Source organism: Cajanus cajan, chromosome 2 (genome assembly GCF_000230855.2).
Source record: "Cajanus cajan strain Asha chromosome 2, NIPB_CcT2T_4, whole genome shotgun sequence".
Classification (NCBI taxonomy): Eukaryota; Viridiplantae; Streptophyta; class Magnoliopsida; order Fabales; family Fabaceae; genus Cajanus; species Cajanus cajan.
Genome location: NC_138518.1, coordinates 38,249,858 through 38,321,946, shown reverse-complemented (window position 1 = coordinate 38,321,946; position 72,089 = coordinate 38,249,858). Strand labels below are relative to the sequence as shown.

At 35.0% G+C, this 72,089-nt stretch overlaps 3 protein-coding genes and 1 long non-coding RNA gene across 4 annotated transcripts; all 4 read right to left on the bottom strand.

Moving 5' to 3' along the window:
- Positions 1-31,458: 31,458 nt before the first annotated feature.
- LOC145954242 (uncharacterized) lies at positions 31,459-34,647 on the bottom strand. Its single transcript, XM_083068126.1, has 3 exons — positions 34,272-34,647; positions 34,091-34,195; positions 31,459-33,997 (listed from the first exon to the last, which is right to left on the bottom strand). The coding sequence occupies exons 1-3, from the start codon at positions 34,467-34,469 to the stop codon at positions 33,602-33,604; spliced, it is 699 nt and encodes a 232-aa protein (XP_082924252.1). The 5' UTR covers positions 34,470-34,647; the 3' UTR covers positions 31,459-33,601.
- Positions 34,648-35,413: 766 nt separating this feature from the next.
- LOC145954241 (uncharacterized) lies at positions 35,414-38,457 on the bottom strand. Its single transcript, XM_083068124.1, has 4 exons — positions 38,364-38,457; positions 37,974-38,282; positions 37,803-37,887; positions 35,414-37,727 (listed from the first exon to the last, which is right to left on the bottom strand). The coding sequence occupies exons 1-4, from the start codon at positions 38,444-38,446 to the stop codon at positions 36,945-36,947; spliced, it is 1,260 nt and encodes a 419-aa protein (XP_082924250.1). The 5' UTR covers positions 38,447-38,457; the 3' UTR covers positions 35,414-36,944.
- On the bottom strand, positions 38,451-40,676 carry LOC145954887 (uncharacterized). Its single transcript, XM_083069574.1, has one exon. The coding sequence runs from the start codon at positions 40,674-40,676 to the stop codon at positions 38,451-38,453; it is 2,226 nt and encodes a 741-aa protein (XP_082925700.1).
- A 12,902-nt stretch (positions 40,677-53,578) lies between these two features.
- On the bottom strand, positions 53,579-61,250 carry LOC109807359 (uncharacterized). Its single transcript, XR_014431410.1, has 2 exons — positions 55,121-61,250; positions 53,579-54,327 (listed from the first exon to the last, which is right to left on the bottom strand). It is a non-coding gene; the product is annotated as an uncharacterized LOC109807359 (long non-coding RNA).
- Between the last annotated feature and the right edge of the window lie 10,839 nt (positions 61,251-72,089).

The window sequence follows — 72,089 nt, the reverse complement described above, 5'->3', positions numbered from 1 at the left end:
ACATCACGAGGTCTAACATAAAATTTGAAATCTACGTCCAGTCTCGCTAAAATCCGACATAGATTTCAAATTTTACGTCGGACCTCATGGTGTCCGACATAAAAAACTTGATTATAATTTCAAAAATGCCACCGCATTTTTTTGTTAGATTTTTCTTTGTCCGATAAAAATATAGTAATGTAAATTCTATATTTTGTACTAGTGTATAAAAGCCCAATATGTGGTTGAGTTGGGCAGTACAACCATTTTTTTTTGTTTTATCTTTTTGATTATATAATAATTGATAAAATGTGACATAATGATAATTTTGTGATTTAAAGTAGCCTTTTCACATTAATATTAAAACGACCAATGTAAATTAAAAAATTCTTTTATATCATTAACATTGTAACCAATGTAATGTATGTATGTTTTAAATTCATGAACAATGTGTACGATGCTTAACAAGTTTTATTTTCAATGATACTTGCAGAAAAAATAGTGGTTGTGGCTTCCCAAAGATCTTCGCTTTCTTCCAATAAAACATTGTTCACATGTTTCATTATTCCTTCCCAAAGATATTTGTTGTCTTCAAAAACTAGTTATTTGGATGGTTTTTTTTGTGGGAGCAGGGTGAAGGATCGCATTGTGGTGGGGAAGTAAGGCATCCACATATGTTAAAATTTAATAGATGTAAAGTCATTTTTACTATACATCGGTTAGGCAACTAATATAAAATGTCCAATTTAGCGGATGTTAAATGTTTTCTTTGCATCAGTTACAACTCACTCAAGTTTTTCTCCATTTTTTTCTTTATTTTTTAGTAGATTTAAAGAAACTTTTGAAGGGTTAAAAGGTTTTAAAATGGTAATGGTGATATTTTTTTTTCTTCTATATAAATAAGATAGAATCTAGGACTCCGTACAATCTATTCAAACTTATCAATATTAGACTGCTCTTAATTATTCTAGTGCTGATGAAATTAAGTTGGGATTTGAGATGACTCATTATGAAGTGATTTTAATTAATAGGAATCATGATACTCTCTGTGTCTCGTGGTAAGTGTCGTCCAAATTTTTATACACGTTTAGAAAAGTTGTTAAATTTACAAAAGTAACCTTATTATTAACCTTCATTACTAGAAATGAAGTAGCGTAAAAATAATTTAATTTTCTAAATAAAATTATTAGGGGCTTAACAAAAATAATAATTAATATTGTATTGAAAGGCTAAAACATTTGTTTTATCTTCTTATAAAACACTTATTAACATGGAATATTTTACATTTAGGAAAATATTACTAACACTTTCTAATATTAAAAATCACAAAATCATGAAATAAATATAAGACCACATAATGTTATGAATTTTGATAAATTTCAATTAATAGGAGTATAAAAATGTTGCTTACATTTGTCTTTAGTGCAAATATTAATTTCATGATGCAATCGATCCTAATTCATATTGGAAAAAAAACAATACCTACAATTTCAATGTGTTATGAAGAGACTAGGGTAAGTGTAATAGATAAATAAGATAATTATAATATTTAACGAATACTTCATTCATATATTTGAAGGAGCTTTACAATGCTTTTAAACAGAAACCAAAGAGTAACGATACTTTTATCTTCACCATCTACGCGGTGTTAAAAGTAAAAAAGCAAAAGGATCGTTATAAATAGTCATTGAGCCAAGTTGGTTTGTGGATAATACTTTAAGGCGGCAGTTAGTTCATGTTGGGTTTGTTAGTGTTACTTGGGCCGCTAACAATGCTCAATTTTCCAAGATGGACCTTGTCCACAAGGTCATTTGATGACAAAGGCGGTCATGTGTGTTTGTGTAGATAATGTGGATGGAACAAGTCTTTGAAGTAAATGATCAAATGGTGTGTTAGAAATAGGAATAAAAATAGGTTAGGCTTTAAATAAAGTTTATAATTTAATCTATTTAATAAAAATGTTAGGTTTAGACTTTTAAAAAAGTTTATTTATTTAAAAAAAAGGTGAATTTAAATTTATAAAAGAGTTTGTTAAATCTAATAGATCGTCCTATTTATTTATATGATATAATAAAAAAATAATATATATATATATATTATATTATTAACAATAAAATACATAAATGAATTTGTAATAATAAAAATAAATTATCAATATTTTTGACGTTTCCACTACACTTAAACATTGTATATTACTTGTTCAAATGAAATCAAGAAATCAAAAATAGAAACTCTAATAACATCTTTGCCTACTCTTTTCTTTCATCTTTGTGGTTGCTTGTTTAGAATACTGCAAATGGGGTATAAGAAATATTTAGAATTTATTTTTTGATAAGATTATCTTTTTTCGTTACAACCTGTATGCGTGTAAGTTAGTTTACATAGATATACATGAGTTGTTCTCTCTTATTTTAGTTATTTTTTTTAAACTCTAAATTTTAATAATAATAGAGTAAATTATTTTTTTATCATGTAAATTAAAAATAGACTCACGTGTATTTAAAAATATACTTATTGACTTATTTTAAATTAAATTTATTGATTTATTTAATGTTATTGTTGCAAAATAATTTTTTTGAATAGGTTAATAGGTTAGACCAAACTTTTAAAAAGGTCAAACCCCAAGCGTGTGGTTCAGCGGTAGGGGTTGATCCACGCTTAAGCAAGGTCAGGGGTTCGAATCCTGCCTTGTGTATGCAGTCGCGTTAAATCTTGGGGCCAGCTATCTCACCCTTTGAGGTGCCTCCAACGTAGCGTGGAGATTAGTCACTGCTATCGGCGGTGGATACTCTAGGGACGAACCAAAAAAAAAAACTTTTAAAAAGGTCAAGACAAACCTATAAAAAAAAAAAGAGTCTATAATAGATAATAGATTAGAATAAGACTTTAATTTTATAGAATTAATTCGATCTGTATATTTAAGGCCTGACTTGACTTGACATATTCTCATCCCTATTTAAAAAGTTGTTTGGATGGTTAATTTATAAGGTTAGGTGGTGAGGATGTTTGAGGGTGTAGAAAAGGTATATGGGTCATTTGAGGTGTAACTAAAGTCTTGTTAATGGATTTTGAATAAAGGGTGGGGATGAGTGATCGGAGTTGGCGAATTGATATAATAGTGGGGAAAGTGGGTTAATTGAAGCGTTTGGAGCAATGCTTCAAGAGCTACTCGATTAGCTACAGCACCGGGTGCATTTCCCCAAGGATGTCCTAAAGTTCCTCCGCCAAATTGGAGTACAGAATCATCTCCAAAGATCTCGGTCAGAGCAGGCATATGCCAAACGTGAATACCTCCAGAAGCAACAGGCAGAACACCGGGTTGGAAGTGGTTAATTTGTGTTACTTGTAGTGAAAGAGTTGTCGAAAGTGGATTTGTAATTAAGAGAGATTTTCTATGGTGGCTTAAAGGGGTGTATAATGTTGAGATAAGGACTGATGACATGGTGAGGGTGTGTTGTAATTAAAAAAGAGAGGAAGATATTGGAGCATAATATGTGTGGTTTTGACGTTTCACATGAACAATAAAAAGACCAAAGAGATCAATAATAAGGAGTATATGTTTTGAATTAACTTAGGTTATTAGGTATTTAGGTCTTGATTGATTAAGTAGGCTATAGTTAAGTGAAGCTAATTCTTTAATCTTAAGTTTTTAAATTTTGGATTGAAAGTGTGATATTCTCTACCCCACACACATAATAACTATAATAAAGAAAATGCTTAACTAAAATAAAGGAGTTCATGCATAAATAACCAATTAAATGATATCAAGTGAAGAAGAGGACATCACATAACAATTAACATATCATTAAATCCAATAATAACATCTAATAAAACATAACTAAATAAATCTAACATCATGTCCTAAGATATGAATAACATCATAAATAATAAAAAAATCCTAACTATAATCCAATGTCACATTACATTGTGACCTTAAACCCTAAACCCTAAAATTTGTCTAGAACAACATGATGTTGTTGTAATGTTTTGGGAATAACTTATGCTATAAAGGTTCAAATAACATGAAAACCAATACCCAATGATCAAGGACAAATTTATTTACAAATTTTATAAAGACATCCTCGTGACAACTTAAAAGCAGATTCAGTTCAACCAATGATTGTTAATCAACACAAGAAACAATGCCTATCTTGAGCTAATAAGTATTAGCATGGTTATTGATAGACTGTGGCCAAGGCTAAGGAATCTAAGAGGTGATACATTGAAAGAACCAAGAGGAATGGGATGATGGACCATGGGCCAAGGGCCCAATCACTAGAGCCATGGCCACCTTGAAGACCAGTGGACACCTTGAAGACCAGTGGGCTTTCCAAGCCCAAGGTACTCTTCAATTTGGACCACTCTATCATGAAGAGAAGGCATAGTTCTAGTTGTAAATATCTTGTACATAGTTCTCTTGTACAGGCTTATTTTTTCCTTTGTATTTGTGAGGCACTTTAGTTTCTTTTATTAGTCATTGTATATTGATTCTAGGGTGGGTTACTTGGAGAGTTTGACTCCATTTAACCTCCTTTGTTAATACACTCATTTTCTATTTTTTCAGTAGGAAAAGAGGGGTGGCATTTAGCAATGCTTGAGGGTATGACTCATTTTGCTCCTAATTTTTCATAGATTTGATTTACCTAGGTTTTATCATCATTGGATGAACCTAACTAAACCAAATCAAACATTTTTGAAATAATCAAAGTGAGCAAAATGACACATGGCCGCCCACCTTGCCTAGCTCCTTTTTTGGCCAAAATTGCTTCTCTACTTCTCAAGGAGTTGAGAAGCTTGTGCTACAAGCTTCTCCTTAGCTTGCTTCCCAAGCAAGCTAAGTGAGAAGCTTGCTCCACAAGTTTCTAAACTCACCTAGAAGGTCAACTAACCTTACCATGGTTACTAGCGAACCATGGTTAAGGTTAGCTTGCTCCTTAAGCTACCTACCTCTATATATTTGTAATTTCTACTCTTGTAATCACTTTTGACATTTATGAGATTTAGAATTCATAATTCTCTCTCATTTTCAAGAGTCCAAATCCGTGAGAACTTTTCTCCTAGTTCTCTCTCAAGGTTTTTCACCTTGAAGCTTGGTTCCTCAAGCTTCTTCACCAACTTTAAGAGGTAATCGAACCTCTTTGAGTGCTTCTCCACCATTGGAGACTTCTCCAAGGTGCTTCCGCCATTATCAAGTGTTCAACCTCAAGGAGCAAGGTCATTGGACGGTGGATTTCTTGAAGAATCCTCTCCAAGATTGTTCCATCAGTTATAGATGGTTCATGAACACACAAGATTGTTGAATCAAGGGAGTTCAAGCATGAACATCTTCTCTCAAGGAAAATGCCTTAAAGACCTTGTATAGTCCACTTCTTTAGACCTAGCATCAGAAAGCTTTAGTTCAAGATCAACTTCTCAGAAGACTAGCACTGAAGATCCTACTTAGAAGGTTGCTTAGAAGAATGCTCTAAAGGAAGCTCAAAAGGAAGCTTCAAAAGAAAACTACTTCTAAAGGATATGTTGACAACACTAAAGTAAAAGTACAAGTTGATGTTAGCACTGCTTAAAATTTAAGTTAGATCCAACAGACATATTTTAAGAGGCTGTAAAAGGAAAAAATTAGGCTCATTTTCAAGTAAGCAAGAATAAAGAGAGAATACACAACTATCAAGGTTGTAATCTTTGCTTCACACTCTGATATTTTCAAAGATATCCACCTCTACATTTGTATCAATGTTGTGATAGAAAAAAATGAAGTGTGAATCATCCTTAGTGGAAACTCCTAGTTAGGAGAGATTTTTGTAACCTTAGTAGTTGTTAGGATACACAAACCTATTACTTGTAAAAAAGAAAAACCTTCCCGACCCAAATTTGCAAAGGTGTAGGAAGGAGAGAAAAGGTGTCAACCAGTTAGTTGGTTGAGTGAGCTCATAACATGTGGTTGTGAGGGTTGAAATCTCAGAAGGTTATTGAGTAAAGAACCTTAAGAGATGGCTAAGTGTAGAACATAAACAACCATTTGTTGTGTTGTGGGAAGGAAATCTAGTAGATGGGTAGTGGTGTGATCTTAATAGGTCTTGAGGAAGAAACTTAGAAAATGGGTAAGTGTTGAACACAAACAACAGATGGTTGTGTTGTGTAGTTGAAAATCCAGCATATGGCTAGTGGTGTAGTCAAAATAATTGTTGTTGATTCAGTTAAAAATCCCATAAGGTTGTGTGGGGACTAGTGTAGCCTAAGTTAGGATGAATCAATATAAAAACAATGTTTAATCTCTGTAACTCTATCTTTCAACTTGTTGCAATTACTTTTTAATTCTTTATACATATTTGTTGTTGCTTTAAACTACTTAGAAGAAAGATTCATGAGAAAACTAAGTTTTTGAACACTTGGAAGCAACAACTTTTGAGCAGCATATTTTTATAAAGGACAAATCTTTTCAAGGGAACATGTCTATTTTAATGCTACTGCATTCACTGTCATGTTGTTGCATAATCTATTTTGCAAATAATTAAACTTAAAACCATTTTCAAAAAAAATACTTTAAGCTCCAACATTCACAAGCATCAATTTCTAAAGTTGTCTTCAGAAAATATAATCAGAACCAACACTCACAAGTAACAACTTTTGAGCAATAGATTTTTATAAAAGAACTAATTTTTAAAGAGCATAACAATTCAAGCCCCCATTCTTGTATGCTAACACCCACTTCAAGTATCCCCAAATTTGGATAAGGAATTACCTCATTGATATATTGAGATTCATTTGAGTGATAAACTTGTACATTTATGGGTTGAGACATATGTAGTCCCAATCACTTCCAAAACGAGGAAGTATGGATTCATACTATGTCAATGTCAAGTAAGCACATCTAGAATGAATTTTAGTTCTCACCTAAAGTTTTGTGTGTTTGGTGGTAAGTGTTTTTACCTTTGTATTTAACAAAACTAGTCTCCAATAAGTATAATTAACTATGACTAATTCTAGTTTCACCTATATAGTCTTACGTGTCTAAGGGTAAGTATCCTTACCCCCAATATATAAGTAAGTCGAGATCATTAAATCCTCACTCCTTTGTTTATCTTTTCATGCATGTACTTGATGGATATACATATAGATAACGGCTAAGCATAGTGATCACATTGATTTAGCAGTATGAATATTGAGAAGATTATGACAGTTGTTATGAATATACAATGCTTAGAGACTATTTTCAATTATACTAGTGTCTGCCATAAGATAGAATTTTTGTAGTGCTATGGTTAAGTTTTATTATGTAGGGAATAATTAATATCTATTTTCCCTGTAACAACAAATGATTAAACAATTAGTAATGATATATGTTTGTTGTAATAGGAGTGTTACACAAACTCACTTTTTAAGATGGTATTAGAGATCTCCTAAAAGGATCATCCTTCAATATTTACTCACGTACCAATCTCAATAGTGCTAAGCATGAGAAGATATTGAAAAAACTCAAATCTCATATCAATTAGAGATAAGGTAAATAAAGATTTATAAATGGGAGGCAACCCTCACATTACAAGATGATTTTATAAGGTTTAGTTAATCTTATACCCCTCATCTTACATCAGCCTTTGCATTAAGTGTTTTTAGTGTCCTGTGTCAAACTTTCTACCATTAAATGTGTACTATCCGTACTGCGTGATCGAGCTCCGAGCTCGGCACCGCAACGCAAACCGACCTCGGACGCGCACCACGTGACGTCAGCTCGGTATTTACATGAATCATAACTGATCCCCGAGGATCTCGCCCCAGACGAGATCCGTTATCTAATCATATTAGACTTCGTCTCAGGCCCAAGGCCCAAAGCAACCCTAAATCACACCAAGGTACGTGCATTACATATACGAGACTACTACTCATACAAACCCTAACTTTAGCATCGGAGTCTCTTTTGCAGGTACCACCCCCATCTTGGAGCACCAGCGTACCACTCAAGGAGGCTCACCGATCTTACTTGGAAGATCGTCCATACGACAAATTCCGGTAAGAACATTTGGCGCCCACCGTGGGGCCGATCAAGACAGCTCTTATCGGCCACCTGTATGGTTTTCACCAGAAGCCATAGTAGACGTGCGACAGACAACGCAGATCACTCAATTACCATGGATAGCGACGCTGCGACCTTGAGGAGGCTGATCGACCAGGTCGAACAGATGCGGCAACAACACGACGCTGACCTGCGCAACATGCGTGCCCAGCACGAAACCGACCTAGCGGCAATGAGAACCGCCAATGAAGCAGACCTAGCGGCTTTACGCGCCGAAAACGAGCGCATTCGCGCCCAACTCCCTCGACGCCCCTCTGATCACTCTCCTCACGAGAGCAACATCCATGAAGACGAGGCACACTCGGCCTCCCAATCCCGGACTGCGACTAAGGCACCGACTTCACGACCCGCCACGCACCGATCTCATGCATCGACGCACAAGTCGGCCCCAGACGCCAGCAGAACACCTACTCATGCCACAGAAGGCCAAGAAACCTTCCGTCGACATCCTTTTGTGGACGACATCATGGAGACCCCACTCCCTCGTGGATGGAAACCTCTCCATCTCGACCGCTATGACGGCACGACGGACCCCGATGAACACATTGACCTGTACACCACCCAGGTAAACCTCTACACTAACAGTGACGCTATCCTGTGTAGGGTTTTTCTAACCTCGCTCAAAGGAGCCGCACTCCACTGGTACACCTAGCTACCCATCGGGTCCATCGACAGTTTCAACACCCTGGTCCGGCGATTCATGGCGCAATACGCCACAAGCCGACTTCATCACACAACCTCGACCGCTTTGGCCAAACTCAGGCAGAATGACGATGAACCTCTACGAACCTTCATGGAACGCTTCTCCAACATCTCGGTGCGGATCCGGAACTTGAACCCTGAGGTCGCCCTGCACTCCATGCTCATGGCCCTAAAAGCCAGCCCCTTCGTCGACAGTCTATGCCGAGAACCCGCCCGCGATATGGACGAGCTCCGCGCTCGCGCTGCCGGGTACATCTAGATGGAGGAACACTCTACTTTTCGTGACCAGGTTCGCGGAAAAGGCCCAGCAAAGTCAGAACAAGGGCATAAGGACAAAATAAAAGTCAACAACGACAGCCAGTTCAAGAAGTCAACTAGGACAAACAAAGGAGGGAGATACGACTTCTATACTCCCCTAAATGCACCTAGAGTCCACATCCTGGAGGAAGCCAGCAATAGCAACCTGCTCGCCCTTCCACCACCAGGCCACACTCCCAACAGCGCCGACAAGTCCAAGCATTGCGGGTACCATAGGAACCACGGTCACACCACGGAGGAGTGTCGCACACTCCGGGATCGCATCGAGGAGCTCATTCGAGTGGGCCACCTCGGCCAATACATCCAGCGACAGTAGGGTAATAGAGGCGGCTATGGAGGTCGAGGACGTGGCAAAGGTCGAGGTTCAGGAGCTCGCACTGAGTCACACCCGGGCTCCCAGCAAAATGCTGGCGGCGCAGTACAAGCCGAGATAAGCCAAGAGACAGAGTCAGCTCCCTTATGGGGAGTAATCAACACAATAGCAGGTGGCTTTGCTGGAGGAGGCGCCAGCAGCTCGACCCGACGAAGACACCTGCGGAGCATCAACTGCGTCCACTCTACCACCCCAGCCCTCCACCAAAGCTCACCGCCGATCTCCTTCTCGAACGAAGACTACGCCGGCGTCAACCCTAACCAAGATGACCCCATGGTCATCGTTGTGGAAATAGCCAACTGGAAAGTGCAGAAAACACTCATTGACCAGGGAAGCTCAGCCGACGTCTTGTACTGGCCTACGTTCCTCAAGCTAGACGTTCCCCACTCTCTCATTCAACCTCACATGGAGCCCCTAGTCGGCTTCGCAGGAGAGCGAGTTCGCACTCGGGGGTACGTAGACTTTCTGATGACTTTCGAAACGCCACCGAATACAAGGCGGGTCATGGTCCGGTACCTCCTCGTGGAAGCCAACACTTCCTACAACATCATCATCGGGAGGCCAACCTTGAATCAACTCGGGGCAGTAGTGTCAACCCCACACCTCACCATGAATTCCCAGGCAAGGACGGTAAAATCATCTCCGTCAAAGCTAATCAGAAAATAGCTCGGCAATGCTATGCCGGAAGCCTGAAGATCTCCTCGTCGCGCAAGCAAAGCGAGGGGAATCCCCCCACCATAGCTCCTTAAGTTTTCAAGTCTTCTTTATCCTTCAGTATGAACAAATTTGTGCACTCTTTTCCCGCCTCAGCCTTTGACTGAGAGGGTTTTTAACGAGGCACACAGACACCATAAATAATATTACTCCTTTCGCTCATCTCATATTCTTAATTTCCTGTTTATCTAAAGGACGAAAACGAACTCTAAGTGCGCAAATGCCTAAACCCGAGGTCGAACACGAACCTTGACGCTCTCGTTAAAGGTCGAGTTCGAACCTTAATTAAATAACCTATCTCAAATTTGAGGTCGAGTTCGAACCTCGACATTCCGAGGTCGAATACGAACCTCGACGCCCTCGTTAAAGGTCGAGTTCGAACCTTAATTAAATAACCTATCTCAAATTCGAGGTCGAGTCCGAACCTCGACTTTCCGAGGTCGAACACGAACCTCGACGCTCTCGTGAAAGGTCGAGTTCGAACCTTAATTAAATAACCTATCTCAAATTTGAGGTCGAGTCCGAACCTCGACTTTCCGAGGTCGAACACGAACCTCGACACTCTCGTGAAAGGTCGAGTTCGAACCTTAATCAAATAGCCTATCTCAAATTTGAGGTCGAGTCCGAACCTCGATTTTCCGAGGTCGAATACGAACCTCGACGCTCTTGTTAAAGGTCGAGTTCGCACCTTACTTAAATAACCGATCTCAAATTTGAGGTCGAGTCCGAACCTCGACATTCCGAGGTCGAATACGAACCCCGACACTCTTGTTAAAGGTCAAGTTCGCACCTTAATCAAATAGTCTATTTCAAATTTGAGGCCGAGTTCGAACCTCGACATTCCAAGGTCGAATACGAACCTTAACGCCCTCGTTAAAGGTCGAGTTCGAACCCTAATTAAAATAACCTATTCTGAGGTCGAGTCTGAACCTCGACTTTCCGAGAAGGAATACGAATGTCGACGAGTCCGAACCTCGTCATCTACGAACCTCAAGTACGCAAAATCCGAGGTCAAGTCCGAACCTCGATGTTCACACCTAAGAGCAAGTTCGAACTTTAACACGCCTGCTTAGGGTCGAGTTTGAACCTTAATTAAATCGTATACCTCAAAATTTGAGGTCGAGTACGAACCACATATCCGAGGTCGAATTCTTAGCTTGGCAAAATACACATGACCCTAAACCTAAGGTCGAATACGAACCGCTTATCCAAAGGTCGAGTTCGAACCCTCACAACATAACAAGAATACAAGGTCAAATTCGAACCTTAGCATAATTTACTCTACTTCGATTTAAGGTCAAATTCGAACCTCGGCATTGATAACTTAAAAGGTCGAATTCGAACATCGGCACTAGTAAATAAAGATCGAAGTCGAACCTTCATGAAAAATTCACCTAACGAAAAACCGAGGTCGACAACTTATCTCAACACGGGCAACTCAAAGCAAAGTACCGCCACATATAAAAGCGTAGAACAAACACCAAACGTGTCCAAAAACGTGCAAAGCAGCAAAAATCAAACGCAAAGCACATAAGGGAAACAAAAAATATATACATATACGGGCAAAGTTCCCAGAGTTCAACACTTGAGTTCAAATCAAAAAATTAAAGCAAGGGGAAAATTAAACTAGGCCATCACAAAATTGACCTACGCAGAGGCGTTCTCGCTGGAGCTGTCCTCGACGTCGTCTTCCTTGAGAAGCTTCCCAAAGCGGATGACTTTCTCCACATGCATGGAGGAAAAATCAAACCCGGGAGCGAGGAGCCGTGCCTGGCGAGCGGCCTTTTGAAAGCCCCTTTTGTGCTCCACCACCACGGAGCGCTCGACCTCCGCGAGCCTCCCCTCCACGACCGTTTTCTCTGCCGTCAGTTCCGCCAGCTCCGCCCTTAAGGAGGCAATCTCGTCCTCCCGGCCACCAAGAACGACCTCGTTGCAAAGGCGCTCCTCAGCCGCTGCCGCCAACTCCCCTTTGAGGGAGGTCACAACATCCTCTAGAACCCGCACCTGGCCACGAGAAGACGTTACCTCATCTTCTAAGGAGCGAGCGCGGCCTCGAGAGAAGGCGACGAGCTCCTGCAGCTCCCCCACCTGAGAGGCATAAGTCTCGTTAGACCGCAAGGCGATCTCGAGAGACTTCTGCGCCCTCGCAAGGTCGCCCCGTGCAGATCGTAGCTCGGCCTCCCGCCGCTTCGCCTCATCAAGGGCAGTGTTGAGAACCTTGTTCTCCTCCCTTAGAATCCTATTCGCATCCTTCCAAGGTTGAAGCCGGCCCCTCAGCTTGGCCAGCTCCTCTTGCTGCTTGGCCAAGTCCTCCTCCTGCTGGGCCCACCTCGGTTTCCAGTGGCCTAGGATGCCCATAGTCCTCTACAATAGGACCTGAGCAACATCGAAACTATCCTCAGGGCCGACCTCCTCTATCAGCCCCTGGTCCTCGGAGCTCAATGAGCCCTGGGGGAAGAACTTCTCAGCGGTCACCCCCGAGCTCCACAGCGAGTCCATGTCGGCTGAGGAACTCACGTGGTCCAGCCGCACCTTCGAAAGGCCTTTCCCAAAGCGATGGGCCAAGTATCGGCTCCGGGATGCCCCCTGTGACGAGCCCGAAGGCGGCGCCGAGGCTGCAGTAGTGGACGGGGGAGCCTCACAACTCAGGCCCCCTCCGCGAGCCTCAACGGAGGCGGAAACCGGCGTCCCCTGCTCAGCATCCAGGGAGTCCACAACGGGAACCTCCGACCTCGCCTGCGAAAACCAACCCCATGTCAGGAAATAAACAAGGTGACATACGAGGAACCACAAAAACAAGTAAACACTGCTTACCCCAGCAGCATGGGAGGCCCGCTCGGTTTTTGGGGCCACTTCTTCGACGGCGGGAGCGACTGGCCCAGCGCCGGAGGCCGCCATCCTGGCAACATTTCCTGCCTGCGAAAAACGACCCCATATCAAAAGACAAGAAAGCATAATAAAAGGCAACGAAAAGCCGAAGAAACAATACTCACCACCTCGGCAACTCGAGCAACTTGCTCAGCCGCCCGTACTCCTACCTCAGTGACGGCCACCCCGGCCTACAAGAAAACCCATATCACAACAATAAACCAAACAAAGTCTAACACAAAAGAAACGTATAAGGAAGTACGACACTCATATCGGCGACCTGCGTGGTAGGCTCAGTAGCCTGGGCCGCCTCCCCAATCCTCACTGGGGGAGCCTCTTTAGACGGTGGACTCTCAGTGAGATCCACCGCATCAGCATCCGCGGCCTTGGAGGTCACCTCCTCGGCACCTGGAGGGATGGAGGCTCCCCCGACCTCTTTTCCCCCCTCTTTCTCTTCCGGCTAACCTTCAGGGGAGCAACATCCTCCTCTGGAAGCTCGGGAACCTCGAGCTCATTAACGTTGTAGCGGTGCTTAAGCTCGCACCACAAGTTTTTTCCCATAATGCCTGCAGACAAAAACAGAAACACATCAACAAAGGGAAATTACACGAACCCTAGCAAACTACCAAAACACGAAATACTCACTCTCTAGGCCCCTCTCCCTGTAGGGCGAATTGGCAAGCGACAGAACGAGCTTGTAATCCAATGGGCGAGGGAGCGCAACAAGGTTTTCAATAGCGGCCGCCTCCGAGGCCGTCACATCCAGGTTACCCAAACCGTGAAACCTAGACGGTTTGGGACACCAGTAAAAAGGAAATTTCGGCAAGCCACCGAAGTGGAACACCTCGTCCTCCAAGGGGTCAATACCCACAAGGGCGACCCGGAAGAACTCCTGTTTGAAATTTTTATATGATTGGGAGTAGAGGGTAAACAAACCCCCATCCCTACTCCCATTCAAAGACACAATACCATAAGGCGGAACGCCTAGCTTCAGTTGATAAAAATGAAGAAAGACGCGAAGGGACACCTTTATCCCCAGAACCGCACACAGGACCTGAAAAGCCCTCAAAAAACCCCAACTATTGGGGTGCAACTGGCAAGGAGCCGTGTTGATAAAATTCAAAAAATCACACTCGAACTGAGTGAAGGGAAGACAGACACCTAAATCCCTAAAAAATCTTTGATACATATAGAAATGGGGAGGGTCAGTAGGCTTCCCCATATACACGCCCTCATCGGCCTGACAAGGCTCAAGCCGAATCATATGGGAGATAGAAGGGTCGCAAACCCTACACGACCTAGAGATCCTATTGACCTCTAGAAAGGACCAAAAGACACTTTGGACGCCCCCCACCTCGCACTTGACCCAATCATAGCTAGGAATGCCTGGCTCCGGGCCCCGGGGCGGATCCCTTTTTTCGGCGGCGGCTTTCCCGATAGCCACTGCCTTACCACGCACCTTCCCCCGAGAAGGCGCAGAAGAGCTGACACTACTTCCCCCAGCCATGGAAAAGACAAGAAAGACTCGAAGAAGGTTGGGGAAGAAGGAAAAAGAAGACTGTAGAAAGGAAGTACCTGGTACTCTCCCTCAGAAATTAACCCTAACAGTGACGGGGTTACCAGAAACGAAGGCAGAAACGGTGAAAACGGAGACGGAAGACGAGCAGGAAAACGAGAGAAACAGCGTACGCAAGAAGTTGAAAAAGCGAAAAGTGAGCAAAGTGAGAAGCGAAGAGGCGCGTGTAAGAGGAAAAGAAAGTTTTCCTCCAAAATTGAAAACGGTCATGCCACGTGTCAACCTAAGGGCACACCCGACAACACAATTAATTGCAAATTCATCATTGTATAACCGTCATTTCCCATGACACGCCACTTGCACGTTTCCAGGAAATAAACAGTCGTGACACATGGCACCAGAACGAGCAAACGTACACGAGAGGTCACCTCCCCCCAGCGAGCTCGGCCTTAACTCCTCGGCCTTCGGCCTTCGGAGCTCGGGGGGCTAGTGTACTATCCGTACTGCGTGACCGAGCTCCGAGCTCGGCACCGCAACGCAAACCGACCTCGAACGCGCACCACGTGACGTCAGCTCGGTATTTACATGAATCATAACTGATCCCTGAGGATCTCGCCCCAGACGAGATCCGTTATCTAATCATATTACACTTCGTCTCAGGCCCAAGGCCCAAAGCAACCCTAAATCACACCAAGGTACGTGCATTACATATACGAGACTACTACTCATACAAACCCTAACTTTAGCATTGGAGTCTCTTTTGCAGGTACCACCCCCATCTTGGAGCACCAGCGTACCACTCAAGGAGGCTCACCGATCTTACTTGGAAGATCGTCCATACGACAAATTCCGGTAAGAACAAAATTCATCTTTCACCGTTGCCCCCCGTTCCCCCACCCCCAAAGAAGAACATTTTCAAAAACAACTCTACTTTCATATTTCGTTTCTAAAAAGATCTTATTCGGTCAAAGAGTCAACACAAGCATACAAGCAACATGCACAACATCTAAAACGGAAACAAACACCAATTTAACTAGATTGGAAAAATGATCTAGTACAATAATTTATATATTTAATCAAAATAAAAATTATTATTTTTATATGAACAATATTTGTTTTAGTATAAGCAAAATATTTTTTTATTTTTATAAATACTATTTTATTAAATATAGATTACTATTTCTAATATGTATCACGTCCTTAAATGATGTCATGCATGTCAAAGTTTATATAAAAAAAATGAATATAATTATTAATGATTGTTTATTGGAACCATTTTTTATCACACTTTTTGAGTGTAAATATTTTGACAAAGAAAAAAAAATAGAAAGTAAATTTGGCACTACAATAAACTGATTAGTAAAATTAAGTCCCATAATTTTTATGACTAAATTTTAATTTTTATCTCTATATTTTTTTGTCAATCTACACTTTTAATTTTCCTATTTTAAAATAATAATATTTAGTTTCCTAATTTTAAAAATACAGAATTTTGTAGGTAAAATATCTTTAATTTTAAAATTTTAAAAATAATTTTTTAAAGCTTAAATATATTATTGAAATTTGGTGAAATATCATGATAGCTCCATTATTAGAGAGTGAGCCCAGATTATTTATTAGGGCTTATATGGAAATTCACACACTAAAAAAGAGTGTTGAAAAAAAGTGTCGAATAATATATCTTTAACATTCACGTTTGTTACTATATTAGCAAGTTGGGTTTCCTTTAAGCTCCTGCATTGTTTCCTGTCTATATTGTGACCTCCAGACACGAAAACAACAAATTACCAGACTGTTTTGCCCCCTAAAAGTAACAATGGTATTCCTAATTCTACCTTGTTTAAACCTTTCAAAAATATTCTTTGCTCAAACAAAGTGTTTTTTTTTTTTTTTTTTCCTAATAATATTTTGTTAGTTTGATGTTTATTGGAACTCTAGTCGGTTCCAATAAAAAAAATATTGTGCAAAAATAAATGCACATCTTGTAGGATAATAATATTTCTTATATTGAAAGTTAGTAGTTTCTAATTTTTGTTTTGATGGTAAAATGTTTATTAATCTGAATCGAGCATTTTATGTATATCACTACTACTACTCGCTTAATCGCTGATCTTGAGTGGATAACTCAGTTTCTAAATTTTTGAGAGCAGATTGTTAAGTTTTATTTTATTTTATTTTATTTTATTTTACACAATGTCAAATTAACTTTCTATTTTCACCTTTATAGGTAGTTACACTACAAAAATTTCTTTTATTATATATAACTTTTTCTGTGAATTATTCATAAAAATTCGCAGAAAACGTTGTTTCTACAAATTTTTCTACGAAATTTTATCTGCAGGTAATACTTTCGTGGATAATATATTTTTGCGAATTTCAAAATTCGCAAGAAATTTTCCTGCGACATTTCTTGCGAAAAAAATTCGCAGGAAAGTTTCCTGCAAAAAAAAATTTGCAGGAAAGTTTCCTGCAAAAAAAAATTCGCAGGAAAGTTTCTTGCGAATTTTTCCGCAAAAAATTTTGCAAGAATATTTTTTACGAAAAAAATTAAAGAAATTACTATAAATTCTATCAATAATTCTTCAATTTTCAAATGCTCACAATGAATTCATCCGAAACATTTGTTTCCATGCCTCCAACATGTGATACATAATCTTTTAAATTCTAAGATTGTAGATTATAAGTCTAACACTCAACCATACAAATCAACTTGTAAGGTAAGTGTTGCTTCAACTTATATACAGTTTAATTATTTTATTTTCAATTGATGTGAGACTTGACATTTTTATAAAATATTAAACTTATAAATTTAAATATTTTTTTATTTTTCCTGCGGATTAAAATTTGCAGAAAAATCCACAAGAAAAATTACCATTAAAATTTTTCTACCATTTAGTAAACATTACTTGCGAATTTATTTTTGCAAGAAAATTTACAAGAAACAAAATAAAATTCTTACAATATTTTTTGCAAATTTTTACCATGGAAAAAAATTTCTATGATTAAAATTGTAGCAAAATTTGTAAGAAATATCTGTAAATTATTTTTCGCAAATAAATTCGCAAAAAATTTCTGCGAATACTTTTTTTGCAGGAAAATTCGTAAAAAAAATTTGTGAATATTTTTTTGCAGGAAAATGACACTTTTCTAGTAGTGTTATTCAGATTCAATATTTCTATTTATACTTGTACTGGCCTAGCCAAGTTGTGAACTCGTCCGCCACTGAGTTGCAGACCTCGGCCAAAGGTCTACGGACTTGACTAAAACATCAAATTTGAGAGCTCCTCAGAAGCCCCTTCGCTCCTATATTACTAGGTGCTTGGGCGGCAAGTGTACTGACCTAGCCAAGTTGTGAACTCATCCCTTATCAAGTTGTCCAACTCGGTCAAAGGTTTACCAACCTGACCAAGCAGTAAACTCATTACTACCGAGCTCCTCACCTCGGCCATGAAACATAGACATCGAAACATCACATTGGCCAAAGAGGCCACGTCATCAGATAGATAAAAATACAATCTTGTCACCGCGCCGCAATCATGAGGTAAAAACCTAAAATTGTCAATATGCCGGTAGACAGTAAAAACCCTAAAATTACTAAGGTACGTCTACTATATAAACGAAACATCTACACTATCAAGTACTAACTTTAGTATCAGAGTCTCTTTTACAGGTACCACCCCCATCTTGGAGCGGACAACCTGCAAACCAGTAGAAGCTCACCAATCTCATCTCAGAGATCGTCACCGATCCAATTTTAGGTGAGAACAATACTTTTTAACTAATTTGTTAAGGATAATGATGGAGAAGGTGGGAGAAGTGATGGATGAACCTCTCCTTAGCTTCTCCTTAAGCTTGGATCTTCTTCAAAGGAGATTGGAAACAAAGTGATGAACCAAAGAAGGAGGAAGAAACATGGATGGAATGAGGCCAAGCCTTGGATGGAAGCATCCAAGCTTAAAGAGCAAAGGATTGCTCACTTCAAAGAGAAGGAACTAGGGAATTCCTAAGGTGTTTGAAGGCACTCTCTCTTGCTCTCTCTAGTTCGGTGACTCTTGAAGAATTACTGAAGATTTGATTCAGAAATTCAAATGTATTCAAAAGTGTTTGTACAAGGCATGGGAAATACATTTATAGGTGAAAGACTAAGGCAAATTGGCGCCAATCCGAGTAAGCATAATTGGCACCAAGTTTGAATTTCAAATTCAAATTTGAAATTCAAACTTTGGCCAATTATATGACTAATTCGGATGGTACCTTCATCCTAATGTCATTTGGAAGTTATTTGATGTGAATTTGGAGCTCACATGTCCGGATCCTCACCATGCAATCCATGTGACTCAAATTCAAATCAAATTACTTCTAAATGACATAGAAATGAACCCTAATGCACCTATTAATGTATACTTCGTATAAACCTAATCTAATGACCTAAATACATTGGACAAAGGAATACAATGAATAGGAAAAATTACAAGAAGAAAAATGATCCTAATATTGGGTATCAAAAGCCTAAAGCCTAAGAAGCCCAAATATAAGCCCAAAAGTAAAAACCCTAATCTATGGTCAAAATACAAGACCAACATCAAAGTAACTTACTATGCTAAGTAATTACAATAGAACATGGTGTCAATCTATTAAAGCCCAAGTGAGAAGCACCCTAGGCACACCAAGCCCATTGGGCCAACTAAGCTCTGAAGCAGACAAGTCTTCAAGTAATCTTTTGGCCATAGCTCTAGTGGTTGGGCCTTTAGCCCATGCTCTTCCATCATTCCCTCCCTCTTGAGAAGGACTCATCCTCGAATCTGAAGACTCTTCCTCATCATCACTAGCACCTACAAAAGGTTTGAGATCACTAACATTAAAAGTAGGGCTTACTTCATAATCAGAGGGTAAATCAAGTCTATAAGCATTATCATTGATACGTTGTAAGACTTGAAAGGGACCATCTCCTCTAGGATTGAGTTTGGACTTCCTTTGTTTTGGAAAACGTTCTTTTCTTAAATGAAGCCAAGCCCAATCTCCTTCCTCGAAGATCATAGGTTTCTTGCCTTTACTTCCTTGTTGAGCATACTTCTCATTTTGGAGTTGGATATGAGTTTTAATCCTTTCATGAATTTTTTTAAAAAACTCAGCTCTTAAAGCCCCTTCCTTATGAATGAAATGTTCAACATTAGGAAGAGGTATCAAGTCTAAAGGAGTCAAAGGATTAAACCCATACACAGCTTCAAAAGGAGAAATATTGGTAGTTTTGTGGACTACCCTATTATAGGCAAATTCAATGTGAGGCAAATACTCATCCCAAGATTTGTGATTGCCCTTTAGGACTGCCCTAAGAATAGTAGACAGAGACCTATTTACTACCTCAGTTTGGCCATCTGTTTGAGGATGACAAGTAGTAGAAAAGAGGAGTTTGGTTCCTAGTCTTGACCATAAGACACGCCAAAAGTGGCTTAGGAACTTAGTATCTCTATCTAAAACTATTGTCCTAGGGAGTCCATGGAGTTTAACCACATCTCTAAAGAAGAGTTTTGCAATGTTGCTTGCATCATCTACTTTGTGGCATGGAATAAAATGAGCCATTTTACTAAAACGGTCCACAACCACAAAGATAGAATCCATTCTCCTTTGGGTTCTAGGTAAACCTAGCACAAAATCCATGCTAATATCTACCCAAGGGGAAGAAGCAACATGTAAACGTGTGTATGTACCATGAGGCATCACTTTAGACTTGGCTTGTAAACAAGCCAAACATCTAAAACAATGCCTTTGGACATCCTTTCGCATATGGGGCCAATAAAATTTTTCTTTTAACAAGCTAAGGGTTTCATCAACACCAAAGTGCCCCATAAGCCCACCTTCATGACTCTTTTTAATTAATAGTTTCCTAATGGATCCTTGGGGTATACATAATCTTCCTTCTTTGTACAAATACCCCTCAGCCATATAGAAACCATCAAAAGCTTTTTGTTGGCATTTTTTATAATTATCACCAAAATCAAGATCTTCCTCATACAATTCCCTAATATTATCAAATCCAAGAATCTGAGTACCTAAAGAAATAAGTAAAGTATGCCTTCTAGATAATGCATCAGCTACAACATTTGATTTTCCTTTCTTGAATTTAATAATATATGGAAATTGTTCAAGGAATTCAAGCCATTTGGCATGCCTCTTATTTAACTTACCTTGACCTCTTAAATATTTAAGTGACTCATGGTCACTATGTATGACAAACTCTTTGGACACTAAATAGTGTTCCCAAGTTTGTAAAGCCCTAACCAAGGCATATAACTCCTTGTCATAGGTGGGGTAATTGAGGGAGGCACCTTTTAGTTTTTCACTAAAATATGCAATGGGGTGTCCTCCTTGCAATAACACAGCCCCTATGCCAACTCCAGATGCATCACATTCTAACTCAAAAGTCTTTTCAAAATTTGGCAAAGCTAGTATAGGTGCATTTGTAAGTTGGTCCTTAAGAAGTTGAAATGCTTGGTCATGCTTTGAAGTCCATGCAAATAACACATCTTTTTTGACAAGCTCATTCAATGGTGAACACTACAAGAAAAATCAACATTATCTACGGAAAAAAATCCGTAGATAATAAGGTCGTAGATAACGTTATCTACGGATTTTATCTACGGATATATAATTTATCTACTGATGCGTTTATCTACGGAATTTATCTACGGATGCGTTTATCTAAGGAAATTTCTGTAGGTAACTTATCTACGAAAATTTCCGTAGGTAACTTATCTACGGAAATTTCTGTAGGTAACTTATCTACGGAATTTCCGTAGATAACTTATCTACGGAAATTTCTGTAGATAACTTACCTACGGAAATTTCCGTAGATAAGTTATCTACAGAAATTTCCGTAGATAACTTACCTATGGAAATTTCCGTAGATAACTGATTTCAACATAGCATGAATTGTTTTGTTTACCTTTCCACACCAATCTTTATAAATAGTTTTACCTGGTCAGAAATATTAATAAAATCACTTCTCAAGTTTCTTTAAATATCCTATAACCACAATATGAAATCAAACATCTTTAAAATCTAAATACCCATAGCAATTATGCATAATTAGTTTACATGTCATAGTGTAAAATAAGACTATTTCACTTCTAGAAAAATTAAAATTAGAGAGGGAACAAATCCGTCACTAATTTTGATAAAATCCGTCACAAATCAATTAGTGACGGAATTTGTGACGGAAATGATTCCGTCACAAAATTTGGCGTCACAAAATATTTAGTGACGGATTATTTTTTCCGTCACAATTAGTGACGGAATTAAGGCATCACAAACAGTATAATTTCCGTCACTAATTTCTAATAATAAATGTTTAGAAATTAATAAAAATCCGTCGTAATTTGTGAGGCATTAAATCCCTCACAATTTGTGAGGGATTAAATCCGTCACAAACTCTGATGACTTTAATTAAGTAGAATCCGTCACAATTTGCGAGGGATTTAATCCCTCGCAGTTTGTGACGGATTTAATCCCTCACAAATTGTGAGGGATTAAATCCCTCACAAATTGTGAGGATTCCGTCACAATTTGCGACGGATTTTATCCGTCACTAACTGGGATGAATCCCTCACTAACTGTTGATGACTAAATTTGAGGGAACCATTTGTTTTTAAGAGTCTGGTAATCGATTACCTATACATGTAATTGATTACCAGACAATAAAAATCATATGTTCGAAATTTACTTATTAAAAGGTTCTCTGGTAATCGATTACCCATTTATTGTAATCGATTACCAGAGCCTATTATTGAAACAATTTCAATCAAAACAAAAATATCAAGTCTTTTTTTATGAAAATGCATGATATCATTTAAAATGAAGATAAAAGAACAATACAGACATCAAGAGGAGTTCACAAGATTAATGATGTGCTTAATCGGCAAGACAACACATGAAAAATAATGAATGACCTCTATCAGTGTAACTATGACAATAAAGCTTCATTGGAGTATATCCATAGCCATGATACTTTTCATCATTTAGAGATCAAAATCCACAAGGCACACATTTAGGCAAAGAAACCCCTTCAAACAATACACATGAAGCAACCTAATTTTACTAAGCTAGATTGCTTATATAGTGATGACCTTATACCTATCTACCAAACATACAATTAATAGAGGCAACATGTTCCAAATCAAATCATACAAAAATTCAAATACAGGGGAAAAAATTCTTAAAATTGATTACCTTTTTTCCCAGAAGCAATTGACGTTTGCATGACAGTAAAGGAAAAGGTAAAACCTAGCTCTCTCGGTCTAGCAGGAGGTTGATTTTCTTAAGCAACAAATTTTCCAAGCTCTGCTGCAATATAGTCAAAGAGTGCCTGAATCACAATTTTTTTAGATTGGTCTTGTTTCTCATATGATTTGCACAAAGATCAACATTTGTTAGGAAAAGAAAAAAAAAAGTAAACAAAACAACTGTAAGCAAAGAAGAGGAATTTCAAATTGAGTGGGAGTAAAAAGGAGCTTACATCTGATGTCCCAACCATCAAATTAGGAGGAATTGACACCTCAGCAAATTCTTGACTAATAATACCACCATCCTTGCCTCCCAATTGCACACGTAACACGCGAAAATTAGTCCCTCCAAGGTCTAATGCATAATATAGTCCTTCCTCGTTCCTAAAAAGGTGATGAGGAATACATAATAGAAACCAAATAGATTCAGTACGATCTTAGCTTTCTAACCACCAATTTTAGTAACACAGGCATATCATTAACTACTAGTCGCTGACCGATGCAAGTTACTTGCAACTTCCTTTTATAAACACGACATTTCATTGATTTCAATAATCAACGAGCAGGAATAATAAAAACAATTTTATTATTAGTTGATTCTATATACTTAATAGCACAATCTTTAAATAATTGTTGAAGTTGCACAAATAACACAAAAAGCCCCCACATTAATAATGTGGTGTTTTCATTTACAATCAATTCATCATCATACAAAACCATAGGTGACAAATTATGTGGAAATTGAAGTGCAGATATAAAACAGAGACTAACCTCTGCTCAGACATTCATATGGTAATTATGTGGCAGTAGCATTCTGAACAGAGTGCCTAATGATGTTGACAACAACATCAAGATTGTGTTCAACATAAGGGTGTTTTAACTTTACCAATCGCCGTAGCTTGCTTGTAGTAAGAGGCATCTGCTTAGCTTTTAAATAAGTAATACAAATTAAGTTAACATCCAGCTAGATTTCTAACATTAAGAAAAAGTTGCACTGAATTTGCCCAAGTTGCGTACCAATTTCAAGAACAGATTTGTTTGGCAATACATATCCCGTACTCTCATCCTCTGCTCGGGCAACAAATGTCCCTCCATTCACACAGCCCCTGCAAACCAGGAAAACATGGTGTATAAATTACAATAGAAGTTAAGAATAACAAGCAATGAAATCCAAAATGAATGCAATATATATTATATAGTATGCCATATTCTGTTACTTTCAAAGTTTGTACATTCTTTCAACACAATCCTGACATTGTATTTGTTTTTTAAAGCAAAAAGAATAGTGTAAAAGGTAAAGAGCAAAGGAATGTATTATGCTGGAAATGGTATAAGGGGACAGAACACAAACTCAAAGTTATGCAGTAAACGAGAAGCAATAAAATTCATACAGTGAATCATTTAAAAAAAATTATATTGAAACTCACCACAACACACTTGACACCAATTTCAGAACCTAGAGCTTCAAACCGCTCAGCAATTTGAATAGCAAGCTCTCTAAATCAATAAAAAGGTTAAAAACAGAATAAATAAACTTGTTAAATGTGAGTTAGCATTTTCAATCAATAAAAATTCAAATTATATGAAAATTCATCCCATGATTAGGTATCAATCAAACCTGGTGGGAGACAACACACAAGCAAAGAAATTATTGGGCGTGGTGCTTCTGAGAGAGCATGCAACATGGGAAGGGCAAAAGCTCCAGCCTTACCAGAACCTGTTTGGGCAAGTCCTATCACATCTTTTCCTGAAAAACATAAACCACAAAGAATAATCAGAAATTTAATAGGAGGGAGTGGGTGGAGAGGACGCTTTTGTAGGGTTCCACCATGGCAATTGAGACCTGAGGGGAAGGGTAAATGGTGAAGCCCAGTTTGGATTTTTTACTGTAAACCACAGAGAGACACTCGAGTAGGAGGGAGCTGAGGCCGGAGCCGGTGCCGCCACCCACGGCGTTGAAGACGAGGAAGCCCTAGAGGCCGGTGCAGTTGTCGGCGAGCTTGCGGATGTGATCGAGGCACAGATCTACAATCTCCTTGCCGACTGGAAATGGAAACTAGGGTTAGGGTTAGGTTATTGGAAAAAGAAAGGGAAATGTAAAGAGAGAGGGGAGGTTACCTGTGTAGTGGCACCGGGCAAAGTTGTTGGCAGCGTCTTCCTTGCCGAAGATGAGTTGCTCCGGGTGAAAGAGATGGCGGTAGGTACTGGCACGGACCTCGTCAATGATGGTGGGTTCGAGATCGACGAAGACAACGCGTGGTCAATACGAGAGGGGGAGGGGGAGGGGGAGGGGGTTGGTTTTGTTTGGGAGGTTTTGGGGGACGGTGTTTGTTTGGAGGGAGAAGGGGTGTGGGGGCGAAAGAGAGAAGATGAATTTCGGAGGTTGGGGGTGCAGGATAATATTAGGGACTCATTTCTACATCGGTCTTAAGCAAAACCGGTGTAGAGCAACTCTCAGATTTTATTTTTACATCGCTTATAAGCAAAGAAATTGCTCTAGATTTTAGATTTTATTTATTATGTTTTATAATAAATAAAATCCAATATTAAATCAAAAGATTATAACAATCATAACTCAAATTCAGGTAAATATCTTTCATAATCAAAAGAAATCCAATATTAAATCAAAAGATAATAAAATTATAACTAAAATATTTATAAATTTTCTAATATTAAATTTAGTATATATATTAAAATTAATTAATTAAATATTTGTATTTAAGAAATTGTTGCAGAGTCGGATCTGCGAGCGGTGATTGAATTGGTGGATGGAGAAACACTGAAGAAGAAACACCAAACTCAACCACAATCCAAAGCGACACGCAGTGAAAATAAAAATAATTTAATTGGAAATAATGTTATAATTAAATTTATATTGACAATGAATGAAATAAATGAAAAATATAATAGATTGTGTGGCAAATTATAAAATTGTCTAAATCCTCAATTCTAGGAGATAAATTGACTATTTGTTTGAAATTTATTGTCTTGGAAACTTTTTCTTTGTCATATGAAAATATTTTGCACACATTAAAATTAAACACAAGATTTTCTAGTAGTGTTTTCTAATATTAAATTTAGTCTATATTAAAATTAATTAAATATTAGTATTTAAGAAATTGTTACAGATTTTAAATATATATTTTAAAGTTTTTATTTTATTAAATTAATTGAAAATAAATTATATTTGATCACTTTTTAATAAAATAAGTGAATGATAATGAATTAACTAAAATTTTGAAATATATTTTAATTAAAAAAAATTATGGCATTAGAAAGACATTTTTCAATAAACAACTAAACTAAAAAATAACAAATCAATAACTTAGAAAAATAAATTGACACTTCTGATTTCTTTACTTTAATTTATAAGTTTTTTTAAAATTTATTATATTATAATTAAATTATTATATTTAAAAATACTTTAAAAATTATTAAATATTATCTGAATTAATTTTTAAAATTATTAAATATTTAAAATTTGGTTAACATTTTTTTTATAAAATTTTATTTAAAAATCTCAACATATAAATATATTTTTAAAAGCAATTTTATCATGATAGAATCAAATTATCATATCCATATTAACAATTTAAAATTTAAAAAAAATTGAATTGACTTAGCCAAACGAAATATTTTAACAATGATAGAAATTGAAATCAAAGTAATTCAAATACCAAGAATTTCAAATTCCTTGAATTTGTAAAATTACTCATCCAAACACACCATAAGGGAATGCAATTGTAAGAGACAATTATATGAGTAAGATGTTTATTGTATGGATTAGAGTACTCTGTGAGTTCTTAAGAGAACCCTGAAAGAAACAAATAAACTATGCAAGTTTATATTTTGTTTTTTGATTGTTCTGTTGTATTCCTTATTGCGTGAGATGTATGAATATCTCCACAAATACATGAGTTTTGATTTGAATTAAACATGTTTGGTATTTCAAATATGAAAAAGATTATGTTATTCAATTTTTGTTATTTGTGTTATGGTATGTGGGGTAGAGGGTGTCACACAAATGATATATATTTATTATTAATAAATACATAATATATATATATATAAATATATTATATTTTTATAATATTATTCATAAATTAATATCAATAATATTATTAGTATATTTATACATAAACTAATAATTTGATAAATATAACTTATTATATATTAATATACTTTTACAAAAATATAAATATACATATCTTATCTACTATATTTATATTTTTGTAAAAGTATATTAATATATACTAAGTTATATTTATCAAATTATCAATTTATCTATAAATATACTAAAAATATTATTGATATTAATTTATTAGCAATATTAAATTATTAATAATATATAAATATTTGTATAATATATTATTTATATTAATAATATATAAATAATATATAAATTATTAATAATATATAATTATTAATTAAATATTTGTATTTAAGAAATTGTTACAGATTTTAGATATATATTTTAAAGTTTTTATTTTATTAAATTAATTAAAAATTAATTATATTTTATCACTTTTTAATCAAGTGAGTGAATGATAATGAATAAGTTAACTAAAAATTATTATATAAGATCTTAAAGAAGTTATTTCTTAAAACATATCATTATTCGAATTTATTGAATGTTTAATGTTAATTATAATTAAGATTTTATTATATAAAAACTTATTATATAATATATCTTAAATAAGTTATTTCTTAATCATATATATATATATATATATATATATATATATAAGTGATTTGTAATGTACGAATTTTTATTATTTATATATACTTTATTTTAGGTATATCATTATTCAATATAAAATTTTTAATACATTTCCTCACATTTTGAGTGTAACATTTATAAAACTCTAAATATATAAATGCACTTAATACCAGAAAATTTTGATAAAGGGTAATACAATAAATTCAACAATAAAATATTAATATAAACTTTAATATAAATCTTAATTAAGAATACTTAAGTGTCACTCTCATTCTTTGTATGATACTCTATATATAGTTAACTTGGCCGGTTCCCTCTAGCATTTAATATTGCATTTAAGTTTTATCTAAAAATAAATATATTATCTATTATCTTGTCAACACATTTCTAAAAAGTGAAGAAGACGAAAGGGAGGATTTATTTTATTATTTATTTTCAAAAAATTTTAAACAAATTTTATATTAAATTATTAATTATAGTCATTTTTTAACTAAGTTATTTAATTTTACTTTTTATAATCATTTTATTATTATTTTTATACTGAATTTAAATTTATTATGTAACAGTAGACGGAACGGGCCGTTTCAAAATTGAAACGGGCCGTTCCGGAATAACAAAAATGCCCTATATTGGAGAAGCAGAACGGGCCGTTCTGCTGGTTATGAGAACGGGCCGTTCTGCTTCTCCAGTTTTGAGCATTTTTCTTATTCCGGAACGGCCCGTTTCACTTTTGAAACGGCCCGTTCCGGCCACCAGCAATTTTGAATTATTACATATTCAACTTATTAAAAATCTAAATTTAAGATATTTCTATTTATCAAATTCATTTTTTTTATATAAAATAACATAAATATAAATTATCGTTTCAATAATTTCTAAATTCATTTTTAAAAATTTAAATATATAATCATATTCTATTATAAATTCAATTTTAAAATTAGCCTAATTTTGAATTTTGAAATTTATATAATTCTTATGGTTTTTTAATTACAAAAATTCAAATAACTAAATTTATGTTATTTTGAATATTTTATTTAGAAATTTGATTTCATTTGAGTTTTTTCCAAAAAAAAAATTATAAATAAAATCTACAATAAATTATTACATTTAGTCATTTTTTATAATCTAAATCATGTTTACTCATTTTTTAAAAAAATCAATTTAAACTTATTTATAACTTAACTAAAGATAAAAGAAATACAAAGGTTTTGGTCTCCACTTTATTAAAAAATAACCTCCATGTAGTAGTTTTGTTGGTTATCCAATTTTACAGTTTTGTTGGTTTTTATAATAAAAATAAGACATAATTTAAAATAGATAAATTATTGACGGTTGAAAGAGGATGGAGCAAAGCAATTCTTGCATTTCAAAATCAAAGTGTTTAGGGTTTATCGAATATGCATTCCAATTCATCACAGTAGTAATACTTTCTATTTTCATTCGAATTAAATCTTCGATATAAGGTTCCCAACCTCTCCATGTTCTTGTTAATCGAATTCATAACGACCATGTGTTACTGTCAAACCCATGGTTGAGTCAAGTACTATGGTATTGATAAAAATTTATTCACTAGAGTGTGGGATTGTTTCTCATAATTTGTTAGATATGACTCAATGAAGGGTTTCAAGATATCTTGTTTTCTTACTTTTTTTCCTTCATTTAGAAGCAATTAAAGTTAAAAAAAATAATTAAAAACTTGTAAATTATCCTTGTCACTTTTAAATCTAAATTACATTAATTTATAGTTTGTTTTTAAACATAAAAATAAAGAAATTAAAAGATATTATTTTATTAACATAAAATAAGAAACTTTTAATTTTTTAACTAAAAATTTACACTTTAAAATTATAAAATTATGACATTAGAAAGACATTTTTCAATAAACAACTAAACTAAAAAATAAGAAATCAATAACTTAGAAAAATAAATTGACACTTCTGATTTCTTTACTTTAATTTATAAGTTTTTTTTAAAATTTATTATATTATAATTAAATTATTAAATTAAAAAATAAATATTTTAAACTTTTCTAATTACACATTCATTTTTAACTTTTTTAGCTAAAAAATTATATGCTTAATTGTATTTTTGATCTTTTAAGTATTGCAATTGTGCAATTTTGATCCCTAAGATTTTAATTGGGTAGTTTTAGATTGCAATTGTGCAATTTTAGTTCTTCAATTTTTAATTGAACAATTTTAGTCTATTAAATATCATAATTGTGTGATTTTAGTCTCTCTCATTAAAAATTTCATAATTTTACTATATATACATATATATATATATACAATATTTTAAAATTATATTATTTGTCTATTCAAATCAACGTGTATTATAATTTTCATTAATATATCAAATTGTAACATCCCGAATTTTCTATTAGTATAATTGTTTATTATTACTAAATAAATAAAATTTATATATTATTATTTTTATAATATCATTGATAAATTAATATCAATAATATTATTAGTGTATTTATAGATAAACTCATAATTTGATAAATATAACTTATTATATATTAATATACTTTTACAAAATTATAAGTATATTAATTATAAATATACATATCTTATCTAGTATATTTATATTTTTGTAAAATTATATTAACATATACTAAGTTATATTTATCAAATTATGAGTTTATCTATAAATATACTAAAAATATTATTGATATTAATTTATTAGCAATATTAAATTATTAATAATATATACATTTTATTTATTTAGTAATATTAAATATATATCATTTGTTACATTAATAAAAATTATAGTATATGCTAACTTAAATAAGCAAATAATTATATAATTTTAAATTATTTTATATATATATATATATATATATATTAAAATTTTAAAATTATTAAATTTTTAATGGGAGACATTCAAATTGTACAATTATGATATTTGAGGGACTAAAATTGTTCAATTAAAAATTAAAGAACTAAAATTGCACAATTACAATTCTTTAGGGACTAAAATTATCCAATTAAAATCTTAGGGATCAAAATTGCAAATTACAATACTTGAGGGATCAAAAATGTAATTAAGCCAAAATTAAATTAATATTTTTTTTTATTTTCACAAGTTTTTTTTAAAATATTTTTAATGAATGTCTTAGTTTCTTATGTTCAAAATTGACAATTTTTTATTTAATTAAATGAATTTCATAATTTTTTCAGTCCTTTAATGAAATAAAATATTTTTAAATTTTTTTTAAAAAAAAAATTTAACATATTTTCTTTAATTATGCATAATTCTTAAATATAAAAGTTTCATAAATAAAATTTAATATTTTGAGAGGGAACAATTTGTCACAAAATATTTTAACCTATTTGTGACGGAATTTTGAAAGGGAAAAATCCGTCACTAAATTTTTTCATTTTAGTGACGAAATTTGTGACGGATTTTTTAGAGACGAAGTTCATTCCGTCACAAAATCCGTCACAAACATTTTTTTTTATTTAGTGATGAAATTTGTGACGGATTTTTAGAGACGAAAATTTTTCCGTCACAAAATCCGTCACAAATATTTTTTTTTTTGATTCAGTGACGAAATTTGTGACGGATTTTTAGAGACGGAATATATTCCGTCACAAAATCCGTCACAAAAGTCAATAAATTCTTGTCCGTCACAAAACTTAAAATTCCCTCACAAAATGCGTCACTATTAGCGATGCTATTTTTTCCGTCACAAAATTCGTCACAAATATTAATTTTTCTAGTAGTGTTTTTGCATAAAATTATACATAATAAAATATTTAAATAGTTGTGGATCCATAATCTAAAAAAAACATCTAACTAATAGTCATCTCCATAGTGTCCAGTAGGTGGTGGTTGTTAGTCATCGTGGTTGTCATGAAATTGTTGATCCACTTATTGTTGCAAAATATGCTGTGTATCAGAAGGTAGGAGATGTGATATGAACCCAGAGGGATGGATTCGTTTTACGGATCTATCTAGGTTGGAAAGCTCATAATTAAGAAATTAAAAGAAAAAAATATGGATTGAGGTAAGAAATGGAAGAACAACGCCACAATCCCTAAAGATTGATAAGTTGAGGAAGATTCGCCACTTTGAATTAGGAAATTCAAGGATAAGAATCAAAAGTAGTTCCTAAGAACCTAGAGAGAGAAAATCCTCTCAATTGGAAAAATATCCAAATTCTGAATAATTCATTTTCTCCCCAAACTTTTACAAATGGTTCCTATTTATAAGCTTAGATGGGCAAGATGACATAAATTCCCACTAACACTTAATATTGACTCTTCACTAGCCCACTAACTAAGCAATAAATTCCCACTAGCATTTATTTCCCCTTAGCAACCTAAAAGGCAAGGCAACCTATCATATTTATTTAATAAAATAAAATAAAACGAAAATTACATTAAAAATAAGATAATGAACTTATTAATTATTCAGTCCCAAACTACTTAAATTCCTAGTCCATTATTGCTTCTTCTTGATTCACATCATACCCTCCTTCTTTGAGAAGATTCGTCCCGAATCTTTAGACTTTATTTATTTCCTAATTTATTTAATTCACTAACTACTGCCGAAACGTAAATGCTTCCTCCTGGGTCGAAGACATCTCGCTTGTATCCATCTCTAGCTTCACCTGTTGGTAAGTTATTAATCATCAATGAAACAAATAAAACCTCTTCAAACTCATAACCACAAACGTACTCAATGAATAGGAATTGAATCCCATTCAAGTGGCAGCTTTGGAAAATAGTAACTTCAAACAACAAATCAACTCCATTTTCCAGGTGCAAGGTCTCTTGAATTTTATTTTGAAAGGTGGACTGAATGTATAAAGGTGCATTAGGAATGATGTTTACATGCTTCTTCAAACAAGAAAACTTGTCCTCTTGTTCCTGTAAATTTGACACATCAAAAGAAGAAAATGTAACGTTAGAGTTGTCATCTTCCTCTCTATGTATCTCATCTTCTACTCTCCTCTTCTCTTCTCTTTCTTTTTCTATCTTTATTTTCAATTTCAGTTGATCCTCATGTACATCGTCGGATGATAGACATATCAACTTAATCCTTCGTCCACCATGCACAAAAGAAATAGAAGGTCGTTCAGGATTTATAATTTTATTATACAACCATGGCCTCCCTAATAACATATGGCATGTCTCCATGGGGGCAATATCACAAAGAACTTCATCTTCATATGTTCCAATAGAGAATTTAATCATTGCTTGTCCATTTGTAGTGGGCAGACATAATTTCTCAACCGCCCTGCTGCTCACGACATTTCTGAAATTAAATTCATCTACTGCAACCAAGAATAGAGAGTCGTCAACCAAACATCTTGTATAGTAAATTTCCATTTCCATTCCAAACCCAGAGCCGAAGCTCTGATACCAAATGATATGAACCCAGAGGGATGGATTCGTTTTACGGATCTATCTAGGTTGGAAAGCTCATAATTAAGAAATTAAAAGAAAAAAATATGGATTGAGGTAAGAAATGGAAGAACAACACCACAATCCCTAAAGATTGATAAGTTGAGGAAGATTCGCCACTTTGAATTAGGAAATTCAAGGATAAGAATCAAAAGTAGTTCCTAAGAACCTAGAGAGAGAAAATCCTCTCAATTGGAAAGAAAAAAATATGGATTGAGGTAAGAAATGGAAGAACAACGCCACAATCCCTAAAGATTGATAAGTTGAGGAAGATTCGCCACTTTGAATTAGGAAATTCAAGGATAAGAATCAAAAGTAGTTCCTAAGAACCTAGAGAGAGAAAATCCTCTCAATTGGAAAAATATTCAAATTCTGAATAATTCATTTTCTCCCCAAACTTTTACAAATGGTTCCTATTTATAAGCTTAGATGGGCAAGATGACATAAATTCCCACTAACACTTAATATTGACTCTTCACTAGCCCACTAACTAAGCAATAAATTCCCACTAGCATTTATTTCCCCTTAGCAACCTAAAAGGCAAGGCAACCTATCATATTTATTTAATAAAATAAAATAAAATGAAAATTACATTAAAAATAAGATAATGAACTTATTAATTATTCAGTCCCAAACTACTTAAATTCCTAGTCCATTATTGCTTCTTCTTGATTCACATCAAGAGGTAGAACAGCATTGAACAGGGATTGAAACTGGCGTTGCAAGAGTTCATTTTGTTCCCTAGATTGACGAGCCTGCTCCCTAGACTTACGGACTTGCTCTTCCAATTGAATAATTTTGTCTGAATCTTTAGTAGCACGAGCAGAAGATATATTTGTGAAGGTATCCAGCAATGTCAATGGAGAAACGACTTTTCCAACCCCATAAAGTCTTCTTTTGTCTGTAACCCCACCACCAGCAGCAATCCAACTCTTATTGCGGAGTCGTTCTTCCTGAACTGGGTCCATAGAAGACGTTTCAGAACCTCCCGTACAAGATGCAGCCTCAGACCTAGCTTGATTAAATATAGTCTCAAATTGATCCTATTTCACAAATAAAGATGTTTAAAAGTGACATTTATCAGAGATGATTAAAATTGAAAAGAATAAAGCAATAATACGAAAAAAATAACTCACATATGTTCGCTTAGATCTTTGGTCAACAAAATCACCCGTAAGCTTCCGTACATGAGTTTGGTGGAACAACTCATCAACATGTGGAAGGCGACCCAACTCTTGTGACTATAATTGTATAAATAGTTAATCATCATATTTCTAAAATTATATTAAATAAAATATATTAGTTTAATGTAATTACCATCCGCATAGCATGCTCGTGATGGGTGATGGAGCCACCTGTGTGCAGACTTCCACCTTTCTCAGATGCTCTATTTTTTTGAGCTTGGATACTCTTTGTTTTAAATTCTGGGGCCATCCATTGGGCAATCAAACTTTGCCAAACTGTATCAAACATCCAATCAGGCTTCTTGTTTATTTGACGAGCTTTCTTGAACATTTCAGAAAGCCTATGAGATGCTTTTGTGTGAAATATTTTTTTTTATCTTCTCTTCATGTTCAGGTCTCCATGAAACTTTTTTCTGCATTAACAGAATAAGGAAGCAATTAAATTATTCATGACTACAAACTTAGTGCATTTAACGTAATCCCTTTAGAACAGAATGATAATAAACAAATTATGTACCTTAAAACGCTGAAAGAAGATATCCTTTTGTTCTTCCGTCATTGCACCCCAAGTCATCCATGGCTCAACAAATTGTTGCTTAATAGTCAATGTGATTGCCTTAAATGCTACCCTGCTTGGATAAAACCTAATTAATGAGGAAAAAAAATTAAATCAGTTCAATGCTGGGAAAGAAAAAATAGGATTTAGAAAGCAAAAATTATAAGTTTTACCCATCATTACAAGGCTCAATCAATGGAAGAATAGACCCAGCTGGTGGATCTTCATTGTTGAATGGTGATGTATCATTGTTGGACACTTGCTCTTCATCTCCAGTAGGAATTTCAAAAAGTCTGGAGGGTATTGACATTGGTGATGCATTGCTACTAGGTTCACAATGTGAAGCTCTAGAAGAAGGTAACTGATTTTGTTTTTGGGAGAATGTGGGTTCAACATTTTGGGTTTGGGGTAATGGGGGAGTAGCAATTTGGGTGTTAGGAGGTATGGTTCTAGCATTTTGGGTTTGGGGAGGTGTGCTCGTAGCAACTTCTGTTTGGTCAGGCATGGGTGCAGGGATTTCAGTTTGAGGAGTTATGGGTTCTAAACCTACAAGTGGTTGGGTTGTTTGTTTAGGTAGTCTAAGAACATACCTTGGTTTTTTCCCCTTTTTTCCTTTGTTGCCACCAAGTGAAGGACATTGGGGAAACTTATCAGCACCTCCTGATGCCATTATCTGCAAAAAAACAATTTAACAAATTGTGGTGATTCAATGTTATTAACTATGAAAAGATTTCATTGAACATGAATTTCATATCTTTTTTCTTTGTTTTGATGATTTTAGTTTTCAAACATGTCTTGGGCTGGTTACACTCTTTTATCCTTACACAATTCAATTTTTCTAATTCATTATTTTAAATAATTATTTTATGCAGCAATCAAGGACTGAATCTCCCGGACAGCCCATTTTCATTTCCGGTTGATAGTGGAATTTCAGCAGTAATGTAGTTTCAGAAACACATAGAAGAAAAATATAGAGTTAAAATTAGCCCCAGGCCAAAGGCAATATCTCTAGTTTCATACACAATTCAGTCCTTTCATTGATCTCTTTTCTCAACTAGCTCCTCAGTTTAGTCAAAGTGACAAGTACATATATGCTGAAGATTAATCTTCACTACTGAATTAGTGAAATTAACAACTTAGTGACACATGTAAGAAGGTTATAGTTTTTTTTTCTTCTAATCATAGAAAGATGATATGGCTTGGTTTCTAAAAGATGACAGTATGAGTATCGAACTACTCTCTAATAACATTTTTAATAATTACAATAAGTACAATAATAACTTGTACATCACAAGTATTTGGTATTCTTTACCTGCATTTGGATGGCTGATTCTCTAGATTTAGTAAGCAGGATATCTTACTTGTAATGCCTTAATATTAATGAAAAGGGGGAAACTGCTTTCCCTATTTTGTTTATATTTTGATGTCTTAAAAATATTTATTTATTTATAAGTGTACTTAGTTATTATATACATAATAATTTAAGTAGACAGAGCTTATGTATATTGTTAAGTTTATAACTTCAAACTTTGTTTGATACCCATGTAAATTAATTGGGATCAACTTAGGCCATCAAAGATTTTGGTATGATATAGTTTTGAAATGTGATAATGAATCAAGACAAAATGAAGACGTAGCAAAATCATTGTTAGATCATATCCATGTAAATTAATTGGGCATCAACCGAGGCCATCATAAGTTGTGGGGTGATATAGTTTCAAATGTCATAATGAACCAAGAGAAATGAAGACTTGGAAAAATCATTGTTATATATGAAAGAAAGGTGGTTTTGTTTAGCCAAAGAATAAATATCACAAAGTGAATTATGCTAACTTGCTAAGAAATAGAAATATGCAACTAAACTTTATCATTAAATATTTGTATGCAATTGTAAGAAGCATGCACCGTAATATACCATGTCATATGCTAGTTGTTACAATATTAGTAATAATAGTATTATTAATCAATAGAAAAATGATGATTAAAATCATAACTAAAATCTTCGAAGGGAACAAAAACTGGATGTGTAGTTTAGTGGAGTCCTTAGATCAAATCCTCTCTATCAATCACCTTCAAGTGGATGTGATTATGTAATGTAATGGACATTTGTGCATGTAAAAGCAAAACACTTACAAATAGCAAATTTACATAAATAAATATATATTGGTTTTATATAAATATTAATTAAACATCGATGTTACAATTGAACATGATATTTGTCTACTCACAATTTCTATAATAGATATAATCCTAGTCAGACGAATCAGAATTCTCATTATCCATCTCCATTTCTTCATTGTCCTCTTCGGAATCATAGTCTTCAAATTCTCCTTCTTCATCATCATAATTTTGCTCCAAATCATTGTCTTCAAATTCCCCTTGTTGAATATGTTCTTCCAAATGAACTGGTTGTATCTCGGATGGTTCATCTTCTTCTTCAACAAGAATTTGTGAATCTTGGAAGCCTAAAATAGGTTCTACTTCTATGACTTCATTGACGTGTGACACTTGGTCTACTTGGTACGGTACATCGTCCTCCACATGACATTCTATACGACCTCTAGGCTTTGTTTTAATTGGCACACACCAACCGCGTTTATCTATTCGTGATGTTGGATATGGGACATAATAAACTTGCCTTACATTATGAGCAATAATAAATGGATCATATGCCACATATCTTCTATCCATGCGAATATTGACAACATTATATTTGGGATCTACTCTTGTACCTCTTCGTGATGGATCATACCAGTCACAATAAAATAACATGACTTTCTTGGGAGAACTTGAACTATTGTACTCTAGTTCATATATGTGTTGGATGACCCCATAGAAGTCATCATCACCTCCTTCAGTAAGCCCTTTGACATAAACTCCACTATTTATTGTCTTTTTACCTTGACTCCATTCATGGTTATGAAATTTATAGCCATTCACATATAGAGTGTGCCATTCTTTAACCTCAATGAACGGACCAAGTGATAATTCTCTCAAGTGTTGGTTTTTGACGCTTATAGGTTCATTGTAAACCTACAATATTCAACAAAGTATTTGTTATGTTTTATATAAGTAATGTTAAAGTAAAATAAATTTTGTGCTACGTACATGATCCTTAAACCACTTGGGGAAATCATCATGTATGCGAGAAGGAGCTGTTGATTCACTTATTTGTTCTAATTGTAGGAATGAACTATCAAAAAATATGAATGAGGTGGTCAGTTCAAAAAGAAAGTTTGATTTACTATACTACAAAATCAATTGTTGGAAAATACTGACTCAAGATATGGTTTAACTTCTGTACAATTGATCAAAACATGAACATGGGCTGACTTCCATTGTTGCTGGCTTAACCAATGAGATTTTTGCTTCCCAGAATGACGAGCTGGTTGATTAAATATGGACAACGATGATGGACACCTATCACTTTCAGTTTCCAATTCATTTCTACAACTTTGCGATGACAACGTGGAGTTGTGGAAATAATGAGAACAAAAATGAGTTGTTTCGCGGTGTATGTAAGATGCACATATCGATCCTTCAACCCTCGCCTTATTTTTCACTGATCGCTTAGAATCTCCCATAAATCTATAAAATTATATGAATAGGTTAGGGTTCATAAACATTGAACAATACTAGTTATATACGATAGTATGATAATTGTAGTACCTTTCAAATGGATACATCCACCTATATTGAACTGGACCACCAAGTCGTGCTTCATATGCAAGGTGAATAGGTAGATGTTCCATTGAATCAAAGAATGCGGGGGGGGGGGGGGGGGAATACTCTTTCCAATTTGCAAAGAATAATTGGAATGTTTAGTTCCATCCTATCCAAATCCTCAACCTTCAATGTGGTAGAGCACAAGTCTTTGAAGAAATGACTTATTTCAGTTAGTGGATTTAAAGCATGCACTGGCAATGAACTGAATGCAATAGGAAGTAAACACTCCATGAAAACATGGCCGTCATGGCTTTTCATGCCATGCATCCTTCCCTTTTCGACATCAGCACATCTTGCCAAGTTGGATGAATAACCATCCGGAACTCGGAGTTCTTTTATCCAACGACAAAGTATCTTTGATTCCTCTATAGGTAAAGTGTAATTTGCTTTTGGCTTTAACATTTTCCCATTCAGCTGCAATTTCATTTCCAAGTCAGGTCGACTACAATACAAAGCTAGGTCCATCCGTGCCTTCTCATTGTCTTTCGTTTTACCACTAACATTCATAACAATGTTCAATATGTTATCAAAGAAATTCTTCTCAATGTGCATCACATCAAGATTATGTCTCAAAATATTATCTTTCCAATAAGGAAGATCCCAAAATATACTTCTTTTCCTCCAATTATGTGACTCCCCGTATCCTTGTAACCTAGGCAAGCTAGGATTTTCTGTTACTAAAGGTAAATCCCTAACTCTTTGCCAAACTTGATCGGGTGTCAATGTAGGTGGTGGCGCATCAGTTTCAACCTTGCCTTTTATAAACGCTTTTCTGTTCTTCCTGAATGCATGATTGGTGGGTAAAAACCTTCGGTGTGAGTCAAACCAACAATTTTTACCGCCATTCTCTAATGTAAAGGCTTTAGAATGCTCCATGCAATGTGGACATGCCAATTTACCTTGAGTTCCCCAACCAGACAACATGCCATATGCAGGGAAGTCAATAATAGTCCACATTAATGTTGCCCTCATCATAAAATTTTGCTTCTTTGAAATGTCATAGGTTTGGACACCAATCCACAACTTTTTAAGATCGTCAATCAATGGTTGTAGATACACATCAATAGCTGCCTTCGGATTCCGTGGACCAGGTATAAGAAAAGTTAAAAACATAAATGGTTTTGTCATGCACATTTCAGGGGGAAGATTGTATGGGGTTACAATTACCGGCCAACAAGAATAAGGTGGAGTTGTTGATTGAATGTATGGATTAAACCCATCTGAGCATAAACCAAGTCGTACATTGCGAGGATCGGCTGTAAAATCTGGATACACTCGATCAAAGTGCTTCCAGGCTTCACCATCTGAGGGATGACGTAAAACACCAGAGGTACTTCTATTTTGATAATGCCAACACATATGCCCAGCTGTTTGCATTGATGCAAACAGTCGTTGTAACCTTGGAATTATTGGCAAATAAAACATCGTCTTCACTGGAACTAGTTTTTTTGTGCTTGATCCAGTGTTGCGATCACGATATCTTGGCATATGACAAAACTTGCACTGCAATAATGCACCATCATTTTTCCCATAATCGTTGTCATAAAAAAACATGCAGCCTTGTACGCAACAATCTATCCTTCTACCACTCAGTCCCAATTTTGACACTAATCTTTTAGCGTCATAGTAATTTTTGGGCAAACATCTATTCATAGGAGTCACATCCAACAACATTTTTGTTATAAAATTGACGCATTCATCGGGAACATTCCAATTAGACTTGCATGCTAAAAGTCTTACACGCATTGATAACTTAGACTCTGATGATCCCTCATACAATGGACAATTTGCCTCAGATAAAAGATCGTAAAATCTTTGTGCTTCTTCATTCGGAGGCTCTTCCAGATTATTATTTTCTAGTATGTCAAATGCCCCATGTTGCCTAAGAGCATCACACATCATATCATGCATTGAGTTAGAGGTTTCACTTTCGGTCGCATTTATACCAATACTTGAAGCACCTATGAGATTATTGTCAACATTTTCCATCTCTTCACCATGATCAGTCCAAATGTAGTAGTTCGGCATGAACCCATACTTGAAAAGGTGAACCTTCACAGTATGAACACCATCAATCTTTGTGGACTGACATTTAGCACATGGACATCTAAGTTTCCCTTCATTAATATAGCTTTGCTGTTGACAAGCTATTCTTATAAACTCTTCAACCCCATGTACAAAAGATTCCTTTAAACCTCTTCTCCCCATATACATTTTATCATACATCCATTGACGACTTGCTGGGATAGAATTCATGTTCTGTATATTTATAACATAAATATATTAGAACATGGAAAGACAAAGGTGTTGGAATGGAATTCATCTTCTATATATTAATAAAATTTAAATATATTTTCATATGCCCTTTGCATACCAACGCTATATTCAAATCTGTTGGGGTAAACTGGTTTTTAACCAGTTTAAAGTCATTCAGAACCATGTGCCCATGCAATTGGCCAACGCTATCTTAATGTTTTATATTATACTATTATTTCATATTTTATATTATACTATTGTTGGAATTATGAAAACTAGGCTACCACAGTAATTCCGTACAGTACTTCATTATTAATATACACATATTTGAAATTAGCTTCCACAGATTTATGTTAAGCACTTCTAGTCGAGCAAACAGCGGTGAACATTCACAAATCTGACATGAACAAGCAAATTTGAGATTGGTAAAATGGCATCCTAGTGGTCCAAAAAGAGAAAAGTATTTTTGCATTGAAAAGTAATTTTATATTTGAGATACTCAATACTTAGAATAAAAGGTGCATATTATAAATTTCACATCACTAATGATATAATCAAAATAAGTTAAATATGATAAATATAGTAATATCTAAACATGCTATTAATTATAAGATAATTACTTGTTAGATCTTAGTTGAAAGATTCACATGATCACATCTAAATAGAATTATTCATCGTCAGCTAGATAGTAAAAAATTAATAAAATATTTGCAATAGTAAACAATTAAATACCTGACGAGGGTCTTTGAGAAGTTATTAATCAATCAGACTCCTAGATATTGTATGATGCTTTTGCTACTATTCAAAACATGTACGTGGCCAACTACTATGTTTATGTCACGGGTTCTGCAAAGAAGATTCAAGAATGTGTTATACCCAAGTTACAATAATAATGTAAAAACAAGCATTAAATTGCAATGAATTATTGGAAAAAAAGAAAGCTGGCGCATTCCCTTGATGTAACTTCAACCGGCCCACGTCTCCATTTATTATTATCAATTAAATCACTACTTTTAAATATTTATATTGCTTTTATACTATTTAATTATTATTCCAGACTCATAGCAGTGTACGTTGTGCTTACACTTGCACATGTCCCATACATACATTTCATAACTCTAAAACTTAGATTCTATATAATACTATATTCAGACACTTTCTATATAATCAATTCCCAGCCTCAGAATTACTGTCAAAAGTTGAAAAAGTTATTTGCTGTTTTGACTTTAAGTGATTTTATTATTGATTTTAATCGAATAGAAATCAAGAACATTGTTAAAATCTGTCATCTCAAATGCCTATACCTCAAGAAAGATAGCTCACTTCAACCCAAAGAGATATCTTTGCCAAAGAGATTGCTGACTCCCTTCGCAGGATCACTTTGTTTTACAATAGACTCTCCAACCAATACCTGCGGAAAAAAAAAACTAAAATAGTGAGATAGAGTATGATAAATAAGGATAAAATAGTGAGATAGATAGTAGTTACCTTTTCAATGAAGTCGATGGTTTTGCTATCTATTATCTTTTTTCCTTGCTGATCCGTGACATGAAATACTGTATTTCATTAGGTGAACAAGTTAGATGCTTAAACATTTGATTCAGGTAGAGATAAAATTTTAACAATGTTTTTTTTGCCTGTTTAATTTTCAGATAAAATTTTGTAACTACTACATGAACTTAAAAAGTAGAACAGAACGAAATATTTCCAAAAAAGGGTTTCTGCAGAGCCTGGCAATGAGACAAACCACAGGCTATCCAAAAAGTGGTATCATCCTTAAGTGGATTGATCATGATTTTAAAGTAAAATCAAGTTTGATTGAAGTTTTGACCATAGGTTTAAATCACTGAGGACTAATGAAAATTATGAAATCTAATATAATTTAAAAATAAAAGAAAAACAAAACTCTAGGTTCAAGAATCTTTAAATATCACATAAGCTGAGCCTCCTAAGAAGCTAGATAGCTAAATTAATCACAAACCACGACTCGCAATAAGGTCATGGAAAAAAGTTCTAACTAATTATTTTGAGAAATTATACCTTGATCAGTGTACAATTATGGCATGTAGTGTTGTCCACAGAGACCCTGCGAAGTGTAAACAGAGTTCACCATCAACGTGTCACTTCTTTCATAGGAAATACTACTATAAACTCCAAGTCTAAAAGGTGTTGAGTGTTGAGGCCTTTACTCCTCTTGGGATTGAGTTGATGTCTCTTTTTTATAACAAGGAGAACTGAGGAATCAAAGCAACTTTTTAAAATTTGTATCTTCTTTCATTCCAATCTTGTTTAGTAAGTAATAATAAGTGTTTCTAAACAAGTGTTTCAAAAATAAAACAATTCTTTAAGAAGTAGATAGGAGTTGCTTCTTAAAAACTGTAGAAAATTGTTTATTTAAAAAAAAGTTTAGACAAACACATAAAAAAAATCATTTATGATCTGAATTTGTCTAACAAATTTCATTCTTATATTGTATATATTCAATCAGGAACCTGGTCAACCTGAAAACAAGGCCAACATGAGCATAGTAAAAGAAGAACATGCAGACAACCAATCAAAAGAACATGTGATAGCAGAATGCGGTACAAAATTAAGTTATCATGTTGATAAAGAGAAGACACTAGAACCACACTTCATAGAGAATTTAGAGAATAAGGATGCAAGTGAAATCACATTACAGGAAGCCACAAATGCTAAACAGCCTACTGACGTTGTGATGCAAAAATTAGAAACTAAAGGTAATTAAGTTTTTAAATTTTAGAATTCAAAACCAAAAGCTAAAAACAAACGCAATGCATATATTCATGCCCCCAAAAGAAAAATAACAACATGAATTAGATGAAATAAAAATTCTTGAATCCACATGCCTCTATAGGTGGATTATAATACATAATTAGTAATTATATGGCCCCATAAAGAAGCTTCTTGCAGCAATAATACCTTTCTAATTAACACAGAACATATAGATGTATTACAAGTGTAACATAAACAGCTGTGTAAATTATTGTTTTCAACATTTCATATCTATATTGATAGGTGTGCTTGAACATGAAGACCTACAATCATTGCCTACTACAATGTTAGTTGGAAACGATGCAGTTAATGAGAATTGTCAAAAAGAGATACAGCCTGAAATGACATATACCATAGAGGAGCAGATACCACAAGAAGAAATCAATGTAGAAAAAGACATTCCTGAGGTTTGATCAGACTACAAGAAACTAAACTAGAAAAACTAAAACAAATAGTAACTTTAACTTTTAAATTGCATAAGTAAATCATTTCTGTAAATTAACAAACAAAATCAAAATTATTGTCACGAAATATGCTACCTTCATGTTTTGACAGTTTTTTTTTTAAAACCGACATATAGGATTCAGGAAGGGACATGCCAACTTAATGTGGAAAATGAACAGAAATTAGAGAACACAAAGGACAATATCAAAACAAACTGACCACCAAAAAATAGAACTTATATAAATCTAATCCTGCAAGGGTATGCAAATTGAAGTACAACAGACTCCATTTACTGAAACACACGTAAACTCACGCTGAATTCACACTGAATTGCAAAGAAATATTTGTTTAAAAACAGAGAACCAACAAATTACTTCACGCTGTCTTCACCTTCACAGGGAACCAACAAATTACTTGGATATCCTCTAAAGTGTACCTACAAATCATAAGATACAGATTGATTGTAGCTAGCATAAAAACGTTGTAATAAATCCCTCCTAATTTCTTTAAGCAATCTTACTATTTAATTTTAAGCCCTACTCCCCTTCCCCTCCCAAAATCAAAAAATAGCTCATAGCACATGGAGCTATATTCATTTGATAAGCAGCAGATGAAAACAAAATAAAAATCTTTACCGTTAAATTCCACGGCCTCTCGGGCTCCACGCATAGAAGATCAAAAAGAACACCAGTGGGTATATACCTGCACGAATCATGAACAAATTGGTGAGTGCAACGCGATGCGAGAGTGAAAAAAGCATTGTAGACGCACCACTTAATAGGAAGGCCCTTGTATTCAAACCAAATTGTGTTTTATTATTTATTTTCAGATTTTTTTGAAAACAGTTTTTTAAACAAATTCTACATTAATTTATTAACTATAGTCATTTTTTAACTAACTTATTTAATTTTAGTTTTTACAATAATATTTTTTATGAATTAACTAAAATTTTGAAATATATTTTTTTAAAAATTAATTTTTTAGTCAATATAGTGATTAAAAAGTATTATAATAAATAATAAAATTAAATAAATTAAATCTTATAATGGTTATTTTTTTCATAATGCTAAATTAAATATTCTAATTATTTTATAAGAAATTAAAATAAAAATATAATAAAATATATTAATTGATATTTCAAATAAAGTATATTAAAATATTATAATCAAAATCAAAAGATTATACAAATCATAACTAAAATTATAATAAATATTATGATATTAAATTTATTATATATTAAAATTAATTACATATTTGTATCAAAGAAATTGTTATAGATTTTAGATTTTATTTATTATGTTTTATAATAAATAAAATCCAATATTAAATCAAAAGATTATAAAAATTATAACTTAAATCCAGGTAAATATTTTGATATTAAATTTATTATATATTAAAATTAATTAAACATTTTTATCAAACAAACTCATACAGATTTTAGATTTTATTTACTATCTTTCATAATCAAAACAAATCCAATATTAAATCAAAAGATAATAAAAATTACAGCTAAAATATTTATAAATTTTTTAATATTAAATATACTATATATTAAAATTAATTAATTAAATATTTCTATCTAAGAAATTATTACATATTTTAGATATATATTTTAAAGTTTTTATTTTATTAAAATAATTGAAAATTATTTATTTTTTTTATCACTTTTTAATATAATGAGTGGATGATAATGAATTAACTAAAAATCTAAAATATATTTTAATTAAAAATTATTTTTTGGTTAATACGGTAACTATAAAGTATTATAATGAATAATTAAACTATAAAAGAATAAATTTTATAATGTATTTTTTTAATGATGTTAATTTAAATATTCTAATTATTTTATAATAAATAAAAAAAGTAAAAAGATAATAAAAATATGTTTTACATACGGAAATTTCCGTAGATAAGTTATCTACGGATATTTTCGTAGATAACTGGAAAATATCTACGGAAAAAATTCCGTAGATAATATTCCATAGAAAATTAAATGTTATCTACGAAATTTTTTCCGTAGATAATATTCCGTAGATAATTAAAAATTATCTACGAAAAATTTTCTATAGATAATATTCCGTAGATAATAACAATTTTTCTTGTAGTGGAAGCAATGCTAGAGAAGTTAGGAACAAATCTTCTATAAAAACTTGCAAGTCCATGAAAACTCCTAACTTCACTAACATTTTTAGGCTTTGGCCACTCTTGAATGGCTTTGATTTTCTCGGGGTCCACACGAACCCCATCTTTGCTTACAATGAACCCTAGGAAAACCACATGATCCACACAAAAAGTACATTTTTCAATATTTGCAAATAAGTGGTTTTCCCTAAGGATCATCAAAACTTCTCTAAGATGTCCTAAGTGATCATCTTGAGACCTACTATAGATTAAAATGTCATCAAAATAAACAACAAAAAATTTCCCTATACACTCTCTCAAGACATGATTCATAAGCCTCATGAATGTACTTGGTGCATTAGTTAAACCAAAAGGCATAACTAGCCACTCATACAATCCAAATTTGGTCTTAAAAGCAGTTTTCCACTCATCACCCTCTTTGATTCTTATTTGGTGATAACCACTTTTAAGATCAATTTTAGAAAATATAGTTGCACCATGTAATTCATCAAGCATATCATCAAGTCTAGGGATTGGGTGCCTATACTTGATTGTGATATTGTTAATGGCCCTACAATCACTACACATTCTCCATTTTCCATCTTTCTTGGGCACTAACAATACAGGCACAACACAGGGACTCAAACTCTTTTGCACTCACCCCTTGTTCAATAATTCTTGAACTTGGTTCTCTATCTCCTTAGTTTCTTGGGGATTTGTCCTATAGGCTGGTCTATTGGGTAGACTAGTGATGAGTCATTATTTTCCCCTATTTTCTTACCTTTCTGTACTTATTTTAATCTCTGATTTGCACTTAATTGTTGATTATCTGCACTGTTTTCTATTTGGGCTTTAATTGGACCGGTAATTCATATTTTAACTAATTTGAATTTTCTGAATCTAATTATTCCAAATTTTTATTTTCAGGGAAGTTTAATAATTATCTAGGCTTGGAATTAATTTCTGGACTTCAAGTGGAGCTGCCACGTCATCTACCACATCATCTGCCATGTCACCGCTGCACCATTTTTCCACCTCAGCATTTAATTTCAATCTGTATTTTATTTTATTGTATTATTGGGTCAGACTTGTATGATGGGGGCCCAATTTCGTTTTAGGTCAACTGCACCTAGGGTAGGGCTGACTGGGCAGCACTAACATGAGAGGCTGATGTGACTACGTGAACAGTAGCCTCCCTTGGATTTTAGGTTTTTATGTTTTCTCTCTTTGAGCCTTTCCTTTACATTTTTTTTGCTTCCCTGCTGGTACTTTGTTCTGGACCATTTTTATTCATGTTTTTCTTGCTCTGAACGTTTTGCTTTTCTTCTTCTCCTCTTATATTCATTTTGTATCTGAACTAAACCATTGCATTGAAGAAATACAGATTGTCCATTTTTGTTTTGTTCTCCTTCCTTGCATTTTCGTTTACATTTTCGTTTCTGTTTGTATTTTTGTTTCTGTTTGTATTTTTGTTTCTGTTTCCGTTTTAATGGAAGGCTAAAACCCCAGGGGTTGGCTCCTTGAGCAGATTGCAATCTCTGATTGAGGTTTTATTTATATTTGTATCTGTGTTCTGCTTGGTTCTTCTTCATTGAACCTCTGAAACGTTTTTGACACCTGTTCATGCTTAATGAATCAGGTTGCTCACAAGTTGCTTAATCTTGTGGGGAGGTTTAATGTTGTATACGTTTGCTTAATTCGTGTAGGGAAATCTTGAGTTAATCTTCGCTTAGTTGGTTAACTAAGATGGAACAAGGATTAAGTTATGAATAGAGAAATGTTCTGAGAACCAGGGATAAAAGAGTTGCAATCTGAGCAGGGAACCAATCCGTTTTACTTACTGTTTTATTTCGTGTTATTGTGTTACCAACTGAAAATCCGAAAACAAACCCCCTTGTGTGTTTAAGCCTTTAACAGTAAAAGACGATCCTTGGGAGATGACCTAGGAGTCACTTCCTAGTACTACATTTAATTGTATTTATTTGACCAGATACGGCTTCGATCAACTAGCCCCAGGCACAAAATCAATTTGATTTCTATACCCCTAAAAGGAGGAAGGCCCTTTGGACCATCACTAGGGAATATATCATCAAATTCTTTTAATAATTGAGAAACTTCAAGAGGTAAAGAACTAGGTTCAATACTTAAATTATGAAAATTAAGCATACCTCTACAAAGAAGAAGGTAAGAAGGCTTTTCAACAAATAGGGTTTGTTTTAAAGTTTCTTGTTGAATTCCTTCTATTGGAAGAGGTTTCTCTTCCTTCTTCTTCTTTGAAGCTTTATGCTTCTTTTCTTCTTCTTTTTTAATCAAATTTTTTTTCTTCTTCTCTTTTCATTTTCATTTGTACTTGATCCTCTATCACTTGTGAAGGAGACAAAGGATGAAGTACAAACATCTTTTCTTTATGGGTGAAACTAATTTCATTGGTAAGGCCATTATGCATGGTTTTCTTGTCAAATTGCCATGGCCTTCCCAAAAAAATATGGCAAGCTTCCATTGGAACTATGTCACAAACCACTTGATCTTCATAGTTACCAATAGAGAACTTGACTTTCACTTGTTTATCTACATTGATATCCCCATCTTCATTAATCCAATGAAGTTGATATGGTTTCGGATGGGGAATAGAAGTAAGATCAAGCTTCTCCACCAACCTTGTGCTACAACAATTGCAACAAGACCCACTATCCACAATGAGAGAACAAGCATTATCAAAAACTTTACACCTTGTATGAAAAATATTATCTCTTTGTGAAAGGTGAGACTCATGAGGTTGGCTTCCAAGAAGCCTTCTAATCATTAGAAGTTGACCATCATAAGGATATGCACTTTCAATTGGATGGTCTTCCTCACTTGATTCATTATCACTTGAAGTGGTAGAACTAGATTCATCAACACTACTATAAATGTCTTGCCCTCTCAAAATCATCACCTTTTTAGTGGGGCATTGAGAAGCTATGTGGCCTCTCCCAAGACATTTAAAGCATTTGATGTCACTAGTCTTACTACTAGAAGTGACAACATTTTTATTTTTCTCTTTTTCATTTTCTTTTTCTTTTTCTTGACCCTTGCTAAATTTCTTAGAGGAGTCATATTGACCCTCCCTCTTGTAGTCCTTCTTGATATATAAGCTAGATTGAGTTTTGCCTTTGAAAGAATTTTTTCTTAAATTTTGTTGTTCCACCCTTATACAAAGTTGGACCAAATCATCAAGGTCCCTATAAGGGAGTAACTCAACTCTATCTCTTATATCAAAATTTAGACCACTCAAAAATCTAGCAATGGTCAATCTTTCTTCTTCCCTAATCCCAGCCCTCATGAGATATAACTCCATTTTCTGTCTATACTCCTCCACAGTCATGTTCTATTGTTGGAGTCTTTGGAGCTTATCCATAAGCTCCCTACTATAATAAGAAGGTATATGCCTTCTTCTCATAGCACTCCTCAACTCATTCCAATAAGTGATTGGAGGGTCATTGTGAAGTCTTCTCTCTCTCTCCAAGGATGTCCACTAATACATGGCTTGTCCTTGGAAAGCTAAGGTGGCCAGGAGAACTTTTCTTTCCTCACCTACTTTATGACAAGTGAAGATTTGCTCCACTTTCATTTCCCAATCTAAGTAGGCATCCACATTTTCTTTCCCATGAAAGTAAGGGAGATCAACCCTTGATTCCCTCACTTTGGTTTCCTTAATGACTCTCCTAGGTTTAGGTTGGTAGTATGCATCCATATTCAAACTACCATCATTCTCTTGGCTTTGAGAGTCATTGGAACTCTTGGTTGAGCTCCTTGAAGAACTTTTTTGACTTTTACTTTTATTGATTTTTTTCAAAATTTTTTCTTCTTGTTGCTTAATTTTATTTATCTCCTCCTCAAGAGCAATAAGTTGTACTTCTCTTTCAATCTTTTCTTTTTCTTTTTGAAGTACCTCTTGTTGCTTCCAAAGTTTTAGTGCTTCAACATCCTTAACTATTCTTTTAAATTTTTTAGGAGATTCAAATTCACTATTACTTTCAGAAGTATGACTCATGATTAAGCAATAAGAATTTTTATATGCTATGCAAAAGATATAAAATGTTTTTGTAATTTTCTAGGAACAAAAATAGCACTTGGAAGTCTAAGTGTACAAGTTGCACTATCAAGGGAGGTGAGCTACTAAGAGCCACTTAATAACCAAGCCTTTTCAAGTGGAAATCACTAAACTCCTTTGTGGTATTTTTGATTCCCCAAAACTTTTCACAAAAATTTTTGTATGCTTTTTCACAAATTTGTTTTTGAATTTAACTAAGCGTGAACAAAAATGAAACTACACAAGTCTAGACGAATTAAGGCAATAAAAGTAAACATTAAGATGAAACAACTTAAAGGAAGCAAGGATAATCAACTAGTCGGATAACCCTAAGTGGAAGCTTGAAACATATGAAATTTCCAAGGCACTTCCACTAGTACTACACGTGAGTAGGCTACCAAGGAGTTAGATATACTTGACCAGCTTCTTAATACTCCCTCCAAGCTTTACAAATTGGTTTAAAATACAAGAGAGATTGCAAAAATTTAAACTAGCCTAGAAAGCAATAAATGGCGGCTTTTGTGACCCAATTAGTGACGGATTTGTTGTTCAAAGTTTCTAACACTTGTTCAAGTGTTTTAATCCCACTAACCCTTGAAATAGGTTGCTCCTGGACCTGCACAATGAACACAACAAAAGTGGTTAATGGAGGCTGCTCACAAGGTGAAAGGAATGGTCACTCAAGTGAAGGAAGTTTAGGAAAAGTTTGGTCACTAAATTAGGTCAAATTTGTAGTCTAAATGTCCAACACTTTTCCTACTCTTTGTTGAATCAATGCTTGATCCTTAAGCAAGGATTTGAGGCCACTTCCAGCACAAAATTTTTAAGGAAAGAAAACAAGACAAGCAACAAAAGCACAATTTGAAAAGCTTATACCAAAGTGAAGAGTAATATGTGTATGACAAGACTCAAAGAAGTTCAACAAATAAAACTGAAAAATAAGACTCTAAAGAAAGCTAGCACTCAATTAGGAAGGTTCCTAGATAGGTACTAGAGTAGATTAACAACACAAAAAAAATTTGAAAGCAATTGGATAAGTACAAACCAAATAGTAGTCAAAACAATATTAAGGAATCAAGTGAATTTTGTAGTTGTACACCTCTCGGCTTTTTCTCTTTAAATTGCTTTATCTATATTTTTTTTTATTCTTTCTTTTTCTGAATTCAATTTAAGATTACAAAGAAAGTATTTGCTTTTTGTTTTCAATTTTTTCAAGATTCCAAGCTATAGAAACCGAGACTACAAAATTGGTCCAAATTCAAGTGAAAAATGATGAAACTAGTGCACTAGTTTTTAGGTTTTGTATTGGATTCTTCTTTTTCACTTTTCTTTTTTACTTTTGAAGCACTAGGCTCTGTATTTTACTCTGTTTTTCAGTCTTTTTACTTTTAAAATTTGAATCCACAAAATTTAGTGCACTAGAAGTAGGATTAAACACTTGAGATTTTGAGCAACACAATTTATTTCAAGAATTTTCAATAGAAAGTGATTTGAAAACTTAAGTACACAATGGAAACCTAACTCTAAAGAAATTTGCTAGAACTAATAGCAAATTATGAACTCAAAAAGGTAAAATAAAAGCACATATAGGTAGGCAAGAAAATTAAGCAAACCGAGACCACACAATATGACAAAGAACTCACAAAAACACTAGGTTAAACATGCTATTCAAGGAATTTTTAACATATAAGGACTAAACACAAACTCTAAGACAAAACAAAGATTAAAAACCAAAATCTAATGCAAATGCATGAGGTCCAATCACGGACACATACAAGAATGGAGAGACTCAAATAAAATCAAAAATAAGCACAAGCAAATAGGTCCTAATACATGTTGATTGTGGAAGAAATTCAAAACAATCAAGCAATGGATCTATGGAACACAAAGCACAAAACAATATAGATCTGAAAAGAAAAACTCAAGTAGACACAAGAATACACAAGATAACAAGACCACGGATACACAAAAAGATGAGGACACTTATCTCCTTGAAGACCTTGCTCTTGATACCAAAAATGATGGAGAAGGTGAGAGAAGTGATGGATGAACCTCTCCTTAGCTTCTCCTTAAGCTTGGATCTTCTTCAAAGGAGATTGGAAACGAAGTGATGAACCAAAGAAGGAGGAAGAAACACGGATGGAATGAGGCCAAGCCTTGGATGGAAGCATCCAAGCTTAAAGAGCAAAGGATTGCTCACTTTAAAGAGAAGGAACTAGGGAATTCCTAAGGTGTTTGAAGGCACTCTCTCTTGCTCTTTCTAGTTTGGTGACTCTTGAAGAATTGCTGAAGATTTGATTCAGAAATTCAAATGTATTCAAAAGTGTTTGTACAAGGCATGGGAAATACATTTATAGGTGAAAGACTAAGGCAAATTGGCGCCAATCCGAGTAAGCATAATTGGCGCCAAGTTTGAATTTCAAATTTGAATTTGAAATTCAAACTTTGGCCAATTATATGACTAATCCGGATGGTACCTTCATCCTAATGTCATTTGGAAGTTATTTGATGTGAATTTGGAGCTCACATGTCCGGATCCTCACCATGTAATCCATGTGACTCAAATTCAAATCAAATTACTTCTAAATGACATAGAAATGAACCCTAATGCACCTATTAATGTATACTTTGTATAAACCTAATCTAATGACCTAAATACATTGGTCAAAGGAATACAATGAATAGAAAAAATTACAAGAAGAAAAATGAGCCTAATATTGGGTATCAAAAGCCTAAAGCCCAAGAAGCCTAAATATAGGCCCAAAAGTAAAAACCCTAATCATTTAAAGCTCAACATGGTGTATTTAAAGCCCAAATACAAGACCAACATCAAAGTAACTTCCTATGCTAAGTAATTACAATAGAACATGGTGTCAATCTATTAAAGCCCAAGTGAGAAGCACCCTAGGCCCACCAAGCTCATTGGGCCCACTAAGCTCTGAAACAAACAAGTCTTTAAGTAATCTCCTGGCCATAGCTCTAGTGGTTGGGCCTTTAGCCCATGCTCTTCCATCAAATAATTTATTAAGGATATCTTCATATGCTCTAGAAATCCTTAGGACAAAATGGAATATACCTCAATAAAGCTAAGTTAATGTATCCTCCATGGAATAAAATCAAAGTCTCTCTCCATGGGGTAGCCCCAGTTTTATTTGTAGCATATATTGCCTTAATTCAATGCGTCGCAAATTTGACGTCCATTTCTCTATATTTATATTCGTATTCACATCCAAAATTAAAAATAAAAAAATATATAAATCAAAGAAACTCGAGAGTTATCCATCACATCGTCATAAAAAACAGTTCCATACATTTATATTAAATTCACATCAAAACTACTGAATTCACCTTTTCACATACCATTGAGAAAAGTTGAAATAAATAAAGGTCTTAATTATTTAAAGCCGGAGATATTGACCATAAACTATTATTAATTACCATTATTTTCACAAAGCACATTATTGCTCAACCATTATTATCCGAATTGGAAAAATGATTGTTTTGTTGTTGGAGGTTGGGCGGGCTATCCATGATGATTTTGATCAAAATCTGGCATTCTCATGATCATTCCTGGAGCACCATATGGTCGGCTTGGAACATAAAAATGAGGTGACATGTAATAATAGCAAGGGACATTCTGAGTTAGAGCAATCCCTCGTATTGGTATCCCTACATGCTCCATTGTGTCATCCCTGGGCACAACATCAATAAGAAAATCATAACTCATCAGTCCTTGTGATTGCATATGCAATGTCACTCTTCTGAAGTGACCTTCTTTTGTTCTTTTCGGTATTAGCCCAAGCCCTCATTGTGAGCTCTTGAATGAACATGTCACAGGCCTTAGCAAACATCATAGGAGCCTCAGCTGATATCATCACATCCCCTTCAGCCTTCATGATCTTCTTAATCCTAGCTACGGGCAAGCTATGAGTCTTGATGTTTGTGGTCTCCTCAATTTCCTTACACTGTTTTCTCCAGAACTTGTCGAGTTGTTGCTGCAAGTGGTCTTGTTGTTGGGGGTACATGTACATGTATTGGGGAGCACATATTGTTGCTCTCTTGGGTAGGATGAAGGAAGAGAAGGACCAAATGGTTGAGTTGGAAGATTGATAGGTGCCATCATAGGGTTCTTGCCATGTGCTTCTTGCTCTAGAGGGTCAATCCCTTTGGTTGGTTGAGCATGCTGATTTTGATCCATGTTGTTATGCACTTCAAAATAATCTTTGGCCATTCACAGATAAGCAAAAGAACTCATAAAAAAAGAACATGATATACACCTAAGAAAAACCATTTGTGGATCATAAATAAAACATGCCAAAGGTAAAAAAATATGTAATGGAGTTTTCTGTACGTAATTCTTTAAGTCTATTAGGCTTTTCAATTTTAAGGGTGAAAAAAATCTTAAAAAAAAAAAACATCTTATATGCTGTAAAAATAAAATAAAATTAGAAATTTGACCCACATATCATGGTTGTTGGTCCAGATAAGATTAGATCTCACGAACTTATTGTATATATGACCCTCATATTTTCCGGTTCAAACAAGATTAAACCCCAAAAAAATTGTTGTATGATCCTTTTAGACTCGAGCAAATCAAATGAAATGTGCCGAAACCTTGAATTATATATCAAAAGAATTATATATTTTGATTATCCACAATTGAAGTGCTAATTAAAACTGAGAATTTGAGATCAAAAATTAAAACTTTTTTCAACAACGACCAATAATAAAAAGAAAATCAAATATGTACAATGCTGGCTTACATGCAACATGCACAACACTTGAAGCAACAACAAAAGCTATAATAAAAATATCCTAAATTAAGTAAATGCTTTTGGTCTTGTCAACTAAACAACAAAACCATTTAAATTTGTTAATTACTAAAAAAATTCACAAAAAAAAAGCTAATTGCATACAATATGCATAAACACACATATGATGTATAAATTAATTAGATTGAATTTGATAATTTGATAATCAACAATGTAAATATAAAGAGAGAAAAAAGATATACCTCAAGTTTGTGTTTATCATATATTGAGATTTCAACATTCTATAGCAATATCATTCATACTCTTGAGCCTTCTCTTTAACTCGGGAGATGAAGAAAACTAGCTCTGCTAGGGTTCCGGAGAAAGATGAGTATTCTAGCGACAATTCTATGATTCGGAGTACTAAGAAGGTCAAGTGAGCCTGCTTCTGCCATGGAGGATGCTTGTATGGAGGAATCGGTGGAAGGTGCTTCCATGCCAAAAGACTCTTCTAAATCTTATTTAGAAAGTCTTCTAACGTCTGACGGAGGGAAGATCTTCACTGATCTCAATAGTTTAATGAAGGAGATGGTGTACCCGGAGGAAGCAATCTATAATGATAAAGATGAGTCAACAGAGGATGAGAGGGAACTAGACTCGTGTCCCACTATCCCTGTCACGCAGGAGGAATTTGAAGAATGGTGCTCTCCGTGGAAAAATTCCTCAGTAATCAACGTGCTTGGGAAACGAGTAGCATACAAAATGCTGGACAATAAAGTTCAACGTGAATGGGCTAAATCTGGGATTGTCCGTTTAGTCGATCTGTCTCAAGATTTTTACCTTGTTCAGTTTTCTGCTGAAGATGATTACAAGCATGCCTTGTATGAAGGGCCATGGATGATTGCATATCATTACATTGTAGTATAGAGGTGGAGGCCATTTTTCACCCTCACAATAACTAAAACTCGCAAAATCGCGGCTTGGATTCGCATACCAGGGCTACCTATTGAGTTGTTCAATGTCTACTTTCTCTGGCGTGTAGGTAGCAAGCTGGGTACAATGCTTAAAATTGATAAGTTGACTTCTATCCAAACTCGTGGATGATTCGCCAGGATATGCATGGAGATTGATCTCAAGAAGAAGTTGGTACTGCATATTAATGTTCTTGGGCATTTCCTCCATTTGGAATATGAAGGGCTTCACTCTATCTGTTTTCATTGCGAAAAATATGGTCATAAACAAACCCAATGCACTGAGCCCTTGGTTAAGGAGGATGATGGTAAAAAGACTACGAATCATCATGGTGCATCCATGGAGGTGGGCACTGACGACGCTCCAATAATGGTAGGATAAACTAACCCTAATCATGATCTGCAAGATTCTAATCAAAATCAGTCAAATCCGGGCCATTTGGATTCAGTGGACCAATATGGTCCTTGGATGATAGTTGAATGTAACAAGAAAGCTGCAAGAAATTGGCCGCAAATTCTAGGAAAGGATAAAGTTAAAGATTTGGGTCTTGATAACCGCACCAAAAATCAATATGAATATATTTTTGATGAAGTGGCAAACCTTGTGAACCAATCTGATGTCCTTAATGAGGGAGAAGAACTGATAATTCAACCCAAATCAGTTGTAATAAGTCGTAACCCCTTAGCGGGGAAAAACCCACAATTGCAACATAAAAGGAACACCTACAGGGCAAGAACAAGGCAATAGGAGCATCATCTCTAGGCGCAAACGGAATCACTTTTAAAGGTGGGGCCCATCTCCATCCTATCTCACCAAAATAATCTCATGCATGGTCAAAGAGTCAACATGCAGAACGTGAAGCAAAAAAATCTTTTAGAGTTTTCACCGGCCTAAAGAATGTAACATATATGAGGGAGGGTTCCATGCAGTAGATGAGTTAATTACGCAAGCTCATACTCCAGACGCCGAGGCGCTAGCCTTTGCTAATGCGCTGAAACAACATTTTGAAGCAAGAGAAAATAATTCATAGAAGCATACAACGAATAAGCAAGTTGGAATTGTCCAACATGATGGTACCAGGTTTTCAAAACCAAACTCCTTTTCTGGTTAGATATGAATATTCTAATTTGGAATTGTAGAGGGACGGGCAGCAAAGGATTTGTTCCTTTTGTTAATGAATTAATTCAAGAAAATGATGTGGGTATTTTTTGTTTACTATAAACACATGTTAGTGGCCCTAAAGTGCAACAAATAACACGTCGCATCAAGCTTGATAAATCCTTCATGGTTGACGCTAATGGTCGTGCTGGAGGAATATGGTGTTTTTGGGACTCGGCAAGATGGAAGCTAGAGATGTTACAATTTTCTACTCAGTTTGTTCATTTTGCTGTTTCACGTGGATCTTTAGCTTGGGAGTTAACTATAATTTATGCCAACCCACACCCTCATTTTCGTATAGGTCTCAAGAGGGAACTTAGAAGAATAGCTGAGAACATTCAAAATCCTTGGTGCATTCTAGGTGATTTCAATGCTGTCCTAAAGGAGTCTGAATGCAAAGGAGGTTCATCATCGGCGTGCCTCCGTGGTGATAACGCTTTTAGAGATTTTGTGCTTGAATGCCACCTGTTAGATATGTGCTACCAGGGAGAACCCTTCACTGGGAAAAGAGGTTCCTTATTTGAGAGATTGGACTGTGTTCTGGTTAGCTTGGAGTGGAAAATGGCTAATCCAAATTCAAATGTCTTTCATCTAAACCCCTTTAAGTCGGACCATTGCCCTATCCTGCTGAAACTATCACCAGAGGTGGTAAATAAATCTCGTAGACCTTTTCGCTTTGTAGCCACATGGTTGACCCACCTAGACTTTCCTACCCTAATTAGAGAAAGTTGGGACGAGAAAATAGATTGGCCAAGCAAATTGAGGAACACACAATGCAGCTTGCTAAAATGGAACAAAATTACCTTTGGTAATATTTTTCATGCTAAGAGACAACTAATAAAGAAGTTAAATGGAATAACATCTAGGCTTCTTCAAGAAGATAACCCATTCCTCTCTAATTTGCAAAGAGAATTGTGGAGTTAATATGAAACAATTCTCACAAGGGAAAAGTTATTTTGGCTTCAGAAATCTTGGTGCAAATGACTGGAGTATGGAGATCAAAATACCAGCTATTTTCATGGCACCACTATCATTAGAAGGAGGCGAAATAGGATTGTGAAGCTACAAAATGAAGAGGGTACTTGGATAGAAAACAAGCGTGAACTGGAGCTTATGGTGACTACTTTCTACAAACGTTTATTTAAAGATCGAGAAGTGTATGTTCCTTATTGTCTCACATCAACCTTTCCTACCCTATCAGCTCAAGAGTTGGAGGAATTCTCTCTACCATTCTCAGATTTGGAGATTCATGGTGCTATAAAGCGTCTGGGTGGCCTTAAAGGCCCTAGACCAGATGGTTTCCATGCTATCTTCTATCAATCCCAGTGGAGTATAGTGGGCCCGTCCCTGTGTCATTTAATTCATGATGTTGAACTTGGTCCGAGGAAGATTTTTGAAATTAATGATACCTTGATAACTCTCATACCAAAAGTTGATAATGTAGTTTCACTGAAGCAAATGAGACCAATTAGCCTCTGCAACGTTTCCTACAAAGTGATTACTAAAATCCTGGCATCTCGACTTAGGAAAGTTATGGAAGGTTTAGTAAGCCCAAATTAGTGTAGTTTCGTTCCTCATCAGCAGACTTCTGATAACATCATCATCACTCAAGAGGTGATTAACTCTATAAAACATAGAATAGGCAAGAAAGGTTGGATGGCTATCAAAATAGATCTTGAGAAAGCCTATGACCATCTCAATTAGAGATTTATTAAAGATACTTTGGAAGATATTGAGTTTCCTAAATAGTTTGTTGACTTGGTGTTGGCTTGTACCTCCACTCCATCTATAAGTATGCTTTGGAACGGGGAGAAACTGGAAAATTTCAAACCGTCTCTACGTATAAGACAAGGGGACCGCTTATCACCCTATCTCTTTGTCTTATGTATGGAGCGTCTGTTTTACCTTATAGAAGTTGTAGTGACTCATAAGCTATGGAAACCGGTTAAACTTTCTAAAAAAGGGTCGACCTTATCATACCTTGCTTTCGCGGATGACTTGATCCTACTCTCTGAGGTCTCTATGGATCAGGTAAAAATAATTCAACAATGCCTTGACATTTTGTGCTATAGTTCAGGTCAGAAGGTTAGCATTGAGAAGACTCACATCTTCTTCTCAAAAAATGTGACTTGGGCGATTAAAAAGGAGATTAGCGATGCTTTCAAGTTTCAACGTACTGATAACCTTGGTAAGTATCTAGGAGTTAATATCCATCATGAGAGAGTTAATCGTTGTCTCCTTAGATCTGTGATGGAGAAGGTAAATCAAAGGCTCAGCTTGTGGAAGGTAAGAAATTTAGCTTTCACTGGTCTTTTAACTCTCACCAAATCTGTTCTCGCGGCAATTCCCTCCTACACTATGCAAACTGTTTTCTTTCCCCATCAGGCTTGTGATGAAATTGATAAGTCATGTAGATCTTTTCTATGGGGCCACACAAGTGATTAGAGGAAGGTTCATGCGGTAGCTTGGCCAAAAATATGCAAACCAAAAAATGAAGGAGGTCTTGGTTTGAGAGAGATGAAGCTTGTTAACAGATGTTTTATGATGAAAAATTGTTGGACCTTCTACTCACAGCCTCTAAATTATGGGTCCAAGTCTTAAGAGATAAATATAAATGTGGGAACGATCCTATTCCAGTTATTAAGAAGAAATCAATCTCCTCAAATATTTGGAAAGGTATTTGTGATGCGTGGTCATCTGTCCAACCATTCATTGCATGGAATGTTGGGGATGGCAAACAAGTGCAAATTTGGATGGATCGCTGGCTCCCTTCTTGAACCCGTCTTTTTGAGGTGACCTTAGCACCAGTTCTAGAGCAGGAAAAAGGTAAATCAGTATCTGAATACATCACTGAGGAAGGCACATGGGACCTAAAACATATTCATTTTCTGCTTCCCACTTCAGTTTGGTTTGAGGTTATAGGGTCTGCTCCCGTACTATCATGATTGACCCAAATGTTTTGGTTTGGGGTGGGTCCTTAACTAGAACCGTCTCCATAAAATCTGCATACAATGCAATTCGTATAAGTTCTAATGGATCGAGTGTATTATTTAATTTAATTTGGAAGTGGTGCGGTCCAGAACGGGTGATGTGCCTACTATGGCAAGTGGCTCATGAAAGCTTGGTAACAAATGATTGGCGTAGCAGGAGGGGCCTAACAAATGATCCATTCTGTCCTATTTTTAAAAGAGAAAGGGAAACAATGCTACATGTATTACATGACTGCCTTTTTGCAAAAATCTATTTGGTTATCCCTATTTGACGAAACCCCTGGTTTTGACTTTTTCTCAAATTCTACTCTTGATTGGTTGGAAGGCTTGCAACTCTTTTGTCTTTCAACAATTCCAGCTTAATACTACTCTTCTACTAGGTGAGATCCGTGGAAGAAGTCGTGAGCTATCAAATAGATCTAGCCTGGTAGCTAATCGTGGAGTCTTTCCTCCTCATTCAATCTTATATATTGGGTGGAAGGCCCCTCCTCAAGGTCATTTAAAGCTTAATTGTTACGGGGTAGTCAATACATCCTGTGTTGCCTCCTATGGTGGGGTGCTTCGTGATAACTAGGGTAATTTCATATTAGGATTCTCCTGTCTGGTTAGGTTTTGCTCCATCCTTCATGCTGAACTTTGGGCCATATCCTATGGTTTAAAGATTCTCATAGGTAGAGGCCTATGTGATAACATTATTATTGAATCTAATTCAACCAGTGCAGTTCAATTTTTAAATGAAGGATGTCCTAGATTTCACCCTTGTTACAGATTGACCAATCAAGTGGTTAAGACGGCTGAAGATTTTAACACTATTGAGTGTACTCATATTTTAAGGGAGTCTAATCAAGTAGTAGACTATTTTGCCACGAGAGGGTTCTGTCTGTTAAAAGGAGTTCATGTTTTCAATTCTCCCCCATCGTGGAATGTTTCTTTTTTATTTGCAGATGAGTCTGGTGTAACCTTTCCTCGTGATTTCTAGTTTTTACTTTCTTGTTTTCCTTGGGCTTTTAGCCCCCATAAATAAATAAAAATATATTGAGATTTCAGTTCCAAACTCGAGAGAAAAACTAAAGTGATGGAGGTGACAATGCAATTAAAAGAAACATGACTTGGTTCTTTTTAATGCTCCAATGCTTTTGTTTCTATGTCCAATATGCCCTTACACAAACACATTTATTACTTATTTGGTTTATTTCTCTTCATATAATCGATATTATATGTTTAAAACCACATATTTAAAAACAATAAAATATTTATTTTTTTATATAAAAAACCCATTATTCTCAAATATAATATTATGATAAATAAAAAAAGTATATTTACATACATTTATTATTAATAAATTCTATTTATTATCATTAAAAGAAATTTATAAGAAGTCGGTTACAAAAATTTATACATTATATGACAAAAGATGAACAACATGCATTCCAATTTTACAACAAACTCATAAGAACTCAAAATGCAAGAAAGTAATACTCTCAATTCTTATATATATAGAGATTCAGGAATGGAAATAGAAGAAACTTTAAATAGGAGCTTCTGTTTGTATTTGTTTAAAATATGTTTTTTTATTTTGTATATTTGATAAAAGAGTAAGGTTTAATTTTTTTTAAATATATTTATTTAAAAATGTTAGATTTATATATAAAAAAAAAGATCTATTAGACCTAATAAATCAAACTATTTATCTATATGATGTAATAAAAAATAATATATATATAATTATTAACAATATACTTAAATAAATAATTCTCTTATAAAAAATAAATTATCAATATTTTTTTACATTTTTATTATACTTAAATGTTTTACATTTCTTATTTGTATGAAATCAATAAATCAAAAATAAAAAACTCTAGTAGTCACATCTTTACATGTAGTTTTTCTTTTTCTTCATGATTGATTATTTAAAATACTACAAATGGGATATAGGTAATAATTAGAAAGATTTTTATGATAATATTATCTTTTCATTATAGCTTTGCTTGAGTGTACATTAATATACATAAGTATGCACGAGTTGTGTAACACTACTTTTGGTAGTATGTGTGTTTTTAACACTTTTGTGGTGGTGGACAAACTCTAGTTTTAATAAGCCTTCCTCTTTTCCTTCTTTTTCCAATGTTGTAGAAGGTCTTGGTGAAGCTCTTGAGTAGAGGAATTGATGGAGCCTTCTATGGCGAAAACACCATGATGCTTCACAAGAAACTCCTTCTCAGATCCTTGAGATGGTTGCAAGGACTTGAAGCTAGGAGAAGGAGCAAGAATAGCCAAGGTTAACCTTCCAATTCCGGTTAGAAGGTTGGTGATCCTAACTCTACAAAGAGAGGAGCTCAAGTAGGGTAGAAGAAAAGATCTTAGGGAGACTTTCAGAGGAGAATTTGCACAAGAAGAAAATTCTCATATATCATCCAAAAGTGCTACAATATCCGACCATAGGTGAATATATAGGGAAAGAAGTATGGTGAACAAGTTTGGCTTAACCTAAGGTTAAGTTAAACCATACCATGGTTTAACTAACCTTAGGCGCCAAAATTTGAATGTTTAAATTCAAATTTTGGTGCCAAACTGGTCACCATCATGTGCGCCTTCCATTTGAGTGTAATTTGGTATTCATTTAAGCATCATTTCAGTCACACCATGTGCATGTGTGCACATGACCGAAATGCATACTAAATGGCATACTAATTACATACAAATGAACATGCACATGCTAACCTAGATTAACCTTAAATTCACATGGCAATGAAATGAAAACTCCTAATCTAGATGGCCAAAATACAAGGCCCAAAAATACCATACAAGCCCAAAGGCCCAAACTTATACTACTACCTAATCTACTTGGGCTTGGGTCAAAGCCCAACTAAAAAGTACTATGGGCTTCTCTTGAGCATGGGCCCATTCTTCATGTATCCTCTTGGCCATAGCCTTAGTAGTTGCGCCTTTGGCCCATGGGCCTCCTCCATCATCCCCTCCCTCTTGAAGATGATTTGTCCTCAAATCCAAGGAATCCTCCTCTTGGTCAGCAAGTCCTGTAAAAAGAGATAAATCAGATATGTTGAAACTAGGACTAACCCCATACTCAGAGGGAAGATCTAGGACATAGGCATTATTATTTATTCTCTTAAGGACTTGAAAGGGTCCATCCCCTCTAGGACTAAGTTTAGACTTTCTTTTGGAAGGAAATCTATCCTTCCTAAGGTGGACCCAGACACAGTCACCTTCATTGAAGACAACTTCCTTTCTACCCTTGTTATTGTATTTTGTGTATTTTTCAGTTTGGGATTGTATATGATTTCTAACCCTCTCATGCAAGTTCTTAACAAATTCAGCCCTAGATGTTCTTTCTTTATGAATAAAAGAAGCAACATCAGGTAGGGGTAATAAGTCTGAAGGGGTTAGAGAATTGAAACCATAAACAATCTCAAAAGGAGACATCTTGGAGGTTTTATGAACCACCCTGTTGTAGGCAAACTCCACATGAGGGAGATAGTCATCCCATGACTTTTTATTGCCCTTGAGGATTGCCCTCAACATAGATCCTAGAGACCTATTGACTACCTCAGTTTGCCCATCAATTTGTGGGTGACATGTGGTAGAAAATAGAAGTTTAGTTCCTAGCCTTGCCCACAAAGTTTTCCAAAAATGGCTAAGGAACTTAACATCTCTATCCGAGACTATAGTCTTAGGTATCCCATGAAGTCGCACTACTTCTTGAAAGAATAATTTAGCAATATTGCTTGCATCATCCACTTTGTGGCATGGAATAAAGTGTTCCATTTTACTAAAATGGTTCACTACCATAAAGATGGAATCCTTTCCTCTTTGGGTTCGAGGCAAACCAAGGATAAAATCCATGGAAATGTCTACCCAAGGAGCATTGGATATTGGCAAGGGGGTGTATAGTCCATGAGGTTTTGTAGTAGATTTAGCTTGAAGACAAGCTATGCATCTAGTACAAAACCTTTGAACATCTCTTTTCATATAAGGCCAAAAGAATTTCTCTTTCAAAAGTAAAAGAGTCTTCTCAATCCCAAAATGCCCCATGAGCCCACCCTCATGGCTCTTTTTTACCAATAGTTTCCTAATAGATCCTTGGGGAATACAAAGTTTATTTTCTTTAAAAAGAAACCCCTTGGATATATAGTAACCTTGATAAGGCTTTTGAATACATATTAAGCAAAATCAGGATCTTTCTCATACAATTCCTTTATGTCATCAAACCCTAGTATTTGAGATCCTAGGATGTTTAACAACACATGTCTTCTTGATAAAGCATCAGCTGCTACATTTGTAGAGCCTTTCTTGTATTTGATGACATAAGGAAATTGTTCTAGGTACTCAACCCATTTTGCATGTCTCTTATTTAACTTACCTTGGCCCTTCAGGTATTTTAGTGATTCATGATCACTATGAATGACAAATTCCTTGGTTACAAGATAATATTCCCAAGTTTGAAGGGCTCAAACCTGTTTGGTAGTTCAAGGCAGCCTCATGAAGTTTTTCACTAAAATAAGCTATGGGGTGGCCACCTTGTAACAACATAGCTCCTATGCCAAGACCTGAAGCATCACATTCTAGTTCAAAAGTTTTGCTAAAATATGGGAGAGCTAGAACAGGTGCTTGAGTGAGTTTTTGCTTAAGTTCTTGGAAGGCTAAATTATGTTTTTCTTGCCAAAGAAAGACCATATCCTTCTTCACCAACTCATTGAGAGGTGAAGCTAATGTAGAGAAGTTAGGAACAAAACATCTATAAAAGCTTGCCAATCCATGGAAGCTCCTAACTTAACTTACATTAGTTGGAATAGGCCATTCTTGAATGGCTTTGATTTTCTCGGGGTCCACATGAACCCCTTGTTTGCTCACCACAAATCCAAAAATATAACATTATCAACACAAAAAGTGCACTTGTCTACATTGGCAAACAAGTAATTGTCTCTAAGAACAAGTAAGACTTGTCTTAGGTGATCCACATGATCACTTAGAATTTTGCTATAGATTAATATATCATCAAAATAAACAACTACAAACCTACCAATGCAATCTCTAAGGACATGATTCATCTACCTCATGAATGTACTAGGTGCATTAGTAAGCCCAAATGACATTACTAACCATTCATATAATCCAAACTTAGTCTTAAAAGAAGTTTTCCACTCATCACCTTCCTTAATTTGAATTTGGTGATATCCACTTTTAAGATCTATTTTGGAAAATATGGATGACCCATGCAACTCATCAAGCCTAGGAATTGGGTGCCTATATTTAATAGTGATGTTGTTGATGGCTCTACAGTCACAACACATCCTCCATTTTTCATCCTTTTTGGGCACCAATAAAACAGGCACAACACAAGGGCTTCGACTCGTTTGAATCCAATCCTTATCCAACAAATCTTGTACATGTTTCTCTATCTCTTTTGTTTCTTGAGGATTTGTCCTATAAGCTGGTCTATTAGGTAGACTAGCTCCAGGCACAAAATCTATTTGATGCTCTATTCCCCTAAAAGGTGGAAGTCCCATAGGGCCTTCACTAGGAAATACATCATCAAATTCAATTAAAAGATTTTGAATCTCAAGAGGTAGAGAAAGTTCCTAAGATTTTGTGGCAGTGCATGTGAGTATTCCTTTACACATGAGGATATAAGAAGATGGTTCAAGTAAGAGAGATGTTTTTTGCAAAGTTTTTGTTTCAAATTTCTCTTCTTGAACTATCTCTAGAGAGGGAAGACTAGTCTCTCTAGAATCCTCTTGGTTCTTAATTTTTAGAGTTTTTTTTTACTTTTTTTTTGTTTTCCTCTCCTTTTTCTTAATCACGTTTGGTCTTCATTTGTACTTGATCCTCTACTACTTGGGAAGGTGTTAGAGGATGAAGTACAAACTTTCTACCCTTGTGAGTGAAAGTTATCTTGTTAGAAAAGCCATCATGATGTGTTTGCTTATCAAATTGCCATGGCCTTCCCAACAAAATATGACAAGCTTCCATGGGAACTACATCACATTTCACTTTATCTTGATAGTTCCCAATGGAAAACTCTAATTCCACTTGTTGGTTAACCACCATGCCCTCATCATCATTGAGCCAATGAAGTTGATAAGGTTTTGGATGGGGTGTGGTAGTTAATCCCAACTTTTCAACCATCATATTGCTACAACAATTGCACCAAAATCCACTATCCACAATTAGAGAACAAGATTTATTTGAAATATTAAACCCTGTGTGGAAAATGTTCTCTCTTTGGGATTGTGTATCACTAGGTTGGTTATTGAGGACCCTTCTCATCATAAGAAGTTCCCCATTGTAAGGGTAAGTGACCTCACATGACTCTTTCTCACTTGCTTCCTCTTCATCTTCACTTGAAGATGAAGAAGTAGTAGCTTCATCTTGGCTACTATAAATGTCTTGGCCCCTCAATATCATAACCTTTTTGTTAGGGCACTGAGAAGCAATGTGGCCTCTCCTAAGACATTTAAAGCACTTTATCGCACTAGACTTGGTGCTAGTGTGTGAGGTGTATTTCTTTTCTTTTTCTTTTTCTTTTTCCTTTCCTTTGTCTAGGTTTTTGGAGGAGTCAAAAGCATTTTTCTTTTCAAAATTTTTACCCTCCCTCTTGTAGTCTTTCTTGGAATAAGATGAAAAGGAGCTTTTGAAATTTTTTCTTAAAACTTGTTGTTCAACCTTGATACAAAGTTGAACTAAATCATTCATATCTCGGTATAGTAAAAGCTCAACTTTATCCCTTATTTCCAAATTAAGACCACTTAAAAACCTAGCAATGGTAATGTCTTCCTCTTCTCTAATTCCAGCCCTCATCAAGTATAACTCGATCATTTGTCTATATTCCTCAACACTCATGTTTCTTTGATGGAGTCTTTGGAGCTTATTCATAAGCTCCCTAGTGTAATATGAGGGAATGTGTCTCCTTCTCAATGCACTTCTTAACTCATTCCAATATTGAATTGGAGGGTCATTATGAAGGCGCCTATCCCTAACAAGGGATGTCCACCAATACATGGCGTGGCCTTGGAAACTTAAGGTGGAAAGAAACACTTTTCTTTCTTCACTCACTTGATGGCAAGTGAAGATTTGTTCAACCTTCATTTCCCAATCAAGGTACCCCTCTACATCATCTTTTGCATGGAAATAAGGGAGATCCACTTTGGGTTCCCTAACTTTGGGGGTCCTATGGGTTTTTCTAGGAGGTTGTTGAAAATGATCTCCTAAAGCTAGGCTATCATCATGCATGGACTCTCCTAGGGTTGAACTATGGAATTGAGAACTTCCATGCCTACTTCGGTGCTTATTGTGTAATTTTTCTTCCTTTTCCTTTAATAGACAAATTTCCTCTTCCAAGAGTGCAAGTTGGGCCTCTCTTTCAAGTTTTTCTTTAAGTCTTTGTTTGGCCTCTTGCTCTCTCCAAACTTTTTGTGATCTTAATTCATGTACCACTTTTGAAATGTCTTTGTAGGTACTTGAATCACTATCACTTTGAGGAGTAGAAAATTTTTCCATTATAGGTGAAAGTTTTTCTTTTATGAAAGACTTTTTGAAATTAATTTTTGAAGGTTTGAACTAACTACTTAGAGGACTAAGTATACAAATTAAACTTTGGAGGGAGGTGAGCTACTAAGAGCCACTTAATAACCAAGCCTCTTCAAGTAAAAATTACTAATCCCCCTTGTAGTTAATCCTCACATAAAACCATTTTTTCAATGAAAATATTTTTGTGATTTTGATGTGATGATTAATCTAGACGAAGCAAGTAATTAAAGACAAAGTAAATTGCAAAATTTAAAAGCTATCTAACGGATTCCTAAGGTGAAAGCTTGAGAGGTACCAAAGACCAATCAAGGACCACTTCCACCAAGTCTAACGCAAATTAGGGTTCTATGGAGAGATGGTTGTGTACCAAAGACACTTCCAAGACACTCCAAATGGCTAATTACAACTAAAGAACAAATGCTAAAATAGAAAAGTAATCAAAGTGGCTTTCAATTAAAACAAAAACAGTCATCGAACTAGTGATGGAATTAGAGACCAATTTTGCAAGGAAAAAATAGTTTAGTGACAAAAATTCCGTCTCTAGTGCCCTATTTTTTTTATTCATAAAATAACACAATTTTGAAGCTCTTTCAAGTTGAACTCCACAACTTTGAGTAAGGTGCAGCAGCCACAAATTTCCAGTTGTTTGAAGTGTTTGATGATTTTATGTAGTAGCCAACCGAAAGCTTCCTCCACTTGTCACCTTTCCTCAACTCTATCTTAGTCCTCTTTTGATGACCCTTGTAGAACTAGTTTCTAATGAAATATGTTAGGTAAACACTAGGCCACACTTAGGATTCAATTTCAAGCACAAACAGTCAAGACACTTTAGTGAATTCCAAGACAAGAATAGAGTAGAAGAATTAGATGAACAATTAAGACATGAAGGCTAGCACAAGAAAGAATGCTCCTAGATAGGTTCTAGATTTAGAATGACAAATTAAAAATGACTCAATAATGAAAGCTGAAAATCATATCACACACTTCATGCTACAAAAGTAATCCGAGAAGTACTAACATATAATACAATCTCCTTTTTGGCTTTTACTTGAAATTAGGTTTCCATATATATATTTTCTTATATCAAAATTCTTTTTGTATTTTCTTTTGATTTTTGATTTATCTTTTTTTTAATAAGAGATGCCTTTTATCTTTTGAATTTTGAAATTAAGTAGCTCTCGGTCACTCACACAATTTGCACTAAAACCGCTTTAAAATTTGAAAACAAATGGAATTCAAATTAGGTCTAAATGTAAATGCACTTGCACATGCTTTTCTCATTTGTTTTTCTCTCTTCACATGTCACGGTTTTTGCCTCTCAAATTTTGAATTCAAATTGTGCAGAAAATTTCTAGCAACCAAATTATATTTTCAAAAGATTTAACTCACGGATTGACACAAGAAAATTTAGAAGACAATTTGACTTATAGGAAACTTAAAGCTAAGACAACTACTAATGATCTGGTAGTAATTCATGAACGCAATGAAAATAAAAAATATGAAGCACGACTAAAAATCAAATGGATTTGGCCAAGTCCACAAACTCAAATCAATTGACACAAAATAGCAAAACAAGCATAGCTAGGAAGTTAGAACATACAAAGGACTAAACATTACACTAGACATATGGATTCAAAAATTAAAAGACTCAACAAGCATATGACCAAAATTTTTTTTTAATCAAGATTCAAAGAAATAAAAGCACATAAGCTGAATTTCCTAAAGCACATTTTTAGAGCATGATTCATAGGATAACAACAAAATCAAGAAGCATTTTATGAATCATTCAAGCAACCGAAAACTAGATCTCTCAATTTTAAGGCACAAAATTAGATATAGGAAAGAAGAAAATCAATCAAGACAAGATGACACAAGAATTAAACGAATCAAACTCAAACAATCACCAAAAGATAGAAGACTTATCTCTTGATGAACAAGCTCTAGATACCACTTGATGGAGCCTTCTATGGTGAAAACTCCATGATGCTTCACAAGAAACTCCTTCTCATATCCTTGAGATGGTTGCAAGGACTTGAAGCTAGGAGAAGGAGCAAGAATAGCCAAGGTTAACCTTCCAATTCCAGTTAGAAGGTTGGTGATCCTAACTCTACAAAGAGAGGAGCTCAAGTAGGGTAGAAGAAAGGATCATAGGGAGACTTTCGGAGAAGAATTTGCACAAGAGGAAAATTCTCATATACCATCCAAAAGTGCTACAATATCCGGCCATAGGTGAATATATAGGGAAAGAAGTGTGGTGAACAAGTTTGGCTTAACCTAAGGTTAAGTTAAACCATACCATGGTTTAACTAACCTTAGGCGCCAAAATTTGAATGTTTAAATTCAAATTTTGGTGCCAAACCAGTCACCACCATGTGCGCCTTCCATTTGAGTGTAATTTGGTATTCATTTAAGCATCATTTCAGTCACACCATGTGCATGTGTGCACATGGCCGAAATGCATACTAAATGGCATACTAATTACATACAAATGAACATGCACATGCTAACCTAGATTAACCCTAAATTCACATGGCAATGAAATGAAAACTCCTAATTTAGATGGCCAAAATACAAGGCCCAAAAATATCATACAAGCCTAAAGGCCCAAACCTATACTACTACCTAATCTACTTGAGCTTGGGTCAAAGCCCAACTAAAGAGTACTATGGGCTTCTCTCGAGCATGGGCCCATTCTTCATGTATCCTCTTAGCCATAGCCCTAGTAGTTGGGCCTTTGGCCCGTGGGCCTCCTCCATCAGGAATCAAGCTAAGAGAGCTAGAAGTTAGTTGTCCTAGGTATAGGTGCAAAGAACCTAGAGTTGTTTTCCTCTTCCTTCTTCTTTCTTTCTCTTCCTTTTCTCCTCTTCAAATATCAATTTGAATTTGAGGTAAGAGAAGCTAGGAGTGTTTTGATGAATTGGTTGAGTTGTATGTTGAGTGTTTTATCAAATGTTATCTATCTAAATGTTTTAAGATTGAATGTCTGTCGATTTGGATGGGTGTTAGCGTAAGAGTGGGTAAAGTGGGGAGTTTTAAATGATTGATCATATATGATGTTGCATGGTGAAATTGAAATTGGTTTTGAGTTGTATATGTTTGGTATGGGTGGTTGGATGCATTGCATATTTGGTTTGGTTTTTTTCAAGTCTTAGAGTGCAATTTTCGTGATTTGCAAGTGTAGATTCTTAAGTCGCATTGGGCGTGCTTTCATGGTATCGGGCATGACTCACATTTGAAGCTATTTGCCTCATTTACATTGGTAATCGAATTGGTGACACCAGGCATGGGTTAGGGAGAAGTCTTTGACTTGGTCATGCATGTTGGTTATTGTTTGAATGGTGTTAGGCATGAAGTGAGAGAATTGCCTCATCTTGAATTGGTGTTGAGCACCAAAGGAGTGGCGTTGAACGTGAGAAAAGAGAATTGTCTCAAGTTGGCTTGAGGCCATGATGGAGGAGGCCCATGGGCTAAGGGCCCAACTACTAGAGCAATGGCAAGAAGGATGCATGAAGAGTGGGCCCAAGCCCAAGGAAAGCCCACCACTTTATTTTGTTGGGCCTTGAATCAAGCCCAATTAGATTAGGGCTAGTATAGGAGTAGGCCTTAGTGCCATGTATTTCTTTTGGGCCTTGTATTTTCGGCCTAGTAGCATAGGAGTTTCATTTGAAGGTCATTTGAATTTAGGTTAATTAGAGTTACATGTGGAATTACATTAGCATTTAATTAGTAGCACATTTGGTGTGCATTTCGGCCATGTGCAACACATGCACATGGTGTGATCCGAAATGCAACTCAAATGGCTTCCTAATTACATGCCAAATGTGTGCACATGGGAGGGTGACCGGTTGGCACCAAAATTTGAATTTAATAATTCAAATTTTGGCGCCTAGAGTTAAGATAACCATACCATGGTTTTACTTAACTCTAGGTAAACCCAACTTAAACCCTTAACCTAATTTAGCCTATAAACTTCCTTATGACCGAGTTTTGTAGACACTTTGGACATTATTGAATGAGTATTCTTCTCAAAGAAATCTCTCCTCCGAAGTCATTTTTGCTCCTAGCCTCTACCCTCCTTGAGAGCTTCTCCTTGTAGAGTTAGGACACCTTACCTTCTTAGAACTTAGCTTGTATGCAAGCCTAGGTCACCTTGCTCCTTTGAGGCGTCTCTAATCCTTGAAGAATCATCTAAGGAATCCGAGAAGGAGTGAAGAATCCATGTGCATCCAAGTGGAAGCACATCAAGTGGTATCAAGAGCTTCGGTCTTCAAGAGATAAGTTCATCTTCTTGAATTTTGATCCGTGGTTCCAAATTGTTCTTGAGTTCATCTTGAGTTTCATCTTGTTAAATTTTTGAGTTCATGTCACAATTGAGTTGATTCTTTCCTAGATCTAGTTTTTGTTTCAAAATTTGATGGATCTAGTTTGTATTGCTTGAATGATTCATATGCGCCTATGTTATATGCTTTCATGAATCATGCTAATTTCTTCTTGTGTTCAATTAGGAATTTTCTGCCTAATAGCTTTTGATTTTGTTTGAGTCTTCTTTGCATCTTATTCGGTCAAT

What these genes read in the sequence shown, in the direction of transcription:
- LOC145954242 (XM_083068126.1), bottom strand. Translation starts at nt 34,469, where the DNA reads ATGTTCAAGAAAGCTCGTCAAATAAACAAGAAGCCTGATTGGATGTTT. An exon ending in ACGAGCATGCTATGCGGATG is followed by an intron (nt 34,196 to 34,271) that starts GTAATTACATTA and finishes ATACAATTATAG; the next exon opens with TCACAAGAGTTGGGTCGCCT. An exon ending in AAAGATCTAAGCGAACATAT is followed by an intron (nt 33,998 to 34,090) that starts GTGAGTTATTTT and finishes TTTGTGAAATAG; the next exon opens with GATCAATTTGAGACTATATT.
- LOC145954887 (XM_083069574.1), bottom strand. Translation starts at nt 40,676, where the DNA reads ATGAATTCTATCCCAGCAAGTCGTCAATGGATGTATGATAAAATGTAT.
- LOC145954241 (XM_083068124.1), bottom strand. Translation starts at nt 38,446, where the DNA reads ATGGAACATCTACCTATTCACCTTGCATATGAAGCACGACTTGGTGGT. An exon ending in GAAGTTAAACCATATCTTGA is followed by an intron (nt 37,888 to 37,973) that starts GTCAGTATTTTC and finishes ATTTTTTGATAG; the next exon opens with TTCATTCCTACAATTAGAAC. An exon ending in CCAAGTGGTTTAAGGATCAT is followed by an intron (nt 37,728 to 37,802) that starts GTACGTAGCACA and finishes TGAATATTGTAG; the next exon opens with GTTTACAATGAACCTATAAG.